Genomic DNA, 60,671 nt, shown 5'->3' on the forward strand with positions numbered 1-60,671 from the left:
GAGGGAGGGAGGGAGAGGCATGACTGATACTGGGAGTTTTACTAGGTCACTGGGTACTGCTTGTGCATGAGAAACAATCAAATGTCTTTCTTTTTTTTAATGATTCAACACATCATAGCAACTTACGATACTAAAGGAAGACAACATATAAAAGGGGGAAGAGAAAAGGTAGTGACTAAAGGAAGCGATGAGGGAAGAGATGTATACTTCAACCAAGCTGCCTCATCAAAGGACTTGCTTTGCCCATGCTCTAAGGCAAGGTTCGTGATTTCTTGGTTGGAGACTCAGGGGTCCTGAGTGTCTTTCCTGATCTGCTTTTCTCATCTCTCTACTTTTCTCATGGACAATAATGACAAAGCAGTATAGTAAAGCAATAATGACAAAGCAGTATAGTAAATGTCTCTCATCTAGGGACAGGTGGAGCGAGGCAGGTCTTCCTTGCTTTTCTAAGTTTCCAAAGGACTAACAAGACCTGGGTGAAAAAAGTAGAGAAGGCACCATTGTTCCCCCATCACCTCTAGAAGGAATGGCAAGCCTTCTCATTTCTTTTGAGCATGGGGAGCTTTATTTAGTTTTCTCTCTGAGGTCCTTCGGCATCTCCTGCCCCACCCAAAGAGAGCAAGCACACCAGTGGAAATCCCCTGAGCAAACTAGCACATGCTGTATCAAAATATTGTGTCTTGGCTTTGTTCTTTTACATCTTCACAACTAAAGGAAAGAGATACAATCAAAATGATCGTCCACTTAAATGATAAACAAGAGCATTTAAAGAGACATGACCCAATTACTACCCACCGACAATCTGTGAACAAGTCATGAGCTCTGTGTTGGTGATAGATATAATTTGTGATTTTTTCCTTGAACACTTATTTCACTTAGTTCATGAAAATTTGTAATTATAGATTTCTTGAAAGGTTATTTAGCTCAATGCACCAAACATGCCAAGTTTTGTGAATCAGGCTTCTGATTTTCTAACCAAGCTTTATTATCTGATGCACCAAATTGCACTCTTTTTTTTGTTTGTCTGTTTGGAAGATGTTTGAAAATTCCAAAAGAAGGCCTCAACAGATTAAGAAGAAAGATAAAGAAGAGCAAGAAACCAACCTGTTCAATTGTCTTCTTGCTCTGGAAATGTCCCTTGAGTTTACAGTCCAGAAGGTGATATTATACACAGGGCACCCCATCTCTGTCACTAGATCTGCCTCAGCATTGAATAGGGGTTCCCAGAGACTGAGACAAATGCCCCACCTCCTCTTTTCTCATTTTATGACATCATCACATAACCATAATGATGAGACAAGCTAACTCAAGTAGAGTTCAAACTCTCTGTTTTATGGTCTAGGGGATGTTGTTTATCTTCATTGATTTAGCCATTTTTACAGGCCCATGGGACCAATTCTACCCACGACAGAGAATCAAACAGAACCTTGTAACTCACTGTCCACTCAGCATCTCTGTCCTCATTATCTTATAATCACAGTCTTGTAGCTTTTTTTCCAAAAGAGAACCCCTGCGAATCAAGAGAATGGAGTTTTGTGGCCTAAATTCAGGTTAGATTAGTCACCTAATGAGCAAAAGTATGTCCTTCGGGAGACATTTCTGTCTGTTAATAACAGGACTGCTCTCAACCTGTGCCTGTAAACACTAATAACGGCTTAAAGACAAAAATCCAACAATTACCAAAAGGTCAGCCAGGCTTTACAAATGTCACTACTTTAACTAAGCATGAGGCCATGTTCAAAAATTTTGTTTGGTAGACAAGTGTAAGAAGAGTCTAAATTATTTGTCATTGTCTCAGGCTTCTGCCCTGCAGGTGTAGGCACTAATGTGATTTGTGTGGACCAAAGTTCCTGGCAATCAGATTTTAAAAAATAGAATCCTATGTTACATTCATGGATTAAACAAGGGACTGGCAGACTTTTTCTATAAAGAGTCAAGAATAAGATTTCGCACTCCGTGCGCCATACAGTTCATGTCTCGGCCACTCCACTCTGCTGTTGTAACACAAAGGCGGCCATGTTTCAATAAAACTTTCTTTACAAAAACAGGTGGGGGGCCAAATTTTGCCCCTTGGCAATAGTCGGCCAACTCCTAAATTAAACAAATAATTCTTGAATGCCAACCGTGATGGGTGAGGTATAAGTAATTACTAGGGCTACAAAACAGAAAAATTGTTCTTCTTGTGAAATTCTCCATGTTCGGAGATTGGAAGTGAACTATTTAATATACTTACTATAAATTACTTTATCAAGAACAGAATCTTTCTTTAAAGCAAAACGCACCCCTGACAACCAATTGATTAGCTTTATAAGTTTAGATTTTTGTCTCATGATTCTTTCAAAGTGGGCCCTATTCATACTCCAGTCTGAAATAGTTGAAGTCTAGATTTGAATCTACGACGCTACTCTGAAATAAGCACAGTAAGTTTGGGGGCTTGCCAAGAATACCAGAGAGGTACAATAATTTCAAATGTTCTATCCCTTCATTTCCGTTACCTCTGCTTACAGCAGCAATACTTTTACTCTGACTTCCTGTTTCTGGCACATGCCTTCTTTTTTACTGTGTTTATACTTCCCCCTGTCTGTGGTTAAGTAAGTATAAAGCCCTAAAGCTATAGATTTAAGTCTCTATCGTGCGTGCGCTCGCTCTCGCGCTCTCTCTCTCTCTCTCTCTCTCTCTCTCTCTCTCTCTCACTCTCTCTCTCTCTCTCTCATTCATTCCTATATACAGTCTCACACGCCTTCTCTCCTCTTTTGCTCTCTCTCAGAATGACAATTCTAGGTACAGCTTTTGGTATGGTTTTCTATTTACTTCAAGTTGTTTCTGGAGAAAGTGGCTATGCACAGAATGGTGAGTCATTTCTAATTTTTCTTTCAAATATTCTCTAGCATAGGTTCTAGGTTGCTCAGATTCCTCATAAACCTGAGCTGGGCACTGGGTTGGAGTGGAGTTTGAGAACTCACCGCATATTCAATCATTTTTTAATGTTCTAACAACCAGACAGGGGATCAAGAGACAATACTGAGGGTAATTTAAAAAGTCTTAGAATTGTCACCAAAAAAAAAAAAAAAAGTGCATTTGACTCTCCAAATGTGGATCTTAATACTGGTGACAACTTTGCTCTTACATTCATAAAGACACACAGGTTGTACTTGTTGGTTATACCTTTTTAAGAAATTAAGCTAGATTTGTTTTGTTTCACTTTTTAGGGGGTTCCAAAAGCTTAACTTTCATGATAAAATAATGTCCAGAAACAACAGCTTTGTGTGCACTTAACCCTGCTATATCCCCAGCACCCGAAAGAAGGGGTAGGTCCTAGTGAACATTCAATACATATTTAAAAATTTCTTCAAAATACTTTTTTTTGATAGATTCATGTGAGATTCTTAGTGAATAATTGAATGAGAAATATCTGAGTGAGCTGTTTCATTGGACTATATTTAATTATCTCTATATCAACGAATTTACTGTCATATAATAATTCTTTTTGGATCTTTGAAAAGCTTGATACCTAGAAGCAGATGTTACCTGCTTAGAAAATACATGGTAATTAGAAGAAAACAGTAGACAAAGGAAAAACAGCAGCAGATGGAGCAGCCTGAGAAGCTGGACCACCAATTTCTTCCTGAAAATTAAGCTCTTTCACTTTAAGAGTTAAAAAGTATTTTCCTATCAAAGATCTCAAACACATCAGCCTAATGACTCAGCTTGGATATTTTAAGTCATATAACTACTAAGGATGGAAATCCCTAGATTGATTTCATTACAGGAATTGTCAGAAGATTGACATTTTTCACAGTGTGACCACGTATGAATCACTTTGTGTAGGACGATCATAATTCCATGGTAAATGTTGTCTCGTGTTTGTACCTAGAGATGCTTGGCAGGTAACACAGAAATCTTACTCTTTGGGGTATAACATATTCCATCTATTTCTCCAGTGGCAATACTATTTTTAAAAGAAATAAGAATTTAACTGAAAGTTGAGTTTTTACTTCAACTTTTTAAATTTCAGATTTTTTTTTTTTTTGAGAAATCTTGTAACCACCCATTCACATGATCACTTCAAAATACTTCTCAGTTTGGAGTAAAGAATTATCAGCTGCTTTTTGTTGAAAGATAAGTTAGTTCTCTGGTAACTGCAAGGATGGTAAAGAGAAGAAAGGGCTACTTTTTAAAGCTACACTTTAATCAACTAATTCCTTTCGGTACGAAGACTTCCAAACTACAAGACCTTATCTGTAATATACATTCCAAAAAAATTCAATTTTTATAGAAAAATATGCTGAGATAGTGAGCATTTGAAAAATAACAGGTTAACTCACCGTTCAAAAGCTCTATATGATTTCAAAGCCTTGGTAGTAATGACACCTTTGATGCATAACTCTTTTTCAAAGGAGCCCCAAAGGTCTCTTGTTCATATTCTCAGAATTAGAATTCTTATTTTACCTTTTCATCACTTATTTCTCAAAAAAAATATATGATCATAGTCATAGTTAACCTTTATTGAGTGTTCACTGTATCCTAAATTAAGTCTTAGTATTTGCTCAGTGGTTCCCCATAATAACATAAATGTACGTATCAGAACACTGAGGCTGAGAGAGGTTGAGTAACCTGACAGAGGACCGTAGCTACAAAACAGATTAGCCAGGATTTAAACCCACATCTTCCCAGCTCTGGTGCTGGGGATCTTAATTACTGTGTGTATTGCTCTTACCTAAGAATTTCTTCAGCTTAAATCAGGTATAACATTCTCTTTGTAAAATGCCGTGCAATTTTGCAAGTTGTTGAGGGGAATTTTTCTCAATTACAGGACAAGTTTGTCCGGTAACACCTGCTAAATAGCCAATGAGCTGCTTCTCAAAACACAACTACTTTAATTATATGAACAGTGCTTTGCACATTGTATGAGAATACGCAGCAAACTCACTTTGCCAGACTAGATGGCTGAGGGTGATGGGAGTGCTTTGCTCTGCCGATGCCCAGCATCTCCTGTACTGTTGTCTCTCTGGCTGGCTTTGTATGTTGAAGTATTTTGGAGACAAAGCTGATCCATCGATGTCTGAATCCAAATAGTTATGTTGGTTCTGTTGTACAGAGAAGGTCCAAAGAAGAAGAAACATCAAAGCAGTTTGAGGGCTGCCATGTAAGAGCAGGCTAAAACAGACCAGAATCATTCCATTGAGAAAATCGCCAGCTCCTAGGGACCAAGATTTAAATCTGTAAGGTTAGGAATGCACATGCTTTGAAATGCGAGTCCTAAGTGGTGGGCTGCCCTCATTATTTAAAATTGTCATCAGGAGGAGGGCCATACCCTGCCGAAATTACACAAGGAGCCTTTGCTGGGAGAGGAACTGTGAGCTGGGTGGCTTCCAGGAATGTTCGGAAAGAGCAGTGCCCACAGCTCTAGTCCAGATGTGGCTTTTCACAATTTGTTGCTTTGACTGAACTGACCTGTCACTCAGCTGGTTGATCCACTCATAACCAGCCTTACTAACTTTCCCACAGCCTACTGGGTTATTTAAATAGAATGCGGTTTGTACATCCCATGGCCTTTGGGACCCTCAGCTGGGGTTTAATTTTGCTATGTTTCGTATCCAATTTAATGCTCCAGAAACATCGAATTTCTAGTATCAATGGACCTAGAAGCAGTCACGGGCTCACATTTGAGTGCTCTGAGAATGGCTTTGGTTACTCTGGATTCTCTCAGTTTCCAGTTGCAGTATATTTACTGACAGATTTTTCTCTATTAAATACTGTGAAATGTACATGCAAAATGTCTATTTAAATTTAAGGGCCTCGAGCCAGCTTAAGAAATAGAACACTATCTGTGACAGATTGTACTTTTCTACAAGTGACTACAAAAAAATTTCTGGTTCCCCACATACTTCTAGACCTCATTAAAATCTATGAGATACAGTATCTATAGAAGATTGATAAGCACAGAAGCAGTTTCTATGAGGTTTATGGGCAAGTCTACCAGATCTAAGTCATGTCAAATCTAATTTTTTCTAATTACATTTGTCTCAGTTAGTAGTTTAAGACAAAGTGCCTTAAACAAATATCCACACAATACAGATCATTAATGGTGCTTTTAGTTGGGACACCTATTTAGGCAAGGAAAAGCTACCCCTTAAAAAAAGTGAACCTCTGACTGTGAAACTGCTATCATCTTTCTTCATTCAAAAAAATACTTGGGAGGGAATAAATGAAGATTGGTAATAAAGTCAAAGGCTAGATTAGGTAGCATATAAATAATGGAGATAAAATATTTCTTACTTGAAATGTACAGACTAACAAGTTTGATCTCTAAAGCACTAACTTAATGGCAAAAATATTTAGAAATATTTGGAGGTTATTTATTAATTACATGATTTTTTTTTTTCTGTTAGAAAAATCTGTGCTCATTAGATTTTGTTTTGGTTTGGGGTTTTTATTGTTTGTTTTGTTTTCATTTTTGAAAACTGTTTCTTGTCTTTGCCTTTGGCCTTTTTCCTTTAAATTATAATCACTTTTTTATGTCTGCGCCCCATGCTCTTTCATTAATGTCACTGCAGATTGCAAAGGGATGCACGTATTAACTTCATTAACAGCTGCAGATTTGTTCCTACCCAGGAGACTTTGAAGATGCAGAACTGGACGACTACTCATTCTCCTGCTACAGTCAGTTGGAAGTGAATGGATCCCAGCACTTGCTAAACTGTACTTTTGACGACCCCGATGTCAACAGCACCGATCTGGAATTTGAAATATGGTGAGGAACGGTGGCTTCAGTGGGTGCCTAGAAATCCTCTGTCTCTCTTTTCTTGTGCTGTGTGGCAACAGCGGCAAAGGAAAGCATGTGGGGCTAATGATCAAATACTACAACCGAATGAATTCCAAAAACTTTCTGGAACTCCTTGTCCTTCACCAAAAGACTCATGCAAAGAAACCCTTACGAGTTTATCTTTCAGGTCCCACTGCTACAGCCAAATAATGATATGGCTCTTGGAGATCCTACATCCTTTCTGACTTCACAGCAGAATTTAAATCCTGGTTCTCCTGGGACACTCTGAAAAAATCTCTTTGCCTGATGTGAGATGATCTTGTGTCTTCAAGCTGCACTCTGGTTTCTAATCTCAACACCAGGTCTAACTGGCTGTTTAACCTAGAGCTTGTTATGTAACTTACCTATGCCGCAGTTTCTTCACCTGGTAAATGAGATACACTACCTCATAGGGAGGTTGTGATGACTATATAGTTTAATGTTTTAGTAATTTAACTAGAGACACATACTATGTAATAAGTAATGAAAAAGAAGCATTAAGTCAAAAGTCTATGAATATAGACCTAATTTTCACCTTCTTGGTGCAGTTTGACTTTAGATGAGACTCTCAATATCAATCTTCCAAAAACCCACAGGTATAAATTGGCTCTTGTTTTCATGAAGCAACAGAGAAAAGACGAAGAAACAGAGAAAGTCTTTGTTTTGAAAGTTCAGTAAAGAACTCAGACAGCTTTATCTTCTCCCTCCTCCACAAACCATCTCTTGTTGTTGAGGGTTACTATCTCTGGCGACTTGAAAAAAATACTCTAATATGAAATTCTGACTTCTAGCTATCTCCAAATTTCTATCAGATGACCTAATTTTAGTTAGTTTCTTAGTAAGGAAAGTGGGTCAAGATCCAACAGGAGTAAAAGAGGGCTTCTTACATTTCATAGACATTCGGCCAATCCTCCACGATATAGATTCTAGACAAGCCCTGAATTCCATGTCTTACATTAATTTACAGAAGCTTCCTGTCACAGTCACTGGAGAAATGTGGTCTTGGACTTGAATTCCACAGTGTGTTCCCCATCTGCCTCTGTCAGTTCATTTCTCTAACATACTTTCCAGGAATATAATGTATTAGGAGATTCTGACCTACCTTGTCCAGAATCTGTGCTGCAACTAGACTACATTAAATTGCCGAACAACTCGTTCAAAAAATGAGCTCATTTTTATGGTCAAAACCCCTTCCAACACAGAGGTTTGACTCTGGGTTTCTCTAACCAGCTAGTTGGTGGACAGCAGTGATCACTGTGGTTTCTCTTGGGGAGGCCAAGGCTGACCTTTCTGTCCACTTTCACTCACACAGTATCTGACCACTTCCGTGCCCGCTCAAACAAACTTGCCCGCTTCCTTTAACAAGTCTTTTGATATTTTCTGCCATATTTTAATCTATCTATAACTTCCATTTGGATTTTTCAATTGGATTCAGATGTTACCATTGGAAAAATATTATCTTAAGACATGTTTTCAGTGTGAAACAATAAGTGTGAACTCCTTAATAGGTTACGGTGCTTCTGGAGAACAGCTGTTTTCATAAGGGTATCTACACCTGGAGGTAGGTTGGTGGAACTCCCGGGTGCAGAACAAGCTACTTATCTCAAATTAAACTCACTTAAATTTTCTGGTCAGGCTGAGTTTCTTTTCCACAATGAAACTAGCTTTATCGGAGCTTCTTCTTTTCCGTTAATATAAATTTATTAAAAAAGACACTAGAAATCACTGAAAATTGTGCATTCTGCTGAAGTCATTACCCATGTGGGATTGTTAATAAAAACCAGATGATGTTTTCTATAGGGCATACCTGGGGCATTTTTCTAGATGAATTTACCACCTGCCTGATCTGGCCATCAATCTTCTAGGTTTAGAAACCAAGTTACTTAGTATTCAATGTGTGGATCCATCTCTCAGGGATGGACTTAGATTAGCCGAAATCTCGGAATTGGATTACCAGCAGACCAATTGACTACTTCACAATGGCAGATACAGCTATCATAGAGACCCAAATATTCAGACTGGGCTCAGGGCCTACAGATTTGGTGTTTGAGGGGAGGAGGGACAAGGAGGGCCAGTAGTTTGTGTATCGGTATAAATCCACTCTTACTGGGGGACCTGAAAATTTTTCATTCACCAGAATTCTAAGCAGCCGTCAGGTACCTGGAGTGGCAAAGCAGAAGTGCTGGAACGGACACCCAGATTGGAATTCCAATAGCAACACTCAACTAGCCCTGTCACCCTCTGATCGTCAACAACTGCCTTGCATTGTGGTAGAAGGATTAGCATCTAGCATATGATCAGTGCCTGTAAATGGTACTTAATTCTGATTTTCATTTAAAATGTGATCGAAAGATTGTTTAGTAAATATAGAAACAAAACAAATTTGTTGATTTTAAGACCAGAGTTATTTGGCTCATATCTTAAAGTGGTTAATTTTTAAAACTTAGTTGCCAGCATTTAAAAATTTAGATATCTCTTTAACAATCGGATTTGATAATACTGGGCACATACAGCAAAAAGTAGCTGAACAGAATTCTGGCTGTTTCTGTAAAGTGGGGATTAAATCTCAGTCCTGAAGTTAAATCCACTTTCTCATTTATATTACCTGCATAGATACTCTACGTCCTTGAATTTGAGACCCTGTTTTTTAGGCGTTTGCATAATTTTTATGGTCAGCTCTCAGAGGACAATCATATTTCCTTTATTTCCACATTCTTGGGGGCACCACAGTAACTTCCAGGTTCAGTTTACAGATACCACTTTAAATGTCATTTTTTTTTCATCAATTACCACCACCGTCACAGGCTGCACCCTGACAAATCTACCTCACACTCTAGGCTTCACTAGCAACATCCGTCAAGTGCTGGTAATGTAGTCCTTTATACAGCAAACCACACTAATTTTCAAAGTTGTTCCATATTTTTCAGATAGATTCTGTCTTTCAGAGCCAAATAATCAATAAAAACTATAGTTTATTTTTGTTTTTATTTTTAATATTCCCGTGTAAATATCTGTTTGCACCATCACACAAAACCTATGCAAGACGGCAGGAAATTTAGGAAAGAGAAGGTGGGATAAAGAATCTGGCGCTGAGGTCCCTGGCAGTCTCTCCCTATTTTCAGAATGATGGGGGGGATTTGTGTAAGTGGCTTAGGGTTGATGTCCCCTGGGAAGGTCTCACAGGGTCATATTTGTCAGCCTATAGTACTACTTGGATACTTTTTCCACTCTCAAATACCCTAGAATGACTCTATCCAACAGAAATACAATGTAATCCACAGATGTGCAAGCCAGATATGCAATTTTAAATTTTTTAGTAGCCACATTTAAAAAAGAAACAAAATTGGTAAAATTAATTTTAATAATATATTTCATTTAACCTAATATATTCGAAACATTATCATTTTAACATGTAATCAATAGGAACAAAAATATTGATGAGATACTTTACATTTATTTTTCATACTAAAACTTCAACATCTGGTGTGTATTCATATTAAGAGCACGATTTGGACTAGCCATATTTCAAGTGTTCAGTACACGTGGGGTAGTGGCTATCGTGTTAGATGGTGTAGTCCTAGAACATTCCTAGCCCTAGCAATACATAGTTGGCAACCTAGTAAATTGTTTTAATTTAAATAAGTGAATTGAAATGAATTGGATTGAATTACTCATGGGAGGACACTAAGTTTTCTCCAGTCTCCTGAAGCCAGGGTCAGTGGCTCAAAGCGAGATTATCTATTCTAGGCGGCAGTTTTATCTTGGTCTCCTGGCTCTCCCTCCCTCCCCACGCCCTGCAAACACACACACAGAGCAGCTCCTAGGGTTCAGAGCCCTTAAAAGGATGCCCAGTTTCACAAGATAGCCCCATGGAGATCTTCATTTTTCATTGCTGATTGATCTCATTCTCCCCAAAATAGGAATGAACTGAATATACCATTTTAGAGTCTTCTTAAACTTCCAACAGTGCCAAGAACTTGCTACACACTAAGAATCCGTAACTGAATAGTCCACACATACTTTACTTTCAAATAAATTCTAAACTCAGTGATTGAACTAAAAGCTATTATCCTTCTAATTTCTCTACATCATGTGTTTATCTAAAATTTAGAAATGACATCCTGCCTCAATTCTCCCCTTTTATTCTAATTTATTAAATCATAACAATATTGCCATCTTTAAAACTTTTAATGTGACAATTCTCCCAAGTTTGTTCCCTGGTATCCATCTAGCTTACCTTATATACTGGCTTTTTACTTTAACTCTGCTCCAAGTGGGAAAACCCATCTAGCCTAAAAAGGAACACACCCTCTAGAAACTCCAACACATACACACACTCTCTCACTTTCTCTCTCTCTCAAAGCCAGAACAACATACCTCTTTTTAAGGCTATTTGCCTGGGTTTAAAGAGCATGTGAAAAAAACAAACTGGTAACCATGGTTATCACAGGAGAGGGAAATTAAATCGAGGGTTGAGAAAGGAGAATAAATGAGTAATTTTACTTTATTCTGCATTGTTTAATTATTTTTACAATGAGAATATATATTCGACATTACTTCTTTCATTTTTATGTGCTGTATTAATTTATTTGGTTTACTTTTTATTTGATGACAGTTCATTTTGGGGGTAAAATTTACCTATGGTGAAATATACAGATCTTAAGTGAGTTTTGAGAAGTAAATGTGACGTATTGTCAAAACCTCAGTCAAGATATAGAACATTTCTTCCACCCTAGAAGGATGTCCTCATCCCCTATGAGCAATCACAGTTCTGAATTCTCTCACCCTCTGGTTTTGCAAGTTTCTGATAGTTCTTTTAAATAAAATATCACACTGTTTACTCTTTTCTGTCTCACGTCTTTCATACGACAAAATGTTTTTGAGATTTACCCATGTAGATGCATATCTCATAACTCATCTTTTCAATTGCTGAGTATTAATTCCATTATATGACTAGATTACAAACTTTAATCCTTTCTCCTCTTGATGGACATTTGAGTTTTTTCTTGTACGAATCATTTTGTTAACACACATTTTTATTTCTCTGTGGTAAAAACTTCAGAGTGAAATTGCTGTATGGGGTAGGTGTGTATTTAACTTTATAAAAAATTGACCAACAGTTTTCCAAAGTGGTAAAAGCATTCTACTTTCCTAGCAGCAATGTGTGAGCTACATATGATTTCTAACAGCTTTGAAATAGTATCTAGTGAATTTTATTTATATTTCTCAACTAACAAATAATGTTGACCACCTTTTTGTGCCCTTGTTGGCCATTTGTATGTCTTCTTTTGGCAAGTATTGGCAAAAGTCTTTTTTTTTTTTAATTGAGTTTTTGTCCTGTATCATTGATGGGGATGAGTTCTTTATACATTCTAGATACATTTGTGTGTCAGATATATGCATTATAATTATTTTCTGCCAGTCTGTAGCTTGCCATTCATTTTCTTAATGTGTATTTTAATAAACAGGAGGTTTTCATTTTGATGAATTCCAATATATCTATTTTTTTCCCTCTCTCTTTTATGTGTAGTACTTTTTGTGTCATTATGATCTTTGTCTACTCCCCAAATTAGGAAGATATTTTCCTATGTTTTCTTCCAAATATTTCATAGTTTTAACACTTACATTTAGGTCTATAATCCATATCCAATTAATTTTATGTAAGACTGAGATTTATATTTTCCATACATTTGCTCAGTTGTTTCAGGACAATTTGCTGAAAAGATTTTCTATTTTCCATTGAATTGATTGAGTGACTGTACTTAAAATCAATCAACCTTGTATGTATGAGTCTATATCCAAATTCCCTATACTTTTTAGTGATCAATTTATCTATTCTCATGCCGGTGCTAAACTGTCCTATTATAGCTTAATAATACCCTTGAGATAAGGTGCTATGAATCCTCCATATTTGTTCTACTTCTTAAATGTTGTTTTAAGTATTCTTTGTATTTGCACATACCTTTTAGAATCAGCTTGTCAATTTTTTAAAAATCCTTCTGAGATTTTGATTAATATTATATATACCAATTTGAGAAAATTTCCATTTCTTTACTATCGAATTTGCTAATTCATGAATGTAGCTCTCCATTTATTTAGATTCTCTTTTATAACTCTCAGAAATGTTTTGTGTTTTCCATTAATGTCTTGAACATTTTGTATTAATTTTATATCTAGGCATTTTATATTTTATTGTTATAATAAATGGAGCTGTTATTTTTAAAGTTAATTTTCTAATTATTTGAGACTAGTCTATAAAAATATAATTGATTTTTTGTACAATGACCTGATAAAGTCACTTTCTAAGTTCCTATAATTGTATTGGAGAATATTATTTGCCATATGAACAACTTGTCTGCAAATAAGTCTTTTTTCTTCCTTTCCAATCTAGCTCCCGTTTATCCGTTTCTATTGCCTAGCACTTGCTAGAAACTTCACCATATAGATGGTGAAAAGAAATGGTGAAAGTGAATATTCCTGTCTTGTCCTTATCTTAGGGAAAAATATTCACAATTTCATCATTAAGTATATTAACTACAGACTTTTTGTAAATGCCCTTTATCAGGTCGAGGAAGTATCCTACTATTGATTGTCTGCTAAGAGTTTTTACCATAAATGGGTGATGAATTTTGTCAAATGCCTTATCTGCATCACTTGAGATAACCATATTGTTTATCTTTTATTCTGTTAATGTGAATTATATTGATCAATCTTTGATTGTTGAACCTATCTTGATGTTCTGTGGTGCATCTTACTTTTTCATTATGTATTAACATTAATGTGTTCATATTTTCTTAAGGAATTTTACATATACATGAGACATTTATCTGTCAATTTCTTCTCTGTAATATTTTTTGCCAGCTTTTGGTACCACTAATGAGCTAACTTCATAAAATAATTTGGGAAGGGTCTGTTTCTCCTCTATTTTCTGGAAGAATTTGTGTAGGGTTGGCACTATTTCTTATATGTTTGATGGAATTTACCAGCATATAACCATGTGGGAGTAGAGTTTTCTTTGTAAGAAAGTTTATTAATGATAAATTTAATTTCTTTGAAAGAAATGGAACTTTCAAGATATTTCATTTCTTCCTTATTTTCACTTTGGGGCAATATCTTTTTAGTGATTACTCTCAGGATTACAATATTCAAACTTATGAGAATTTATTAGGATTAATATTTTACTATTTTATGTAAAATATAAGAAATTTACAACAATATAATTCCACTTATATCCTATCCTTTGCACTATTATTGTCATGTGTTTTATATCTATACACCTTATAAATACCTTATAAATAATGCTATAATATTTGCTTTAAACAATCACTTGCCTTTAAAAAATTTAAACTGTCTTTCATGTTTCATATATTATCTTTTATATGAAAGATATGATTCTGTCTAATATCATTTCACCTTGGTCTTAAGAATTTCCTAAAACAAATTACCTCAATTTTTATTTATCTGAAAATATCTTTACTTTGCCTTCATTATTGAAGAACATTTTGTGCATATAAGAATTTAAGGTGGAAATCTTTTATTCCCCTCTTTCACAGTTTTAAAGATATCCTAATGTCTTCTGGTTTTCATAGTTTCTGATGAAAAGTGATATTTTTCCCTGGATGAGTTCGAGATTTTCTACTTGCCTTTGTTTTTCAGCCATTTGACTATGGTATGTCTAGCTTTTAGGATATGCTTTTCTTTGGCTTTATCCTGCTTGGATTTACTGAATTCTTAAGACTAAAAGTTGATATTTTTTGCCACATTTGGGAAATTTAGAGCTGTTATTTTTCCGCTAAATTCTTTCTCTCTTATTGAACTCTTATTACATATTTATTTATCCTCTTGATGTCGTCCTACAGGCCACCAAGATTTTCTTTCTGTTATTTCAGACTGAATAATGTCTACTGATCTATCTTCAAGTTCACAGACTCTCTTCTCTACCATCTTCAATCTGCTGTTAAGTCTATTCCATACACTCAGGAAATTTTTTTAAATGTTATATTTGTATTTGTTGGTTACAGTATTTTCATTTTGTTCTATTTTACAGTTTCTACTTCATTAAGATTAAACATCTGTTCAATAATCATGACACCTTGAACATATTTACAAAAGCTGCTTTAAAGTCCTTTTCTGATAGTTTCAACATCTGAGTGAACATCTGGGTCAGCTTCCATTGACCGCTTTTTTTTTCTTGACTATGGGTCACATTTTTCTTTTTCTGGTCATTTGTAGGAGCTTCTGATGTAGGAAGAACTCCGTTGATAATGGGGAGGGGTGCATTCTGTTATCCTCTGGCAAGTGTTAATTTTAGTTCTGTTGGCTAGATTAATCCCCAAATTCTCTCTTCATTTGAGTCAGCACCTAAAATCTATGCTTAGTTCTCTCTAGAGACTTTTAGCTATTGCCATTCTGTGGTTTCCTAGAAGTCTCCTACACATGTACAATTAAGGGGACATATAATAATTTGAGCAAAGTTTATATACTGACTTGGTGTTTCCATTTCTATATTTTCCTCACCTCTAGGCTTTCCCTTTTAAAAATAGCCAGCCACTCTAGCAGTCCAAAACTCTGTTCTCTAACTTCTTAAGACAAAACAGTAGCTGTTAGATTCTAAATGCCTATCACCGTGCCATCAGACTAAATAAATAAATAGAAAGAAAGAAAGAAAGAAAGAAAGAAAGAAAGAAAGAAAGAAAGAAAGAAAGAAAGAAAGATCATAAGGATCTCATTCATTTTTTAAAAAAAAGAATGAAATTCTCTCTAGCTTCTACCTGCTTTTTACTCTCCAATGCTCATAAATAGAATTTCCAAAAATATATTGTATAAAGTTTATGTATTAGAGAGCTAGTGTGATATAAGTTACTCTGCCATTACTGGAACTAAACCTTAAACTTTTTTAAACAGGAATTTTTTGAAAGAGTACAATTTGGAGCTTGTGATGTTAGTTGCATAGTCAGAAACATTCTCTTTTCCTCAGTTTTTTAAAAAAATGATCTTAATTGGAAATAGGAAGTCACAGAAGAGAATTCAATTCTTAGAGTAATGCTATTGCCTGTTAAGCTAAGGAGCATGATGAGAAGGGTTGATTTTATTTATGTATTTATTTATTTAATTAATTTATTATTTTTTTATAGTGACATTGGTTAATGAAATCCAATAACTGAAGGGTTGATTTTAAAATCTGTTGATTAGTTAGAAGTAGAGCAGAATCAAAATTATTTATGAAAAGCTGTAAATTACCCATTATATTTACATGGTTTTATGTTTATAATCCCTTAGACTATTTTGTCATTTACATTAACCCTTTTTGGTCAATGTTTCTTCACAGGCTTTATTTTCTCAATTTTTTCCTGTCGGACATCAAAAAAAAAGCAATTACCTTCCCATCTAAACAAAGTATTTGCTTTTCAAAGATCAATTATTAAAAATTAGAAATTTTTTATAATTTTTATGAACATGTTTTGACTATTTTAGGTTCAACTACATCTAATATATGAGTAAATCATCACTGATAGTAATGGCAGCAAAAAGCTACATTATTTTAATTCTTCCTCTCTCTTGCATATGCACGCACCTACCCACTCACATACCTATGGACAGAGTTGAAGTCACACAATTGAAACGTACATGTGATGCTATTCCATTGTATACAGAAACGTCTGCTAAATTTAAGACAGATCCCCTTTTTGTTTCTACAGTGAGGCCCTTGTGGGTGTAAATTGCCTGAATTTTAGTAAACACCAAGAGATGTATCTCATCAAGACAAATAAGTTCTTACTGATTGGAGACAGCAAAATATGTGTGAAGCTTGGAGGAAAGATTGTAACTTGCAGAAAAATGAAGATAGTCAATATAGGTAAGAAGAAAAAGGGGTATGGTTGCCATGTTTCAGGTATCTGAAGACAATGATAGTGTCTGGATTTTCTATATTTTAAAAGTAGACAAATCATGAGAGCTATTTGCAACAGAGAATAGAAAATTCACTAATACAAATAATTTTTAAAAGAAATGAAAGTTTTGAAGCTTATGCTATTAATTCTTACTGTAAGAGAATTCCGAGGATCTTCAAACTCAGCCATGGATGAGGGTGTGGCACCTACAGGTTACGAGAAGAGTTAGTTCATCTATATAAAGTGCCTAACTGAAGCTGGGCCTCCTGTCATCCACCCACCTATGTCCTTTCCTTCCTTACCTTACCTTACTGAATTTCATGTAATCTTCTCCCCCCTGCTCACCATATTCTGTGTGTTTAGCTAAATCACCAAGTTATTTTAAAAAGTAAATATGCCTTCTATATTAAGTTCTCCAGAAGAAAAAGAACCAATGCATAGAATATATATATATGATTTATTTTAAGAAATTGGCTCACATGATTGTGGATGCTGATAAGTCTGAAACTTACAGGGCAAGCCATAAGGCTATAAAGTCAGGTAAGAGTAGATGCTGTTGTCTTGAGTCCAAATTTCACAGGGCAAGCCAGGAACTCTGGAAACTCAAGCAGGGTTTCCATGCTGCATTCGTGACACAGAATTGCTGCCTCCAGGCATCTTGGTCTGCTTCTAAGGCCCTCTTCTGACTGGAAGAAGCCTACCACATTATTGAGGGTAATCTGTTTTACTCAAAGTCTACTGCTTTAAATGTTAGCTGTGTCTTTAAAAAATATCTTTCACCTAGTGCTTGACCAAACAATTGGGCACCATGTTGACATATGAAGTTACCATTGCACCTTCCTAAGAGACCTATTATTGAAGATTGATGCCAAATCTGATTTGACTTAGAATACACCTATTATACTTTGCCAAAAAAAATTATAATTATATCTCCAATAAAGTTAGCATTATAATTCAAATTACTAAGCTCATCTGCATGTTTTCTTTGGTTTTATATAATATCCATGTATATAATTTACAAATCAGTAAATCTATTCAATTATCTGGGTATAAGTCAATATTAATTACTAATTAACCATTTGGTTAGCAGGCAAGTAAATCAAAACGATCGGAAAAATTGAGACTATAGACACAATAATTTCTTCCATTACTTACAGATATATGACCCTGAGGTGAATAGGTTCTTTTCAAAACCTCAGAGATATGCTTGTATAGGAGAAGGTCTAAGCCAATTATCATATATCAGTGTAATGGAATACTAACTACTTGTATGTATTCTACCTATGAAGATTTATAGGCAAAACAACATGTACATGGGGGAAAATCGTTGAAAGTGATTGAAGAGATGGATTCTTTTGCTGGTTTTAAACAGTATGGCTCTACCTCTCCCTATTCTCACCCATCTTTTCACCCTCCAAAAATAAAATGGTATGTAGGAGAGCAATACTTATTAGAGACATCAAAGATAAACTTGGAATCTAGTCTGAGCTTTGTTTCATGAAGATGGTAAAGGGTAAAAGCAAAAGTTCTATATGTGAACAAATATCTTGTAAAAAAAAAAAAAAAAAGCAGTGGTAGTGAAAAAGAGACATAGACCCAACCAGTGTGAGTGCTGCCCAGGTGGGGATGACAGCCCCAGGGTATGCAGCACAAGCGAGCTGGGTTTTGCCCATTTGGAGACTAGTCTGCTACAGATGGAAGTTTCGTTTGTGAACCGCACAAGAGCACTATATCTAAAGGTTCCTCATTTACATTGCAAATATATATTCACTCTCTGAGAACAGGCAGAGAGGGCAGAGATTCTCAGTCCCTCGACAGAGTCCTGGAGCATCAGAGGAGAGCCCCTTCTTACAGAAACCCACGCCAGCACACAGGGCCTGCATGCATTCCAGAGAGTGAGCATGTGAACCCTCGTGGCACACGCACGGGCTCCAGGTGGTACTCCGCCCCATCTGAATCCCCAGATCTCCATGCTCACGGCTTTTAGGGGTCCACATTCTGTACCACCCAGCAGACTACAAACCTGACACGCCTCATCTGAGGGGCAAGGGGGAAAGACAAGGTGTGCACACAGTGTGTCTTACAGTAGCAACTTCTTCTGGTTCCTAATGTGACACTTTATTAATAGAACTGTCATCTAATTGAATTTACACTGGAAATTCCTGCTTGAACCCCAGAACCAGAGCTCCCCTGCAACCACTTGCCCTTCATTTATTTCTTCTTCTCTAGGTATAGGCGTCCCAATAAGTCTAGATGGGCAGCTTCCTGCTTCCCAATTTTCTTGGCAGGATAAATTTATATACTTGTTTAGGTTATGCAAGAATAAATTAACGTTTTTAAAATGTTTCTTGAAGAATGAGCACCTTTTTTGAATGTGTTCAAAGACACCATTTGGGCTAGAGGCGGACATGTGGGTAGATTGCCCGGGCCAGCCAATGGAGATAATGGAGTCCAGAAACAAAAGCGAAATGAAAAAGAGTGAGCACCAGAATCAGGCAGAATTGAATTTAAATCCTCCTAAACCATCCAACAGGGTCCTGAACGAAAGTCAATCGACCTTTCTGAGACCCAGCTTCCTCATCAGGATAGTGGTGACAAGTGATTATTGATGGAAGATGACATAAGTAGATCACTTGGCACTTACTAAGTATATAATCAATATTAGTATGTTCTCCCTTAATTTTTCCTTTATTGAGAGTCCTTGGGAGATGGGGATGGACAAGGAACTCAGTATCAAAGGTTTTGTTGAGAATGTTACTTCCTTGAATGAAGGGTAGAAACTGGCTTGATAGGGGTAAAAAGGTTGACAGTATTCTCTGTCCATCTGTTTCTCCACGCCCACTCCCTTTCCTCCTGCTTCCCTTCCAGGCATCTTCTGTTTTTATGGTGTTTGTAAGGATAAAAGAGGATCAACTTCACCTTTCACAAGATAGGTAAAAAAGGGTAAAAAAGGAGTCACTTCCTCTTTTTCAGTACCTCTGAGGCAGGTAGACACCACCACTATGAGAAGCTGATGACAATAAGTGGGCCAAACTCCACCACACAAATTCATTTTACTGGGTCAGCAAGTCCGTCTTAAAGCCCAGCTCAGACTGCTTAGAATCCAGTTCAGTCCACTGAGTGAAAATTTGATGGACACACACTCTCTCATTAACAAAAGGCTTAGGTTAGATCTTACCCTCTGTGTTTCCCCATCCCTGTCTGAGATCAGCCATACAGAAACGTGGCTTCCCCATCCCTAGATAACTAACCTCCTCCTTTGGTGAAAGAGCCGCTAAAATACCATGACAGGGAAGCCCCCAGTCAATGGTGGGGAGGCGACATGACATACATGTTCATCTAAGAATTCAATACCTTTCTCAAGGTTTGTTCTGCATGAATTAATACCTGTCTTCCCCCAATAGCATTTCATATATAAGGTGCATGTGATCTAACAGCAGCTCCGAGAGGGAGGCAGGCAGGCAGAAGGAGGAGGCCAGAGAGGAGTTTAGCTCTAATGCAAACAAGATTGAAGGAGGAAGTCACACATTGGAAGTTCTGAGCCAGGGCCAGAATGCAAACCCTCAACTTCTATATGGCTGAAATAAGGTGCAAGGCTTATCATCTGATCTTATTGGAATAATGAAGACTCGAAGTTTAAACACTCCCATTTTGGGTCTAATTAATAACAAGCATTCAAAAGGCAAAGAGAATGTGTTTTAGTGTAAAACTAACACTAGCTTTGTAACAAATAAGCCCTAAAATGTGTGATATCTCAAATACTATACGTTTACTTTTTGCTTACATAAGAGCCCAAAACGGGTATTTCTAATCTGCGAATGGTAGTTGTCCTTCAAGCAATAGTCAGGGCTCCTTCATGCTGTGACTCCACTGTCTTCCATATACAACTCCAAGTGGTGGAAGGGGAACGAACACGGGGTCACACATGTAGGGTTTCTGGGCTGGGATCAGAGGTCGAACACATCACTTCCACTCACACAGCTCATTAGGCCACACACGGCTGCTGGAAAATGTAGTCAGGCTTTGAATCAGGAAGAAAAAATGGTTTTCTGAACAAGAATGTGATTTCCAGAGTAGATGAACTTTAAAAATTATAATTATTTCTTTGATCTATAAGCCGACCTCATTTCTTTTTCCTTTCCAGTTAAACCTGAGGCTCCTTTTGACATAAGAGTCATCTATCGCAAGGAAGCAAATGACTTTGTGGTGACATTTAATACATCGCACTTGCAAAAGAATTATGTAAAAAAATTAATACATGAGGTAGCCTACCGCCAGGAAAAAAATGAAAATGACTGGATGGTATGTAGATCAACTACATTTATAGATTATGAAATGTATGAAGGTGTCTATATAAATATACTTAACAAATAAATTACATATATAAATTAAAATATGTAAATGTATAAAACTGTAAAATAGAAACTTCTTAATGTTACATATTTTATTGTCCCAGGGGTACATTTACCCCAGGAGGTCCCCTAGCAATTTTGTATTCAAAATGTATCTTTAACTTAAAGAAGCTTCTAAGTGTAAAAGTTATCGATCCCACAAAACCTGGATCTTCTCTTGTCGGTTCCTGTTCTAGCTCCAATTTTTTTTTTCTTGCTCTGTTTTTTGTCTTTATAATGTTCCTAAATTAGATTAATGGACTAACAATATAGGTCAAGACCAAATCAATCCTCTTTGTTTTGGAGCCTCAAAAAGTAGCACATTTAGCACACTCACAGGCAAATCAGGCAAAAATGTCACCAAGTCATAGCCACAATTGGTTTATAAAAGTTGTGAGAGAAGCATAAAGGAATAAAAAAAAGAGAGAAGGAGAAATATTCTTCATTTTTTTTTAAGCTTGAATTCTTAATTCTTGAAGTAAGCACTAAATTTTCACCCTTCGTAATCCAGAGGGTTATTTAGACTTTCTGATTCACTGCAGTCGGGACGGTCTGTCTGTCCCTGCAGTCTGTTTGGGGAAGAGGGCGGAGGGAAAGTAAAGTGTCCCAGGTTCCTCCGAACCCATTGACTTACCTTCTGTCCTTTTCGCATCACACAAACGGAAAGCAGATGAAGGTTTCTCTTTCTGAAGGCAAAAAGAGTGCCTACTTATCCACACAGGTCTCCTTTCTAGGGCAAAGGTCAGCCTCGTTTGTTTGCAGTCCGCTGCCCGATGCTACTCACATAAGTGTAATGCCTGCTCCAAATCATCTCCTCTCCTTCTATTCCTCCCCCAACACACACGCACAAACTGGACTGCCTCCATCCTGCCCTCTTCCAGTCTCCGTGGGACAATTACACAAATGGAAAAGCAGCTATTGTGGGAAAAGGAAGGATTTCGAAAAAAATGGTGCCAGAATAATCAGTTCACTAGGGGGAAATTAAGTTAAATGCCTAACCCCCTCTGTTTAACAACAAAAGCACACAAAGATGATATAAGGAAATTATGTAAAAGTACAACTCTAAACAAGCTAGAAAAGCATAGGTAAATGTTAAAATAATTTTGACATAAAGAAGAACATATTAAGCATAAAAGCAGTGAAAGAAAGCAAAAAAGCTGGTACATACGACTACATGAAAATAAAGGTTTATAAATGTTAGCACCCACAATAACCAAAATCGAAAGGCAAATTAAATATTAAGATTAAGGTGCCATACTTACAATTGACAGATGGTTGATAGCTTTATAAGAAAGTTTTACAGTCATTAAGAAAAAGACAAATATAACAATAGAAAAATTAGCAAGAAAGTTGGAAATGTTTCGCAAAATAAGAAATACACAAATTCAATATACATGAAAACTAATAATCAAATAAATATAAATGTAAATAACAGTAGAATATTACTTTTACCCACAAAATTGATAGAGTTCCTATTTTCTTAAGATTATACACAGTGTTGGAGAGACCGTCATATCTGTATTGTTATTCGCAATGTGGAACGGTATCTTTCTGCAGGGAAATGATTTTTGCTCACTAACTCTATCATTCCCTGTCATCTCTTCTGGGGATGTAAAACGAAAGAGAAAGAAAATAAAAGATTAAAATGTGTCAAGAAAAGTGGGAGGCTGGGAGTGACTTGAGCATTTCTTCCCAAAGTGGCAGTGCCCAACTCACCTGAGTGAAGACCCACTGTACCTGCCACCACCCCCTTCGCCATTTGCAGCATCATTTATGAGCTCAGAGCCTCTGCCCAAAATTCTGCTGCTGACCCCTCTACGTCCCAGAGTTCATGCTTACAGCAAATATGAGAGAACTTTGAGAGAATGTCCACGAGACTAACGATGCCCCTCCACTTGAATGGCTTGGGAGATCTGGGTGGCACCTTTTTCATCCTAAAAATATAGTGGCACTTTTTGCCCTTTAGCGCGTGAATTTATCCAGTACAAAGCTGACACTCCTACAGAGAAAGCTACAACCTGATGCAAAGTATGAGATTAAAGTCCGATCCATCCCTAATACCGACTATTTTAAAGGCTTCTGGAGTGAATGGAGTCCAAGTTTCCACTTCAGAACTCCGGAGACTAAAGGCTCAGGTGAGAAGTGACTATCTCTGTTCTCTGCATAGTGCTTTGCAGGCCATAATGTGTGAGTGAGCATGAGAGTGAGAGAAAGGATTCCTTTGAAGATATTCCCACACTTTCTTTAGAGAAGACGCCACCTTTGCCCTTTTTGTGAAGAACACGGAAGTGGTGGGAATAGGGCCTTTACTGGCCGATCGACGGATGTAGGCCATCTAGGCTCTATTGCCCTGGGTGCTGTTGAGAGCTGCTAATATTCTGAACAAAACCCCCACCTCCCACCTCCAGTTTACCATTTGGACTGGGATCCCCATATCTGATGTTTCTAAGGCCCCTCTAGGGAAGATCTTTGTTCATGGCAGATTGGCAAGCTGATGTGGCTCTTCCATGCCTCCTTTTCCAGATTAACGAAGATATCCCGGGGGGTCTAGGAAGAGAGAATGGCCAGAAGAGCCAAAGGACATGATTCAAGCAGACCCCTGGGGACTCGGCCCACCACACATATACCTTCTCTTTGGGGGGTGAGGGGAACATTTCTGTCATACTAACCTCTCATCCTCACCCTGGAAATGGCTGAGACTGCATAGTAGAGTGTCTCTCTCATCAACCCCTGCTCAACTTTCTTCTCTTGGTGATGGAATCGGGGAGGGAAAGCTGGTACCTTTAATGGTAGGTCACTTTTACATTTCAAGTGGCAGATGTTCTAGATCTGGTCACCTCAGTCAGTGTCATTTACTGACGCCAAAATTCACCCATAAAGCTATTACATCATTTTGTTCGCTGAAGAGCAACTTTCAAGAAAGTTACTAAACCCAAGTTACTAAATAAACTCAAAGCATCTTGAAGTCTATCCCACTGCATATTTAGCGATTGTTAATCTAGAATTATCCTTGCATTCCAGAGGAGATGGATCCAGTTCTACTAATTGTCAGCGTTCTGAGTTTCTTCTCTGTGGCTCTGATAGTCATCTTGGCCTGTGTGTTATGGAAAAAAAGGTAAATTTCTTTTATCAAGAGGGTGGTTATGCGGGATCCCAGAGAGCCAAAGCTCGAACCCCGTTTATTGATGAGAAAACTACAAAGGAGAATAAGGCATTTCAGGAATTATAGTGCTCAGCATCCCTCCTCATCCTCAGGCACTGGTGAATTTCCATAGTTAATTTCCTAAGACGTGAAAATATATAAACTGGACGTAGAGCAAATCCTCCCCCCACCAGATTTTTCCTCTTAAAGGATTAGGAGCCATGCCTCTGGAGTGTTTGGGCAGCTAGAGGCACCCATGGAAAATGCAGAATAAATTTGATGTCTTGACTTTTAGTACACACATTGAGACTTTTGCATTCTACCTCATGATAGGGCCATGACTGCTTCATCATAAAAATGATGTTTAAGAGATACACCGGTCAATAATTAATTGACCGTTCTAGGAAAATACCCTCAGCACAGGGCCACATACCCCAAGAACTGCAAAATACTCCAGTTTGAAAAGTACCACCTTAAAGCAATTTCTCAGAAAATATTCCTTGCTTCTACCAAAATGAGAGATAAGAGGTTGCTACCAGTAAAAAGGAGGAATGAAATGATGACATCTATATTGAGAGTAGGTAAGCAGGTCAAATTTTAGTTTTATAACTACACCAAACCACTTAATTGCCAAGCTTCCTTGTTGCTTTTCTCCAGGGCTCTTTCTCAGAGGTATATCGTTGTTAAATCGTGTTCACAGTGTGGCTCACTGAAAATAATCTCTGGTCCAGCTCCTGCATGGATTGATAGGACATTGAGGACCAGAGAAGCAGGGCACTTGCCACAGGTGATCCACCTGGCAGTGGCACAGCCAAGACTAGAGATGCACTCTTTTGATTCCCGTCTCAGAATAGACGGAAAAATGTATTGTGCCTGCTCCCCCTGCCATTCATTTCATCCATCAATGTCTTCTCGTTTCAGAATTAAGCCTATTATATGGCCCAGTCTCCCTGACCACAAGAAGACTCTGGAGCAACTGTGCAAGAAACCAAAAAAGGTGAGTGCTTCTATCACCACAGTGACGGTATCCCAGCAACCAAGAATGATATTGTGGGGTGAGGAATCATTGAACCTCGGGTTTTGGTCTTCTGTGCATCCCCAAAGTAGGGTCCCTTACAAAGATCCAGTTTCTAGAGGTAGGAAACTAAAATGAAATACAAGACTAAGAATTGCCCAGGCCTCTCCCCAGGGCTGGAAGGCGCAGCCAGTGGTCACTTCAGACCCTGAGGGGTCACAGCACCTCCAAAAGTACAAAGTCAACTAGAACATGTGGGTTAATCTCTGACATTCCCTGGTAAATCCCTGTTAGAACTTCTTTAGAACTTTTCCTAACAGAAAGTTTGGTGGCGTGTCTCTCTGGTGCACTGTATGTATGTACGTATGTATGTATTTATTTATTTTTAGCCAAGGCAACCCTTGGTTGACCTCACAGATTGCAAGGACCTTGTCGGCTTACGATCCCTTACTTTTTATTTTTTTATGCCTACAGCACCTGGTCTTTCTAGGTGGTCTCCCATCCAAGTACTAACCAGGCCAGACCTTGCTTAGCTTCCAAGATCAGACGGAATCAGGGTGGCGTGGTGGTAGACTCTCTGGTGCACTTCTAATGCCGTCTTTCTTTTTCGGTGCAGAATCTGAATGCGAGTTTCAGTCCTGAGAGTTTCCTGGACTGCCAGATTCATAAGGTGGATGGCATTCAAGCCAGAGATGAAGTGGAAGGCTTTCTGCAAGACGCATTTGCTCCGCAGCCGGCGGAGCCTGAGAAGCAGAGGCCTGGAGCGGGTGGGCAGGGCTCCAGCTGGATGTCTGAGCAGGCAGTCAAAACCTCCCAAACTTTCAGAGGAGATGCACCCCTCAGATGCCAGGCTGGGGACGTCAGCGCGTGTGACCCCCCTGTGCTCTCCTCCTCCAGGTTCCCAGACTGCAGGGAAGGTGACGAGAAAGGGCCTCACGCGTACCAGGGCTTGCTGCTTGGTCCTGGAACTACAAATGATACCGTATCCCCTCCGTTTCCTTTCCAATCAGAAATCCTGACATTGACCCCAGCTATGCAGGCACAGCCCCTCCTCACTTCCTTAGGATCAAATCAAGAAGAAGCGTATGTCACCATGTCCAGCTTCTACCAAAACCAGTGAATTTTAAGAAACCCGGGACTGGAACCACTGTGACCGACAAAGATGACCGAGCTCCTACTCCGCCTCACAGCACCAAGGAGACAAAATTAACGCGACCCTCTCCATAACCTACAGGATCCTAAAATGGCTTTGCCGACTCCTCCCCACTCCAGCGGCATTCAGCATGGGGCGAGAGCACGCTGCTTCAGGCAACCCGAGTGATTCAATTATTTCAGAAAGTTAAAAAAAGAAAAAAGAAAAAAGCAAGAAAGAGTGAAAGAAAGGGTGGAGGAAAGGGTGGAGATGAAGGGGTGAGGAAGACAGAAAGGGTGCAAGGGAAGAAAGAATAAAGGAGGGTGAGAACGAGAGCTCCGGTTACTAGGACTTACCACGTGCCCGATGCTGATCTCGAGCTCGGCACGCGCGGTCCCACTGCATCCTCACAATAATTCTGGGTGGCGGGAGTGATTACTGTTGTTGTTATTCTCTTTGTTATAGGCGATGAAACTGAGGCTTAAAGTAACTTGTCCATGTGTCCCACTCAGTGATAATTCTAGACCTGGTGGTGCCCAGGAGCCCAACGGCAGTGTTCCCAGAGCCTCGCACCTTCCTCTTACTTAGGGGCTGTCCAGTCCCGAGTGCCAGACCTCAGTGGTAACAGGGCAACTGAATAATTCATGTCCAACTGGGTCACTTTTGAAAATGAAAGAAGTTATAAATAATCACTCCAGGACAATAAACATGAACCGGGAGTGTCTCAGATAAATGGGGAACATAGGGTCATTCAAGCTAAAAAAAAAAAAAAAAGTAACTCAAACTAAAAAAAAAAAAAAAAAAAAGCTATGATAAAGTGAGAGAGAAATGTTCTTACAATGTGTGAAGGACCCCAGCCAGACATATCTATGAAAAATGAGGATGGCAGCGAAATGCCACAAAGCCCATTTTATTTCGTTTTTCTGAAAAAATATTCAAGGAGGGAAAACTAGAAGCCCAGAATTTCTATTGTTACTTATCAAGAGGGCAAGCCCCTTGCTATCACCAGCGAGCTGCCTCCATGGATGGAAGAAGAGCCTATTGCCCACTCTGGACACCGGTATGTGTGACCAATGTGTGATCCAGGGAATAATCCTTCTATGTGTGTAGAGATCCGCCCAACCCAAATTCACCCTCAAATCATCCTGAGTTCCACAGTCACAGGTGTTGCCACAAACTTCAGGGAGACAATGTAATAAAAAGCACACTCACTGAGTAAACCACATTCTTGAAGATGCAGGGCAGAGACATTAACACTGGATGTGTGTCCTCTTACATTTCTTGGTGTAGATAAACTACTACTATCTCAAACCAAGTCAAGGCAGTTGAGAAGTCTCAGCCTGGGGGAGTGCAGCTGACCCCTCTCCCACAGGTCCGCAGGCCAGAGGTGGACACAGAACCAGGCTGGGCAGAGGCAGTATAGGGAAGTAAAGAAGTACCTAGATCCTGGTTTCTATTTGGAGTTAATTGTCATTGTTGTTGTTTATGTTTTGCATTTTTTCTTTGTTCTGCTTTTAGTTTGTTGTGGGGGGAGGAGACTGTTTTTAATTCTCTTGGGGTTTTTTTGTTTGTTTTATGATGTCTATGATGGGAGTTTAAATAGTGGACCAATAGACATAATCTGTTTATTTAGAAACCTAATAGTAATCATATTATCTTATTCTTCGATCGGGTGTTGTATTTTTCAAGTAGGAATGAATCAGTAGTAATGAATATAATCCCATAATCCCTTACATTTGCTTTGTGCTTTGTGATTTTCAAAGCACTTCCATAAACATTATCTTTCTTTCTTTCTTTTTTTTTTTTTGACAAGTATTTATGGAAAGACTGCTACGTGCCAACCATAGTGATAGGCACAAGGGACCTCAGACAAAGAAGGCTGGGACCCTGCCCTTATTAAGTGAATTTTAATGAAAGTGGCAGCTTTGTAAACACATGATTATAATAATATGAAATCCTATAATGAAGGCATATTCAAAGTGCACCATAGGAGACAGGGAAAATACAAAAGTGATATTTGCATATAGTGGAAAAGCAGAATCTGCCCCGTGTGTAAATGCAGAAGACATCTTCCACCAGATGGACGTGTATTCTTTACCTTTTGCAGAAATAGGAGCCAAGGTGACCTCAAAGGGGAGGTCATCCCACAAAACCGCATGCCCAACCTAGCTTTCTTGTACCTTATTCAGAGAGGCCCTATGAAGTATTTGTTGTTATTATTTCTGACTTATGGAAAAATTGAGACACAGAGAAGACAGGTAAATTTCTCAGCCTTACATGTTAAATCAGGACTGGAAGCCATAAATTTGTATCCCTGAAAAAATAAACAATCTCTTAAAGAAATAAATGAGGAGAAAAGTCGAGATCCTTCCAGCTTCAAAATCCTCTATTTCAGTGCTGCTTGACATAGGTTATAATTTGAATTTAGTGTGTGAATGTCTGTCTGTTACTGGAGACATTTAAAATCCATTTATTATACTCCTATCATATAACTGCTGCTAATGCTTGATTATGTACTCAGAGACAATGTATAATATAAGGTTACAAATTTGCTCTAATCAACCTCTTTTTTTACTAAGCAAGAAAAACTTCTGGTCAGAGACAATGTATAAATCAGAAATGAAAACTGCTAGTTCTGTATAGCATGAAATGGAAAGAAAACTGATAAACAGGCAGCTAATTTGGTTAATTAAACAACCACATCTGGATCTCGGGAGCCCTGGCTAATTGGGTTGATTTTCTACCAGCCTTTGCATCTCCTGTCATTCTGATTTAATGGGAATTTGTTTCAGAAAGCCAAGTGTAGGCTGTTTTAAATGCACATACTTGTGTTTTCATAGCATTGCTAGAAGTAAGACAGAACCCGCCAGGGAGATGGTGATAATACATGGATGAACAAGTAAAACGATGAAGATCAGATGGCATTTCTGCCATCTCAGTGGTTTTTCTTTGGAGTTATTCTTTAAAATATCCATTGTCTACTACAGCGAGGGTCTCTGATTTGACTGAGTACTTTCCACATGCATTACAAACATTTCGCAGAGCTGCTAAGTATATAAGTAACTGACATGTATTACCACCTCGTATTTAATTAAATTCTATAAAACTCTCCACGACTTGTCTTCTGTGAGAAATATGGGTAGCGCGATATCCACAATGGGCCACAGTTCTCCTCAGCCACTGGAAACATTTTGGTGTCATTTGCTGTCATTATGTGGGTTTGGATTTTCAGGGGAACATTTTTCATCAATTAAGTGATTAATTTACACATTAATGAATTAACAGAAGTTTATTAAAGATCTGCTTTCCCTTACTTTGCTCTATGCTGGGCACTGGGCTTACAGAGATAAGATGGGATGTTCCCACTCATGATCATGTGGGGACAAAAACACATAGATAGGAACAGTTGCAATGTTGTATCATTACTTTAAAGCAAAGTATTACCAAGATTCTTAGCTTTAAGTAATAAAAATCCATTTTAGCTACTTTGAGCAGAAAGGGAATTGATTAAAGGCTATGAGAGGGCTATCTATCTGGGAGGGTCAAAGAACCAAACGCAGAGACCACAGAGTCACTCCTCATCCCTACCACTGCCACCACCAGCCTCAGAGTGGACTCACAGCACCGTCTGGTGACTTTGCATCACTGGTTGCCAGATTAAAGGCAGAGCTCAAGACTGTGGTCCACTGCAACTACGCCTATCTCATGTGCCTGAACGCTAGCAATAGGGAGCAGAGAAGAGAATAGCTAATCGTTTTCATCTTCTATAGTAAGAGGCAGGCTCTGCCTTATAGAGTGAGGCATTCCCCAAATAGTGAGGTTCTGCTGCTGGTGAAAAAAAAAAAAAAAGGACACACACACACAGGATGCCTAAGGGAAGAAGCGCCAGGAAGAGTAATATGGAGGAAGTTGCAGAGTAGATAGGTGTGTGTCAGATGAAGGAGCCTGGAGAACAAAAACAGTGTTTTCTAGCAGGGGAAACAGCATGCTCAAAGTCATGGGGCTATGACAGGATATGGAATATTCAGGGAGTTACAAATGAGCTGGGCAATGTCTTCTCCTCTGTCTCAGCTGGAAACAGTAGGGTGTTAGTGGTTACTTCCAAAAGTCAGCCACAGGGCACTTTCATAAAAAATAATATGTATCAGCTGATAACATTTTATTTTAATCAAAAACATATGTCTGCATGTTCAATCACCGCTCTCGTTACAAGGCCAAGGCCATTCCTTTGGGTGAGGGGACATCGACTGTGGTTCCATGTTGTCTTTCGTAGATAACACACACCACAACATCTCATTTACCCTTTCTAATTTTGCTTTTTTTTTTTTAATGGAACAGAACTTTCAAACACTTTAAAAAAAACTCTAAGTGCAGATGCCTAACTGTTTAAAGGTATCCCCTCATCGCAATCTTTTAACATCACTTTTCCAATCCTATGCTAGCAATGTTCTTTTAATATGCCTTCATCAAACCTTTTCAAACCATTCAAGGTAGTTCTCATAGATCAATATCAGTCTTTCTTCGCATACTCATATTTCCTCAGCTTGCATAATATGTACATACAAACACAGACATGTATAATATACAATAAAAAGCACGAATGGCCTAAACGAGTTTGAGCACCCATGCAACTGATTTTTGAGAGGTTATGTCTCACTTGCTGGGTGCAGTGTGTACTATAGGTCAGCCTGCTAGCAGCCAAGTCTCAATGTGGGTGTCAGTGTATCTCACTGGGAGAATGGAGAGCACTGGGACATTTGGCAGATGATTCAGTAGAAGCCATCTCCAGGGATCTACTTAGCTTAACATTCCTAGTCCAGAGAGTCTGCCAAGCAGTGGTTGAGAAGACACTTGGCAAAATTGGCGGGGTCGATGGTTAAGCATTTGACATACAAGACTAAGAAGTTTTTATTAGTCTGCAAGGAATAGGGGTACTTGAGAGAATTTTAATCAAGGGTGTGGCATAATAAATTTCATGTGTATATCGGGGTTTAAATAGGAATCTTATAGCACCTTCTACCTACCTATATTGTCCCCACACTCATTTGTAATTACTTAATTTGTCTGACTCCCCCTTTGGGCTTCTAAGCACTCTGGCAGAGAGGACTATGACTTATTGGGGTTTATTGGGGTTAAATATAGTACCTAAGGTCTAGAAAGCACTCAATCATCAATCATAAATGTGGAGCGAATTAATCAACATATTAACAGATTAGATTGTATTTGTCAATGTGCTTTCTCATTGCCATTCAGGAAAGAAGAATGTTAGGCTAGGATGTTCAGACAGAGGTAGACACTGCATCCCTGAGAGAATAGCACATCTGGACAGCCACATATAAGAAGTCAGTTGTCTTCCCATTCACAGTTACCTCCCCAGCTGCATTCTTAACCACTGTGACCACAGAAGTGGGGAAACAATGAGGTGGGGTGGGGTGGGGCGGGGTGGGGAGAGAACTCTCCAAAGTTTCATTTCTCTGATGAATATCTGTATTTAATTTTGTTTGTTCATTTATTTAGTTTATTTTAGATGGACTTTGAAGTCTCACCAACTTCTGAATTTTAATGGTTTGTGGCATTCATGTGGGATTTGTGTAGAGCTCACAGCTATTCAAAGGAAATGCATAAAATGGGTCCAGGAATATGTTAACATTCCTCAAGACAATAGTCAAAACTACATGCAAACAACACACAAAGCCCCTGAGGTTTGAAAAATAACGTTTCAGTGCTGAATTCTGCAGAAACACTTGAGTTAATCTTGTGGACCCCTCAACTGTAAATTATGAGGACCAGTTTCTTTCTATTTTGGGTAAAGATTTCTCATCAAGAAGAAGAGAATTTATAGAATTGAAAATAACATTTTTTTAATGACAAATTAGTTGCTTCAAAGTATAAATTGCATTAGCCATTAGACAAAAATACAAAATAATCAGAAAACGTTTTATTATTAAACTAAAGATATTGTTATCCACTGATAACAGTGAAATATTACTTTTAAAGCCTAAGGGATAATTAGTTTAATTGAATAGAAGTTCAAAATATGCTGTAGTGTGAGACTGATAAATATGCTGCAAAATCTATTTTACATATTAATAAACTTTTATGAATTCAAGTGTGAAGTCAGTGGTAAAATAGTAAAAGTACACCATTAAATTTAAAAGTAAAGAAACTCCACTCTCGCATTTAACATCATTCTAGAAATGCTAGGAAATGCAATTAGACAAGAAAACAAAGTAATAAGCATAAATATTAAACAGGAGAAACCAAGTGATTGTTATTGGCAGATGAAATGATTGAATATCTGGAAAAGACAAGGGATCAAGTAAAATAAAATACACAAAAAGTCACAAAGACTTCGTTAAGGTCTTTGATTATAATACTTTCCTATGGTGAGTTATTTCTAAATCTTCATTGAATCTCTATTACTAAATTTACTTATTCCCTAAAATTCAAGAAACACAGATATATATAACAAAGAGAGACCTCACTCCCTACTCCCATGCCTCATCATACACATACACACATACGCTGTTTTTCTAAATACCATGTAATAAAATACATGTTTAAGAAGAGCCTACATGATTCTGGAGATGAAAAAAATTGAAAAGCGACTAACTATATGAGTGATTATAACATTTTATTTATTTTTAAAGGTAATATAAATTACTTTCACCATTTAGAAGTGACAAAATGATAATAATTATCAGTGGGGGAAAAAACATGGAATTATTTGCCTAGAAATTATAGATGTGGCTGGTTATATTTTCTTTATTTCTTTTTCTTTTGCACAGAGTAATCAATGGACTAGAATAGAGAAACCATGTGTCTAGATTTATGTACTTACAAAATTTTATTCATTTCTAACTAGTGGAGAAAAGATGGATTATAAATCCCACTTAGATCAAAAATATAAATAATTTTTAAAATGAAAACAAATATGCTAGACGACATCGGTGAATCATTTTATACTTTTTGAATGTGGAAAGCATTTCTAAATAAGTCATAAAAAATAAAACTGTAAATAATAAATAAGACATAAAACCTAGAAACTATAAAATAAAGATTAATATATTTCATTACATAAAATGTAAAATACTGGTGATTTCTTTATTGCATTAAAAAAAATCCACAACAACAACAACAATAAAAAAAACATAAAAACCTAGAAAAGTATAGTAACAATTAGACAGGCAAAATGCTAAAATGCTTAATGTCCAAAGAATCTTACATGTCAATAAGTAAAGGAGGAACAATGAGAGAAGGAAATTTATAAAGCACATTAACAGATGGTTTACAAAATAAGTGAAAATGACCTTTAAAATATGAAAATGTGCTCAGTCTCATTCAGAATAAAACCATTCAAATCAAGTAAATGAAAATTTTTTTGCCTATTAAATTGTGAAAATTAAAAAGATTGATAAATGTCAGTGCTGGAAAGGGTATAGCAAAATAGGTTTTCTCATATATTGTTGGTAGGAGTATAAATTAGTACAAATTTTAACAGGGCAATTTGGAAATACATAGCAAAAATTTTAATGGGTATACCCGGAAATTCCATTTTTAAGAAAACAATCACAGAAGAACTCAATATATATGTATGTATGTATGTATGTATGTATAAAAAATACCTCTGCAGCACTGTTTAAAATTTTAAAAAATTGTAAATATTTTTAAAAATATATGGCATATTCATACTATGGACTATTAACAAGATCGTTAGAAGAACTATAGTAGAGCTTTATATATCAACAAAGAAAAAATGTCTATTTTTGTCAAAACTCTGACCCATTTTATCAAAAGTTTTTAAGAAGGGGAAGCTGCAGAGGTCTCTACCTTTCTATTACTCGCTTCCTTTATCAGTCACACAAGGAGAAAAAAATAGATTGAGCAGTGGATCTATTAGCTATGGCTACATTGATGCTCAGTAGCAAACATGCCAAAACTCGGTGGTTTCAAATATCAACTGAGATAACACCCTCCACTCTCCCCTGCATGACAGATCTAAGAGCCAGGGAATAGCCTTAAGTGGGAGTCCCAAGAAAGATTTAAGCTATATTTTCTGCCAGCCATTTTAAATGGGGGTGAAGGGGGTGCTCCAATCTGGGTGTCTATTAGAGACAATAAAATAATAATTATTATATATCTGACTCATAAACTGTCATATAAAGATATATATATACTCAACAAAAGGGGCATAGAAGAAAGAAAGAACAAGTCAATCTTGCTGGAAAACTTAAGAAAGCTTTGTAAAGGCTTTAACTTTTGAATCGGGCCTTGAAATATGAGCAAGTTTAGTGATTAATGACTTAATTTGTTTCAACTCCACTGGGTGCTATGCAATTCAATTCTGGCACTAACCACTCAGAGTTGAAGACAGATCCCACAAGTTAAAAGGCACAGTTTCCAACAGGAATTCTCTTATTTCAGGTGTTTACTTCTTATTGGTGGCAGGGGCTGGGGAGCCCGGCCCCATGTACTTCTGTATTAGTCGGAGTTCTCCAGAAAAACAGAACCAGTAGTGTGTGCGTGTGTGCGTGTGTGTGTGTGTGTGTGTGTAGAGAATGAGATAAAAAGATTTATATTAAGAAATTGGTTCACATGATTATGAGGGCTGACATATGTTAAATCTCTAGGGCAAGCTGGCAGGCTAGCATCAGGTATGAGTTGACCTTGCAGTTTTAGGTCTGCAGTCTACAGGGCAGGCCAGGCAGACTGAAAACTTGGGCAAGTTTTCTATATTGAAGTATTGAATTTATAGCCAGTTGGTTAAAAATGCAGGCCTCTACAATACGCTCAGTTTCAGTAATTTACTAGAATGACTCATAGAACTCAAGAAAGCTCTATACTTACAAATTAAAGTTTTATGATAAAGGATACAAACAAGGAGGACCAGCCAAATGAAGAATCATATAGGACAAAGTCTGAGAGGAAATGCAGAGTTCTCTCTTCTCGTTTCCTGGAATCAAGGTGAGCCACCCTCCCAGCACATCAATGCGTTTACCAACCAGGAAGTACCACTTGAGCCTCAGTGTTCAGAGTTTTCATTGGGGTCCATTACGTAGGCATGCTTGATTAAATCATTGTCCAGGTGACCAAACTCCATCTCCAGCACCCCTCCCCTCCTGAGAGGTCAGGCTGGCCCGAAGTTCCAACTCTCTAATCATATGGTTAGTCTTGCTGATGACTAACCCCAACTCTGAAACTGTCTAGGTGCTCTCCATGAGTCACCTTCCTATGATTTATTAAACCATGTTGATTACTAATGTTCTCTTCTGACTTAATTTTTTCTTCTAATAGGAAACAAGAAAGTACCTGATTTCTGTGGTTGGTTCACTGTAGCTACAGTAAGGCATATTCTAAATATCAAGGAAGCTAGAAAGCCCTCAAACCAACATTAAAATTACTGTGATGTTTTATGCACAATGAATTAGAACAGGGGCATATAAAAGTATCCTAAAGAGACAAACATCACCCCCAGAAAGGCAAGGCAGGCCTGATCCTGATTGATTTCATAGACATGTCTAATTAACACATCTGAAGTGAAGAATGTGTCCTTCCTATGAGTTGTTTAGTATCTATAAAGCATTGAAAAAGAGAGGGGTAAGAGAGGGCATCTTTACTAATCTCCTTCAGGGACTGTTGGGGAAAAAATATTATGGTCTCACTGGCAAAAGGAATGCAATAAACTGTCAGTCTAATATCATTAAATATTCTAATCTTCATGCCCTTTGTTCTGATTCCAATGGCCAAATGACTTCATAATTATAATTAGATTTCCAATAAGAGATCTGACTCTAAGTCAAAAATTTTCTCATTTACCAACAGAAATAACTTGTTCCAGTTTGAGTGATAGAACATAGCTATAACTCCCCACAAAAAGCTCCCAGGTAACCAGAGATAGGAAATTCCTAGGCCCTGTATTATAGAGGCAGATAAAGAATGAGTTGTCTCAGTGTTGTGGCAGCACGAATTTCAAAGCCTGGAATAGGGCTATGAAGCCCAAGTAACAGGACTTACTGATTAGAGAATTACTACCTTATAAAGCTGTAGAAGTTGTTTTCTCAATGGTTCACATGGCTAAGGATAGAGAGAACTCAGTTCTACGCTCCTCAGACCTGGCAAATATCTCACTCCATGTTGGCTACCAAGACACACCCCCACTCTAACACATGCTTCTGTAAAACAATGGAAGGCAATGGGGACTGCTATTTCAAGTGGCGGAGACAGCTAGCTGTCCACCAAAATTTGTACTCTCTTGCCACCACATTGATTTTCATTGGCATTAAGATTTCCTGCCCAGGACTCTACTTCCCAGTCTCCTTTGCATTTAGATGTAATCTTGTGACCAGTGATCATCAAATGGAATGCAAGCAGAAGTGATGTGTGTCACTTCCAGGCCAAAGCCTTTCAGAAAGCTTTTCAGTCTTCTCTACACCCTCTTCCCCTTCAGCCACGTGGAGATTACATTGATTACAAAGCGCTAGAGAACAGCAGAACCACAGGATGGAGGGATCCTGCAAACCGGAATCACTACATGGAGTGAAACTATTCACTGACCATGAACAGCAGATACATAATACTGTTTCATTAGAAAAAATAAATGTATACAGCAGGTCCTCGAATAACGTTGTTTTGTTATTTTCATTATAACCTTGATGAGATGCTGTAGGAACTTAGCACTTGTTGATATCAATTAGCCTACGGTAAAATAAGCTTCATTATACATCGTTTTGCTTAAAGTCACAGAACCTATCATCGACATTAATTGAAGAATTACTGCATTGTGTTTGAGCTTTTGTAAAAGTTAAAGGTTTATTTGTTACAGCAGCTATCATTACCCTAACATACTATATACGTGTTCTCTTGCACTGCTTAGCAGTATCTGAGAACAAATGGCTAAGAGCTATGTTGTCATTCTCTTACATCCTCAGACCCAGGTAAGATTCTCTGATCTGGTCTCAGCAAACATGAGAATTGTATTCTCCATGGTAAATTAATGGTTTAGCATTTCAGTTTTAGCATCAGTTGCTATGAGCTTGCTCAATGTAGGTCTCTCAAGACATGAACCTATGCCCAGTGGACTGATACATTTAGATCTTTGAATCCAAAAGGTCGCAGAACTCAGTCTTGGCCTATGAGAAATTCTTCAATTGAAATGTAACCACACAAGGCCTCTTGGAAGTGCTCTTCTAAATGTACCTGGGAGGCACATATGTTTTCTCTGATACTTCCTTTATATTTTCATGAGTTTAAAATGAGGAAAGAATGGCCCAGCAGTCAAAAATCATAAATTATGACGGCCAACCAGAGGTAAGCAAATAATATGCCAAATGCACTAGAAATGTACAAGCTGGTATCTCTCTACCCTCGACCTACCTCTCAGTGTTATCTGAAGACCAGAGGCATCAGCATTATAAAGAAGCTTGTTAGAAAGGCTGACGTCCTGTCCCCATCCCAGACTTGCAAATCAGAATTAGCATCTTAACAAGATCCGCCTGTGATGTGTGTGCTCGTTAAAGTTTGAGAAGCACAGCTTTTGCCTCCCATCTCCTCTCCCACCCTCACTTCTACCTCTTTTCCAAGAGGAACAGCCTGTGGGCATGTGTGTTAATCAACTTATGCCATTTTTGTTACCCGAGAAGCAGTTATTAGAGGAAGAGAAGTGGGTCAGGAAACCCGACATCACCCACTTCGTGGAGGAACCGAGAAGTGGATGCAAAAGATGAGTTCCTAAAAACACTTGCAAAGTCCTCCTCCCTGGGTTGCCCTAAAGCTCCAGAAAGCCTCCAAGGTTTCCGACAGGCGCTTCCTTTTCCCTGTGCATTCTCTTTCATCCTCAGAGGCTGATGGGTAAGTGAGGCCACTCCATGAAAGCCCCACTTTCATCGCAGCCAACCAGCTGGGCTCACCTTCCTTTTCTGACCAGAGGCACTTATGTGCCTTGTTCATGCAAGTGTGGGGATTTGCCGAGTTTAAATGTCTGAATTCAAATATAAAACTAGCCCCCAAAAGTTACTTAATTTCAGCATAAAATAAATTTTATTTATAAAGTGTTCACCGAGAGAAACCTAAAAATAAGTGAGCTCAGGAAATTTTACACAATGGATGTTCTTTTAATTCTTTTATTATCGCCTCCTGCTACAGACTCCAAAGACAGTCTATAAAGTAAAGCTGTGGGGAAACAGCTCTGTTTATGCCTGTAAGAGGAACAATTATAACAAGAAGTGTATTTATTATTTCACCTAAGAACTACTGCCCAGTCTCAGTTCATGGTTTTATTTCTTCCTTTCTTCCTTCTTTTCTTCCTTTCTTTACGATTTAAAAATATATCCTCAGGCATTTAAGGAAAGTAACTTATCTAGGTAATTAAGATGAGTGAAGATCTATTGATTTTACAATTCCAGATCGTTCAGAAACGTTAGTTTATACCTTACCGAGATCTATAGCATTGGACTTCTTTCAAACTCATCCCACCCTCCGGGAGTCCCTGATTTCCAAAGGAATTAGCAGACAAAAGTCATAATCTCCAAGATTTTGTCATCATTAAAACGAAATAGGCATCGGTGTCAATAGAAGCGCTAACACCAGCATAGTAGTTTAAAAAGTCTTCTTTTGAAACCTGAGGGGGATCAAAGGCAAGGGGGAAATAAAGGAAATGGTGTCAGAATATGTTGAATCATAGTAGAGCATGCTATGTTCTTCCCAAAATATTTTCTAATGAATTTGACTTGCCACTGGCAGTCAAGCTGGGTCAGGTGAGTCAGGAAGCCTGGCTTTCCTTTCCCCTCAGAGGTGGCTCTCTGAGGTGGGACATTTGCAAGAGTCACCAAACACCCACCTGCCCACTGGCCAGGTATAGCTCCCCCATAACCATTACTTTTTTTTCATTAAGATAAAAATCTCTAGAGCTGTGCTATCCACTACAATAGCCACTAGTCACATGTGGCTTTTGAAATTTAATTAAAATAAAAAATGATGAAAAATTGATTTCCTCAGCCACACTTTCAACCACTCAATCGCCATACATGGCTAGTAACTGACGTCTTGGAGGGTGCAAATACAGAACGTTTCCAGCATCACAGAAAGTTCTATGGGACAGTGCTGCTCTAGAGCGTAGTTCGTATGATCATACTGTTATTATTAATACTTTAGGGTAGAGAAGTTAATAGCTAAATGAACAGGTAAAAACTCTTTAGAGAAAAGGAGTTTAGACCAAACACTTAAGTAGGGACAGAACTAGAGAATGGGGCACTTCCCATGATGCTCAGGCACCAGGTGTACAGTGATGCCTATCATTCTACAGCAGGGTGCAGAGACTAGCCCTATGGGAGATGCTAGAGCACAAACTCTCCCAACTTCCCAGCTTTGGCTGGGATGTGTATTGGTGCTTCATGGTTGGTCCTGTGCTTCCTGTGAAGTTAAGAGCAAGACACAAAGAACAGGAGTCAGCCCCGAGGTTCCACCTCTCTCTCCTCCGTCTTAACCTCCCTTGTTCCCTAACACCAGCCCATAGGGTAATATTATTCCCCACAGTCCTAGAAGCACCACTCAGGGGTTGGGCATTCTGAGAACTTGCTTGACCAGCTAGATGGAAGGAGTCCAACCCTGCAGGAAAAGGAATATTAATGTCAAATTTTTAAACTCTCATTCTTGGCTGTCAGAATAATGGTTTTATGAGTAATTACATTTTGTTCTTTTAAGAGTACAAGAGTGTGCAATTTGAACAGCACCTTATCATTTTCAAAGAGCTTCCATCACCTGTAACTGAAACATCACACAAGTAACATTTTTAAATGATCGAAGAACACCGTCAGACAAAATAAACTTTCAAAGAAGCATGATATATAACATGTTAGCTAGTAAAAAGAAATATAGTTTAGGATCACTTTAATGGAAGTACAAACCTAAATGAAGTCTTATATTACAAGAGTACTTAATGTTTTAAGCCTGAAATCGAGGAAATTCTATTAAATCAGAACTACGTTAATAGCAAGGCACAGTCTGATAATGTGAAAAAAGGACAAGGTTGGTATTATAAATTAAACCATATCTAACTTTGTAGCTTAAAAACTCTATCTCTGGTTCCTAGTAACGATATCTGAAATATTGCCATGAGAGACAAGTTCTTGCTTTCAATGCATGCATAGCTTACCACTAGATGCATGTACAACTTTCTAAATAAAATATTTTAAATTTATATGATAACTATCTTGGAAATTCTGCTTTAACATGTTTTTGAGCATAATTTCTATTCAATTTCTATTTTAAAATACTACCAAGATAAGATTTACATATGCGTACATCTACGAACACTTCACTATCTAGAAAACAGCGTGTGTTACAGCTATGCAAATAAAGTGATGCCAACTAACAACTAGCCTGGGATTGTTTTAAAAGGTGTAGGGGATGATCCAATCAAAAAATGGGCAGAGGACCTGAACAGACACTTCTCCCTAGAGGACATACAAATAGCCAACAAATACATGAAAGGATGCATGCATAGCTCAATATTGCTAGCTATTAGGGAAATGCAAATTAAAACCGCAATGAGATACCATTTCACACCTGTTAGAATGGCTATAATCAACAGGACAAATAATAACACATGTTGGAGAGGATGCGGAGAAAAGGAACACTCATACTTTGCTGGTGGGATTGCAAATTGGTACAGCCACTATGGAAAACAGTATGGAGGCTCCTCAGAAAACTAAGAATTGATCTACCATATGATCCAGCAATCCTTCTACTGGGTATTTATCCCAAAGATTTGAAAACCCATATCCAAAAAGATATTTGCACACTGATATTCATAGCAGCAATATTCACAGTGTCCAAGACATGGAGGCAACTGAAGTGCCCTACGATAAATGATTGGCTAAAGAAGCTGTAGTACATATATACAATGGAATATTACTCAGTCATAAGAAAAGATGAAATACTGCCATTTGCGACAACATGAATGGACCTCGAGATAATCATGCTAAGTGAAATAAGTCAGATAGAAAAAGTTGAAAATCACATGATATCACTTATATGTGGGATATAAACCTAAAAGCAACAAATGAACAGGACAAACAAACAGAGACTCATGGACATGGACTATAGGCTAGTGGTTACCAGAGGACTATAGACGAGTGGTTACTAGTGGGGTCGGGGAGGAAGAGGGAGGTAGACTGGGTAAAGGGGGTCAAATATAGGGTTTAGGGTGAGGGTGAAGTGGGTAAAGGGGATCAAATATATGATAGCTGAAGGAAACTGGACTTTGGGTGGTAAACACAATAGAATATACAGATGTCAAATGATAACGTACACTTGAAAATTATATAATTGTATTAACCAATGTTACTCCAAAAGAACTTAATTTTTAAAAATGGGAAAAAATTAAAAATAAAAGGTATATGGGAACTTTTTATGACTAGCATACTAATTACATTTATATGCGAGTAGATGTCTCCAAGTATCTGTAAAACTTATACGAAGATAGTTGGCACAGCCCTTACGATCTTTTTTAAATTACTGACTTGCTTAACAACATTTTTTTTCTTTTTTTAATACAGATGAAACAAAAGTAAATTTTCAATCAAACTCTACCTAAATGAGCTCAATTAATGGAGCCTGAATTAATGGTAATTTACTAGATTCACTTTGTAACTTCAAAGATAGGTAAATGGGTACTGAATGATGTTGCCAAGTGAGATTTCAAGTATGACTAAGTATGAAGCTTGTGAAAGGTATTTTATTTCCCAGTTTCCTTGGAAACTAAAGGAACAATCTAGGTTTCCTAATGTAATGCCTGACACTTGACAATGGCCTGCGTTTGTACACTTTATCCCATCAAGGTGGAAATACTCTGAGGATCACTATATCCCTGGAAGAAGTAAGCCACTCTGCCACCTGTCATTTTTTTCTCAATTGAATGTCCCCATTCTGTTCTAAGGCTCTCTCGGAGCACTGATTATCACCAGTTCCACAGGTGGCCTGAGCGTTCCTAGGAGACCAGCAACTCAAGCCTTTCAGGTTTAAGATCAAGATGTTCCCAGAATCAATACAAGTCTCAGAGGGCCAAGTGTTAAAGTCAGTAAAAAAAAAAAAAAAATTTTGTTCAAGTCTCTGATGACCGGATTACAAACTACATACTCAAATCTTGCTTCAAATTCTGGGCATTTAACCTCTGAGTTCCTTGTAAATTTACTAGGGGGTCTAGAGCAGAAGGATATTGGAGATGAACGATAGTTATATGGGTGGCGTAGTGTACATCTGGGTGTGGCCCTTTGCAACTTGAGCTGCTTGTCACGGTTCCAGGGTTGGGAGCCAGAGTGACAGCTGGAAATCCATGATGCTCACAAGAACTTTAGTGAAACAGAAATTGCATCAGCAGTGTTCAGTGACTGTTAGGATTTATTTAACACTCCAGAGAAAAAATGAATAAATAAATTCCATTTATGAAGAATAGGGAGAAGAACTGAAAACAAAAGAAAATAGGCCATTACATGTTGAGATTTTTTTTTTCCCCTGATGCAATATACCTTTCTGGTAGTTGCAAGGTCCGTTATCAAAACCTCAGCTGCTGGTTGGTTGCTTCTATTTTCAGTGGATTTCACTCCTGAAGGGCACTTTCCACTCTGTTTTGCTGAGGGATGAAACTGGCTTTGGCGAAGCAGGTGTGAGAATGAAATAAGAAGGCCATGCTATTCTCAGAGAGGAAGAGCTGTTTTACCACAACCTCTCACCACACCGACTGAGATGGCAGAAGAAAGCTTCTCACACAGCAGTGTTCTCAGAACCCCTATCAATCATTTCTGTAGGTTTCTTTCAACAGATTTCACCTATCTTCTGTGTTAGAACACATAATTTTAGGAGATTCACTTAATGGGTATTTTTTATTACAATAAAAATCAAGTTTATGTACTTTTCACATAAGCAACTTGGAGAAGTAAAACCACACTTAGAAAAGGATGAATTCAATATAAATAACATTATAGGACAATCCATCAGACTTTTTGGCACGTTTGTTTTTCCTGGAATTATAAACATTTCTAATATTTAAAATGTTGCTGCTTCTTTCAACAAGGTCTTAATTTAAAGAAACAGCCTGTAATATCCATGTTTGTTGACTAATCTCAAAAACTGGAAGTTGTGAGGTTTTTCATTCTATGCCCAAAAGAGATAAGCGTTAATTCCAAAAAGATATACTACTCAGGGGGTGTTAATAGCATTTCATAAATGAGGAGCAGAGGGCACCCACACAGCATCTAAGAATCCATTTGGTTAATTTAATCTCTCCACTTGATTAAACATTAGCAGAACAAACTGCACCACTAGTCAGCCTTATGAGGGTTGAATAGTTACCTACTTGTACTCTTGTGGCCCAATGAAGCATTTACATTGTCCAAGAGAAATCAAGGGCCAGTTATCTACCTTCAAGAATACAGGGAGACTTTCCTTGAGTTGTCTTGATAGATTGTCTACATTCAACAAATGTCTTACATAAGTCCCCAACACTGCCACATGAAGGACTCCCACTGTCTTGGCTCTAGAAGCTGGATGAAACTCCGAGAGGAGAATCGCAATACCCATACTTTCCCTCCTCTCTGATCGCTCAACCACTGCGGTCTGTTTGATATGAAAGCCAGTGGTCCTGTTTGCATTTATTCTGGCTCATTGCTCCGCCCCCATATCCTAGAACAGAACCTGGTACATTGCAGTGGCTCAATAAATAATTATCGATGGGATGTATCTTCAACCTAAAACCATGATGTGTGCAAAATCAGCCTACAGCCTACTTAGAGGGGGCCCAGCTCTGCCTTCTAAGCTGCTACTGGGGTGTAAAAGGAGACTCTACACCTGCCCCAAACCAGAAAGAGCCAGACACCTTCCTCCATACCTCCATCTGTGTCTGGAAAGAAATCCTATCAAGGTGTAAATGTCTGTGAAAATCAGGCCTGCGGACTGGCTGAAGGAATTCTGCCCCAATCTACAATTCAGCTCAACAGGTCTCGCATTTCTCATTTGCATTATAAATGGAATTCAGGCAGATGTGAGCCAGAGGCTGAGTCAGGGGCCCCTCTATTCCTGTCTAGATTCGCCTTTGGGGGAATTAGAACCCAGATTCAGTGCTGACATTGGTGGCTTGTTCTGACCAAACCTGATTCTCAGAATTTTTACATACATTGTTCCTATTTCATAAAAAGATGCTAATTTATCCTCTTTTCTTTGGCTTATTTGCTCACTGCCTTTCTGAGTCCAGGTGCAATGGGTAGGGTGCTCCCAAGAGCTGTTTTAGAGACTTTTTATTGTGTTTTTTTCTCTTGATCCAAGTGTTTGCTTTTTAAATTGCAAATGGATAATGCTTAAATTGTGTGTAAGTTAAATAAACAAAAATATATCTCTAGAAAAATATTATCAAGTGATTTTTTTAAAGGACCTTCTCTACTCTTTCTGCTGCTACTAGAAGTAGAGTTTAGTAATGAGTGAATCCTGACTAGGCCAGAAATCAAAGGTAAGACTAGGAACAGCAGTGACATGATCCCTGGCCACCAGGTTGTTAGATCTTGTTTACGGAGGGCAAGAAGGCCTTGGTGAAAACCTTGCTTGTGGGCCCAGAACCGAATCTGCTAGAAGAGAGGTGACTGAATGTGACCAAACACAGTGTGAGGCATGGGTTATCTGAAATCTGATTGTGCCTTGTGCCCCAATTAGACAGGAAGCAAAGTACAACTGGGGAAGACGGAGCCGATAGCTGCAACCTTGTCCTTGTGCAGAATCACATGCTCCCTTTATGGCCCCAGTTAAGCAGAGGTATGACTCATACCCAGAATCAAAGACACAAATCTATCTAGAGCAGTAGGCCTGAAACCCACCATGCCCAGAAAACCGGGGACCTCTCCTAGCTACAATCTGCAAGGTGCAGGCTGCAGAAAATATGGATATTTCTTCTATACATTTCTTCGTAATTTCTTCTGGTTTTCTACATTATTTCTGCATATTTTTTCATAACCCTTGACATATTTTGGCCTGCCAATCTCAACAGAAGCCTAGATAACAAATTCAGTGGAAAACCAGACTGTATAATTAATTTCCAAAACAAGCTAGCTTCTTTGGGGAAGCCCCTATCCCCAAGAAAAAAGTCTCTTTCCCAGCCTATCACTAGGGTGAGAGTTTAGCTGCTCAACAACAAACAAAGCTAGGTGTCCGCTTTAATGATTGCTATAATTCTCATCTGGAAACACCTGTTTTCATAATATTTAAGTCAATGTATATCCTGATCTCGACCTCTAAGTCTGCAAAATAAAAAGTAAACGAATTAATTGACACAAAGCATGGCAAGTACGTTCAGAATCAATTAAACATGTACGATCTTAAAGGAGACCATTACCCCAAACCACAACCCCAAACCATAAAATGAGTGCAGTCAGGGAGAAAGGTGGCAAGGAGGAGGACTATCCCTGAGAAACAAGGCGAAGAATCCATCACCTCCAACACCATGGTCACTGCGTGTTTATCTCTGGCCCAGACATAGAACACACAGAATGAGAACTATGGTATCAATATCTGTTTTCCAGCAGCTGGGGCTGCCTTTGCTTAGAAGACTTTCCTGGGGAGATTCTCACACATTAAAAATATGAAGCCAAGGCTTAGAGTTAGGAGAACACTTGGAGTCATAAAGTGTCAAGGTGGACGGTCTGGTTTGAAGTATGTCTGTGATCCTAGGCTATAGCACGCCAACCTCCTTGTGCTGGTGGGAACTTCAACATTATTGGCCAATGGCAGGGAAGGAAGAGATGAACATTTCACCAGGCAAATGCTTATTGATACGGTCTGCCCACTCACAAAGCAAGATGTCCCACATAAAATCAGAGAGCACAGCCCAGCCTCAAATTTCAACCACAGAAACACTTTGAACTTGCTCTCCCGTTCAACGAATGGCCTTCAGTCTCACACTAACTTTTAAAATGACCCCAAAATGTCATTTTAAATCTATTTGCAAACCAAGTCCTCCCTAAACCATAGGCAAAGCAACTCAAGATTCAATGATAGAAATCGAGGCCAATGCATGATCTCATATGGTCCCCAAATTGGGACAGAAGCACTTAGAGAGCTACAATCAGTCATAAAAACAAATGAATTCTCTCACCTAGAAATGGACCATCTAAAAGGAGGTGGAGAAAGACTGGGTGCATAGGTGGGGATTATAATTAAAATATTCAAATTTTTGTTAATGGCCAAAGAAGACATCTCATGTTTATTCTACATCTGCATATATCAACCTGGCTCTAATTGCTTTACAGATCTTATTTTAATTAATTTCTATTTCAGAGCTAAGCAAACAGCGTCAGAGAAGCTAAGTCATAGTTAACAACTTAGTGTCTTTATTCTGCCCTAGCAAATACTCTGTGTGTTGACATGAAAGAAACACTGAGATTAACATCAACTCAAATATTATCCTGCCTTCGAGCCGAGGCTTAATCATTTGGAGCCATGTGGCTGTACCCAAAGCCCTGGTCCCCAGTTCATACATTTAGAGCTTCCAGGCGGTTCTCATCATGATGATGAAATACACATCCGTGTCAATGGACGCGCTCACCCCTGCATAGTAGTTCATAAACTCTTCAGGGGTCACCTGCAGTGGAAAAGTTAGAAACAGAAATGAAATTTTGCTTCTCCCCGTTGCAGGAGAGGCCCATCTCCAGTACCTGTAAGTGGAACAAAAATTTTAATCAAAGGGCTTTTTAGTGATGACAGCTGAGAAATAAATCGAAAACAAGAAAAAAGTGAAGTTGGAGATAGCGGTGACATATGGCATAGAGGAAGAGAGGAAGACAGTCTTGAAACTTTCCAAACCAATCTAAATGGAAAGCGAGATGCAGGTTCTCTCTTTCTGTAAGAGCAGAAGCCCACTTGTACAGATAAGTGAGTCTGAAACTCAGAATCAGAAACAAGAGTTTTTTAACTGTGGTTAATACTGTCTTTCTGTGACACATCAGAAACAGCATCTCACGTCCTTGTTTCAGGGCCAGGAATGTTTCACATTTAAAAAAACAGAGTTCTGTCCTGTGGGTAAAGAAACAGATTTTTCAATTAAGAACTCCATGGCTTCATGCTTTTTTAAGATACAAATTACTTATTTAGAGCTCAGAACAGGTAAAAGAAAGGTGGCCCCTGCTTCTTGCCTCCCCACCCTTACCCTGGGTTCTCTCTCCATCCTATGCCTTTAAATGTCTCTTTGGAATATTAACGAAGGTTTTTTTATCTATGCTAGGATTTCATATTCCTTTTAGTAAAAAGAAAAAATTACCAATCTTATTTTTTAATAGCTGTAGGCAATACATACACTCCTATTTAACCATATTGCCTGACATGAATAGTTGATTCAGAGAGAGAACTGTCCTGTTTGCTCTCTACTGCCAGTCAATTCAGCCAAATGGACAGCCCTGCTTATATGGGGGACACAGATACAATAATTCCGGCCATTCTGGAAATTTATTGTTCTCTAGTTAGCCCTCAATTTTAAGTGTCATGAGAGGTTTAAAAGATCATGAAAAGTAAAATCCATAAATAATTCAAAACCCCTTTCTAGTCCATATCATCAAACTCCTCTCTCTTTAAGACCTACCTATCTCTCCTGTGAATCATATGTGCTGATCAACCACTGATCTTTTTTAATGAAATTATAAGTGAGCAGAGGAAAAAGTTACAGGATCCATAGTTCTCCCCCTGTACCTACCCCCCCCCCCGCAAAATAATAAAAAGCAGTAGGAAGAAAGGCATTGACTGAATTAATAGTTGAGCTGTGCTTATTAGTGGTCTGAAAGTAGAAATAAATAATATATGTGCCTAGCTTTTATTAATATTTGAATACCATTCATGCCTTCTTGTCTTGAATTTCTTTATTTCTGTCTTTTGCATCCCCCATTTATAGAGCATGAAACCCCATCTGGAAGTCAGACTACATGAAACTAATACATTTGGTCATTTTGGGAAAGGCCATCGGTTATTCTTAGAGAAGCATCTGCTTGTTCCCTGAGACTCCACTTACATTGAGAATGGCCTGAATCACAAACTCTGTGATTTCCCCAACAGGTTTGCCCTCATCATAGTAAATTACTTTTCAGTAATAAAAGCAATTATTACTTAATGATTTTGTTTGACATTTAGAAAATTGAGAGAATAGACACTCCCGCTTTTAGTGAGCCTCTTGACTGTGCTACTCTTAAATGACAGAGTAAATATGATATACAGGAGAAGGTCCTGGATGGGGGCAATAGAAATATCTCAGTCATGATACGGAATAGCATCCCTTTTACTCAGCTCCAGCCAGATTAGAAAAATCATAAAATAAGTTTGGGCTAGCCACATACACCCAGGAATATACTTAAAGAATTGTTAATTGTTAATTTCTGATTGAGATAGGTGAGGCAATTAAGACTCATATTACCTCAAAGGCTAATTTAGTTCTAAGAGATTTTTTAAAGTATTTATAATTATAAATAACGTGTACACGGGAAAACTTCAAAACCTAGATATTAAAAAATAAATAAATAAGAAGTGAAAGTCTGACCCAGTCATGGCAGGGTGTGGGGACAGAATCGGGTGAGGAAGGTCCGCTCATGTGTTCTTTGGTTTTTTTCACTGCTCCATCCAATGGCTTCTGTTCAGGCTGCTCTGAGAGCAGAGCGTGGGATATTCACACAGGATCTATGGCACCCAACTTTACGACTGCCGCAAACCCCAGTGACCTTCATGACTACTCGAGAGTTTAGCCTACACTATTAAAAATTCACAAATTTGAACATCCTCTTTGGCTAGGAAGTATATTAACTTTGTTGTCTTATTCTAAGTTCAGTCTTGTTTGGACATCAACTGTATTTTCTAAACATAAGTGAGTACACTGGCTTCAAGAGTATCTATATTTTACCCTAAGAAATCTTAATGTATAAAACAACTCAGATTGAAAAAGGTAAATTAGGGGCTAATTGTTCTCTTTATAAAGTTCCTGTGCATTTAAAATATGATTCGATGAACAAAAGTCTGAATCACATACCACTTTTCAGAAACACTTTCATTGTGTCTATTAAATGAGATAGCCCTGTTAAGCCCTTGGCACAATGCCTAGTAGATAATAAGTACTCAATAAAAATTGCCCAGATCCATAATTATGCTAAATAAGGCTAATTTGCATATCATGTTTAGTAGTTTAAACCGGCACTTCTGAATCTTTTAGAGGCAAGGACCTCAAATACAAATGTGAATAAGAGTTATCTGGGGCACTTATTAAAACTGTAAATTCTTGAGCTCCACACACACACGTACGCACAAAATCAGATTTCATAGTTCTGTGGTGCCGCCAGCAATCTACATTAGGAATACAAACTCCAAATGATGATCCTGAACAGAGCTGGGTATCAATACAGGGTCTGTGATAGGTGACATGAATTGCTGTAACTGCTGAAAACCCCAATGACCTTTAGGAGTACTCGAGAGCTGAATATGGCATGTTAACATAAATGTCAGAAGAGACGGGGGTGGGAACTTTAAATCAGCTGAATCACAACTCGCTACATTGACTTGAGTTAAAGCAAAAGGCAGCTGAGGTTTCTCCTGGCAATAAGAAGGAACCACCTGCAGAAAGGAGGCAAAGACACCCTGGGATCCCATGTAGGGCTGGGCTAATTTGGGGAAATGGCCGTTGACTATTTTTCCACTGCCATCTCGCAGATCAAAGGCCCGCAATGCTGGAAGAAAACAGAGTTCTGTTACTTCTGTCCCTAAGCACTTGGCTGCCCTGCGGAATCTGCCCCTACCTGTTTTTTAAATCTACCTCTACAATCCTTTCAGTCTAAAATGGAGGGCATTGCTCTGTCCCTAGCAGGAAAACGTCAGCAGAAGGAAAGGCAAGTACAAAGAGCTTTCTCCTTCCTATCGCCCCTGCCTAATAGGACTCACCACGAAGTTCCGTGGAAAAAGTTGGGAGAAATTCTCTCCAGAAAAAGAAGGCTCGTTTCCCCTTCCTGTCAGCACCATCTCTCCTTCCCGCTCACTGTCCCACTAATCCTTTCTGTGTGGCACAGGGCTGAGGGGTAACCGCCCCGGGGTTCTGCTGCTGTTGACTATCAGCCCAGGAGAGAACTTCCTTCCCGACCACCGCAGCCTTCAGGACACCTCAGAGCAGAACTGGCTCTGAGTTCAATGGTCCTTTTATGGTTGTTGATAAAAGACATGACATTTCTGGAGATATAATCCCTACCACTACCAAGCTATGCATTTGTAATTTAAAGATAACAGTCAATGGGGATGGAATGGTTACTTTTGTTTCTAAGTTTACTGCAGTTTAGAAATGGAGGTTACTCTCAAAGCCTACTAAGAATTAAATCCGAGTAAATTCTGTTATCTGGCATTCCTTCCGATGAAAGCCTCCCTTAAATGGCATTTCCACCAGGCAAAGCGTGATGACAAAGGGTGCTCATAGGAATGTGTGCAAAAGACACAGCAACGTCCTGAAATGTCTTGCGACTCGTGTTCCAAAAAAAATGAATTATGGGCTCATTTTGAAGTTAAATGTGTTTTATTATAGTCCAGTTCATTAGAAAGTGCCTAGCTGTGTATGGTAAATATGGTAACCATGAAATGAAATGATTAATCAAAATACCATATTCTCCAGATGATGGGTATTTAGCTTTATGTGGATCCCCTACTAGTGTGTGTGTGTGTGTGTGTGTGTGTGTGTGTGTGTGTGTGTGTGTTTAAGGCTCTAGACTTGTTTCCATTTACAATTAGAAATTGGATAGGAGAAATTCCACCTAGATTAAGCTCTTTTACTTACCAATCCATCTTTGTCATAGGGGGAATCAAAGTTATCCAGAAATTTCCTGAATACTTGTTCCTCAGTCCATTCTCCATTTTGGTACTTCGGATGGTGTTTTGCATTGTATACCTCACGAAGGTCTTCAATTGTTATAACACCATCGCCAGTCTTGTCTAACTTTCTGAAAGCTTGCATAATTACCTCTTTTCTAGCTCTGGACATTGGAGGCTAGATAAATAGAAAAAATATACACACAGGCATATGCAAGAAAATGAGGTGTTTTGTGCCATACATGTTAAAATGCCTGATTCTTCTCAATGATGTGTAATTGTTTTTGTACCATTAAGTGATACGCATTATGACTGCTCCCAAAAGTCCCCAAATCTGTTCTGCATCTCCTGCCCATCATCTCCACAATGTACTAACAACTTCTGAAAACAAAACCTCAAGATAGCCAACCCAAACCACGTGAAAGCCAAACTTGACAGACATGCTGATTCATGGGGCCACTTACTCTTAATGTGAGAAGAAATTCATTGAAGTCTATTGTTCCATTTCCATCTTTATCGAACCTCCGGAAAAGCTCTTCTGCCTCCTCCTTTTCCATGATCACAGCATAATCATTTAACCCTTTCACAAATTCTTTGAAATCAAGAGTTCGGTTATTATTATCATCCATGATTCGAAACACTCTGAAGAAAATATACACACACAGACAAAGAAGAAAAAACCACAAAGAACAAGGTTAAACATAAAGATTTAAAAAGAAAACCACTCTCAAGGTTTTCAAAGTAAAATACAGAGGTCTTAGATTCTTTTCTGAATCCTCCTCTCCAAGTTAGAGAGCCTCTGCTCAGCATCTCATTAAAAAGAAAGAAGGAAGGAAGGAAGGAAGGAAGGAAGGAAGGAAGGAAGAAAACTTTGGGGGGAAAAAAGTACTGTATGGTACCAATTATGTGACATTCTGAAGAGGTAAAGCTATAAAGACAGTAAAAAGATGAGGGCAGAAGGGAGAGAGAAGAGTTGAAGCCTGGGGGATTTTTAGGGAAGTGACACTATTCCGCAGGACACTACAATGGCAAATATATGACATTATGCATTTGGTAAGCCCATCAGAATTTACAGTACAAAGAGTAAACATGGATGTATACAATTAAAAAAATATATATGGAAAGTCAGGGGAATCCCAAGAAGGAACGCAGACTGTAACAAGAGAATTTAACTGTATCACAAAAGTTTTAAACAATCTAACTGAAGGAGGGGCTGTGAAGGTCCTGACCTGAGTAACTTTAGAAATGAATAGAGTCAGCAAGACCAAAGCCTAAAAGAACTGCACGTAAGTATTGCATTCTAGATGTGTCCCATGAAGACGAGTTAACGATTCTGGTATTGCTATTCAGATCTACTGGAATTAAACCATTGAGTAAACAGATGGCAGGTGGTGGGAGCCAGGTTTCTCATGGTCAGAATGGGACTTAAGAGATAAGCTAGGGGAGGAGGCTAGAGTGATCTGATCCATGCGGTAATGGATTAGAGCTGGAGACGTCAGTATGGACTCAAGTTTAGCTTAATATAAACAAGATGATTACATAAAACACATTTATAGATACGTGTATATACACAGGTTAGTATAAACACATATTATTTCCTTGTTCTGTTGGCTAAGAGGACCTAGAAGTAACACCCCAGTAACAACAAGCACATCTAGAGCCTAGATCTTGGTTTCTAATACTACTCTCCAGTAAAAAGAACTGGACTTCTTGGAGAAATGGCCAATTCTAAGATTGGGCCGGAAAACACATAAGATGAGCTTGGAGTATCTTATGCCAGAGAGTACGAAAGTGCTCAAAAAACAAAACAAAACAAAACAAAAAACCCTGCATTGATGAGGATACATCCATAAACACAGGAGCCAACTGAAAGAGCTCCCAAGGCCCAAACTGGAACAATTTGAACAATAAAATAGTGTTCGGTTATAACCCAGAGTATAAAATAAATATTCATGAGCCCATATTGTTTTAAGCAAATGACAATAAATAAATGTGGGAGAAGAGACAAATTTCTCTTGCAGAAAAATTCCAAATAAATTATCTCCTTACTCTGCCCTCAAGGAGGGAAAAAATACTCCCTACTTTCTAAGTTTTAGTGGCTCTGCATGAACACTTCCTGTCAAAAAATACACTGTGGAAGGGAGTGAGGAAGAGTCATTTCACATTAGAGAAGCCAGCCAAACACTGTCTCAGCCGGGTGATCAAGGTCAACATCAATAACGATAAACCATGTGGACAGTGTGCATCCTTGATATGAGGTAATAAAAATGGCACTTGACTTCTGTTGTCCCAAAAAACCAGAACCGCAGTCTAATCGTGAGAAAAAAATGGGGAGGTGACCTCCATTCGAGTTGAGGAGAGATTTAGGGAAGGGCACGACCAGGAAAGCGGAGGAGGCAGAGGGCACATTCCAGCAAAAGGCCAAGGATGAGGTGGGGTCCGTTCATAATGGACTGGTTCCGGTGGGGGCTGGTAGGGGGTGTGAGGTAGGCAGCAGGAAAGATCCAACTGAACGATCCGGGAGTGAAAGAGAGGGCAGTGGTCCTGAGGGGTCTGCACCATGGACAATGATGTGGACCCAGAGTAAAAGAGGTGGAGGTTGGAGTGATACCATGTTGAAAGGAAGCGGGCTGGTCTTCCCACCAGACTGTGACAGGCTGCCCACCAGGGTCCATATGCCCATAGCCTGGGCTTCGGACAGAGCTGGGCTTAGTCTGAGAATTTGGGACTGTTGAAAAGAGACATTCCCAAAGCTCATTACCTTGCTGGAAATGAAGCCTTCGAGTCGAGGATCCCTGCCGTGACACGCTGTACTTCTCTAACATAGAACTCATTTCATGAAGATTCCTGTTTTTGTGACTCAGTCTCCCGGGGTAACCCTCCATGAGCCCTGGGAAAGCCTTGCTCACCCACGAATCCCCCAAGACGTGCGCAATGTCTGGCCCAGGGCGAACACTAGATCAAGGAGGCTGCCAACCTCTTTTCCCTTGGGTCTCTCCAGCCCGAGGACTGCTCGCAGTATCGGGGGGCCAGAGACCAGGATGTGCAGAACTGGGGAAGCCCACTGCAGTGAATGGTTCATTACCTGACAGGCAGTTCTCCTGCCTCTGGAAGTAACAAGACATGACTGCCTGAGGGCGAAACTCCAAATTCTGCAATCCTGTCTAAATCGCTTTTCCTTCCTTCTTCTTCCAAGCACCCATTGCCACGGCTTCAGGGAGTGTCTCTCTCCTTGTCCTGCTAGGTAGGTGTCTCTAGTCCTGGGGCAACTTGTCCCTTCACCTCAAGTTGTCCTAGTAGCTGCACTTTGTTGTAGCATATATGGACCTTGCTGAATCTGGGACTAAGAAACAAAAACTGTCACAAGGCACCTCAGAGATCGATTCTTCCAAACTCGGCGTTACAATTGAGAAACCGAGAAGCCAGGAGGATGTGACTTGCTCAAGGTCACACTAGTTTAGCCTCACCTAGTGTGTCTTGCCCTTGTGCTGCCACCCACGGCCCGGGTCCTACCTGCCAAGTCCTTTGATGCCTGCGGAGCCTCTGGCCAGGCATTGCAACCGGAGTCTCTCGATGGGGTCAGTGGCTGTGGTGAGCTTTTTGTTGGCCTGGATCGCCATCTCTCGGTCGTGTCGTGCTGTCCCTGCCATCTGAGAGGGAATCCCGCGGCACATTAGCAGAGCTCAGGCTTCTTCACCTGCCTCTGGCTGGGCAGGGTGACAGCAGCCTCGCTGAGAAGGAACCTTACAGCACACACTCTCATTCTCTTCCTGAGAACCGTCTCAGACCTCCCAGAATTTCCCATTTTTAGCTTTACTACCTATGTCTCTGCCTGGCATATTTATTCCCTGCTTATTTCGTCTTGGGGACATCTGATTGCTCCAGCCTGGACAATCGTTTTAAATATACAGCCATTCCTCAATATGTTGTCATCTTCCTACCGCCATAAAAAAAAAAAATCTCTGCATTCTTTTTGAGCCAACCTTATATAAAAAAATCTTTATGCTTTTATTTAGAATTCTCCATATTTCCTTTGACTCCACATTTAACATTCTCTTCTTTGTTCCAACCATTAATTTTTTGTTGCTTTTGTCTTCACCGAGATTCTCAGCACTTGGGCCTTCATGATTCCTACCAGTAATCAGTATGTTTTCCTTGATTAACGGATTAGTGTCCATTTAACACCTAGCTGGGTCTCAGACAGGAAAAGGGTAAAAAGACACTCTCTCTCTCTCCTGAGAAATAGATTTTTCTTTTTTTCCACAGTTTGGCTTGTGTGTTTTAAATATTCAGAAATGGGAAATAGGGCTTCCATCTCCAGGGAAGTCTGTGAGCGACATACAAACTCCTGCAGCTGAGCCTGACCTCTGAGAACCCACACAACAGTGGAAGCCTGGAGACTCGGGTCTAGTCCTGACTGGTCAACCTGTTTCCAGTGGCTTCTGACCTATCGAATCCCAGGCCTTCCCTTCTTCCTCCTCTCTTAAATGGAAGGATCAGAGTAGACAATCTTTGAGTTCCATTCCCTGCTCCAAAAACCATTCATCCTCACGTGAGCCCACTGACCCAGTAAGTAGAGAATTCTAGATATTACGCTCCACAGCGAGTTGTGAATGAAAGGAGCAGGAGAGCTTGATGGATATACAGAGAACAGCTTTCCAGGCGCAGAAAAATGTTAGAACGGATCCTCCCTTGACTCAAGGGCACCTCCTGCCGGCCAAAAGCTAACACTTCCCCTGAGGCCACAGTGGGATGGGATTCTAATTTGTGCCCTCTAAGGCTGTTCTCCTCCAATACAACCCATAAAGTCTCCCCATAAAGTGCTCATTATTTCACATTAGAGAGGGAATCTCGGAGAGAAAACAGACCAGAACAGATAATTCAGGGATGCACATGTTTAACTGCCTCATTTCCTAAAGCAACTCTCAGGAGCCGAGTGACGGGTTTCCACCTTCTCGGCCCCTTCTTTTTCTGATTCCCATCATATGATTGAAGACAGTAGTAATTATTCCCAGTTCTCCTGGACACGAGGCCGAGGAGCAGGCCTCTTAGGTTCCAGCTGTTTTACTACATATTAGGAAGAACTTGCTCTGCCTAAAGCTCATCTGGAGGCTTCCTTCCTCCTTCTAACGCCAAAAGCAGAGGTTCCCCGGGATTCCAGACAGCCGCACGCCCCACCCTTAGACACCTGCTTCTCCCCGCAGGCGCGTACAGAGAGCGTGATTCAAACTCTTGTCCAACAAGGACGCCGTGACCCGAGCCGGCCGCCTTCCTGGCAGCATTAACTTTCCTAGAGCCTGTGTTTGCCTGTTACTATTTCGTCACATGATTTCAAGCTGACAATTCCCAAACTTTGTCCCCAGCTTCCAGGCCTAATGCCACCGTCACAGAATCCCTCAGCCACACCCAGAATCCCGCGTTCACGTACGGGATTCACTAGTCTAGCTGTCTCCTGCTGCCTTGCTTGTCTTTGAGGCACTCCCTGGCCTTGCTCATTTTCCGCCAATGGCACCAGCCCCAGCCCTCCTCTCCCATCATGCCCTCCTCATTCTCCAAATCTACCTCCGGGTCTGCTCCTTCCTGGACCCCACTGTTTTTCGGGCCTATCCCCCTTGCTCAGCGGTACTGGCCCCGTGGTTGTTCCCAGCCACTCGCCTCCCCGTCCTCATGTCCTCATTCCCACTACTTCTCCCCTGCATTTTCCACCCGGCCCTGGTACTCCAAACCAGCCACGGTAGCAGGTGGGGAACGGAGAGAGACATAGGCCAAAATCCTACAGCCAGAAAAGTGAGATCTGGCTCCCATTTCTCCCCAAAGAAAGAGACCCTGTAGGGCCTCTCGCACATCTTCGGGATAACAGTAAAACCTCAATTGTTAACATTTATTGTTTTCCCACCTGTAGTAAGCATGTATGTAGTCCTCACAAAAACCCTAAGAGCTGAATTGGAAATGGGGACTCAAACAAATACACGAACACCCATGTTCACAGCAGCATGATTCATAATAGCTGAAAGGTGAAAACAACCCAAATGTCCATCCATGGATAAATGGATGAACAGAATGCAATATATCCATACAGTGGAATATTATTCAACCATAAAAAAGAATGACATACTGACTCATGCTACAATGGATGAACCTCAGAAACATTATGCTAGGTGAAAGATGTCAGACACAAAATGTCACATATTGTATGATTGCATTTATATGAAATATCCAGAGTAGGCAAATTCATAGAAACAGAACACAGATGGGCTGTTCCCCAGGCCTAGAGGAGGGAGCAAAAGGCAGGGTGTGGGGTTTCTTTTGGGGGCGATGAAAAACATTTGGGAACTTAATGAAGGTGGTGGTTGCACAACATTATAAATGTGCGACACATTTTAAAGTGACTCATTTTATGTTATATGAATTTTATCTCAATTAAAAAAGAACACCTATGAGCAAGTTATGACTATGACTATTTCATGGATAAAAAATTGAGGTGCAGAGAAATCAAGCAACTTGTCCAGGTTCCCACAGTCAGTGGGGCTCATAGTAATTCACACACCATTAGGACAGCAGCACCCCAAACCATCATCCAGTGCCACCTCCTCCTTTGGCCTACTTGGGAACTAAGGCTTGCGTTAATAAAGCAACTTGCCCAAAAGTTTGGCCAACACCCAACACAGGGCTTCTGACTCCAACACTTTTATAAAATAACGCAAAAGAATTTCAAGGCGCAATCTGATAGTGCCGAGTCCTAGGAGAGCAGGGTAGAGCCCGAGAAAACGTCCTATTCCCTCTACCTCCTGCAGCCATCCCTGCCCGGTGACGGCGCGATACCTCTGAAGTCTAATTTGCCATATTCAGAAAAAATTTTACATTCTCTCCCACTGACCTTCCACGGTTACTTGAAATGCCATATTAACTACCCTTTTTAAAAATTAAACTTACTGGGGTAACATCAGTCAATAACATTATGTAATTTTCAGGTGTGCCACATTGTAATTCGACATCTGTATACTGTATCGTGTGCTCACCAGCCAAAGTCTAGTTTCCTTCCATCCATATATTTGACCCCTTGACCCATTTCACCTCCCCCAACCCCTTTCCCTCTGGTAACCACCATTCCGTTGTCTGTATCTATGAGTTTGTTTTTGTTTTGGGAGTTTCTTTGTTAGTTTTTGTTTTGGGAGTTTCTTTGTTAGTTTTTGTTTTTTATTCCACGCATGAGTGAAATCATATGGTTTTTGTTCTTTTTAATCATTTAGTGACCCAGTTCATCAACAAATAGCTAATGTTTATTGCGTGCTATTTTCAAGACACTAGTGCTGGAACGGAAAGACTGCTCTGAGAAGCAAGCCTCTGAGTAGCTTGGAATCTGAAATTTGAGTACTGATGTCCGGTAGTTCAGCAGCACGGGAAACGAAGTTTACGAAGAACTCGGGGCTTTTGAAGAAGGCACTGTCCAGCAGGGTGTTGGTGAGGAAGGGTGGTACTCAGAACTTCTGAAGTTTGATTGAAGGCACCAGGGCAACAGTCTGCCCGAAACATGTGTCGCCGAGATCACAGCGTTGCACAAAGCGTCCCTGACTCCAGAAGACCCTCTCTGAGCATCCAGGAGCACGCGTGGTGACAGCAGAGCCCAGGCAGCCCGGAGGATGCAAGGCACTGGAAGAGGCAGCCCTCCCGATGCACGTGGCCGCAGCGCCACCTCGTGTTAGCATCGCGTCTGTGCATTTTCCCAGGCCCGGCCGCGCCGGGTCCATTCCTTCAACGAGCGTCTACAAAGCGCTTAATAAGTGCCGAGCTCTGTACTAGGGGAACGGGAAAGAGGCGGTAAGACAGACAGCGCTAACAGCCTGGGCAGTTGGATGGAGCAACCCAACTACTGAACTGCAACAAATCGGAATAGGGCGACTACCCGAGCCTCAGAGTGGAGCTTTCTGAAGACTTCTCAGAGGAGGTGATGTCTAAGTTTTAATCCTAAAGGAAGGTAGTAGTTACTCAGGCGGGGGTCGTGGGGATGGAAGGAGGAAGGTCAGTGTATATTTCCCAAGCGCTAGGAGCAAAGCGAAGGAGAAAACAGTATAATAAGAAAAAATGAGACTATTTTAGTATGATTGTAGAATTCGGGGTGTTGGACCTAGAGAAATAAAGAGTTGTGGAGATGGAAGGCGGGGGGGCGGGGCGTGGAAAAAGGAAATTTGGAGAGAGATGAAACTGGGCAGGCAAGCAGGCACCAGATCACAAGGAGCCTGGGATGGGACACTGCGGTAGAGAGTTTGGGTTCTGCACCGAAAACAACAGGAGGTTGCGAAGGATTGAAATGAGGGAGCGACAGTCTGCATTGTGAAAGAGCCTTCTGCATGCAGCGTGAAGAATGGACTGGAAGGCGGGACAGGCTACCCAGGAGGACATGGGAGGCCATGCTGGTGCCGGTCAGGTGAGAGGGCCTGCTGCCTGGAAGGAGGTCTGGCAGCGTGGACAGCGAAGATGGAGCGAAGTGAGTGTGCTGTCTGAGGGAGAAGGAGGACTCGGCGGGGGCATCCAAAGCTCTGCTGTCCCCCACCCCCATCCCCAGTGGCTGGTGGGAAAGGGACATCCACAGAGCAATGAAATGCAGAGATCTGGAGATTTGGGGGCAGAGGCCGAGTGGCGGCACCAGCAGCCAAACCGAAGGAGACTTGGTGGCGGAGGTCATCAGGTCGCCTCACACCCGACCCAGTGAAGGCTCCTTCATCCCACTGGTGCACGGCTGCCTGCCACTGCCAACGCGCTCTGTCTGCCTGGATTTCGAAAGTCGTTGTGGGCACAGAACACGGAAAACTGATGATTCATGGAGGTTTGTCTCTTCGTGATTCTCCGCAGGGGTTTCGCGGGAGCCTTCTTGCTGAGCTCAGGGACAGATTTAAGCTGGATCTTTGGGGAAGCCCCAGGCTGCACTTTATTGGATTATCTTTGTTGTCTTCTAGTGGCAATAAACTGAATTACATATTCTCATTTCTCTCCCCCTCCCCCTTCCTCATTCCAGCAAACAACCTACGCCCAAAGAAGGCGCCACACAAACATCCCTAAAAGGAAGGCACCAAGCGCTTCCGCATCCTCTTGGATGCAAAATCCAAAGGAAATGTCTCACTCCACCCTCTAAAGAACCGTCCCCATCTTGATTTCTCTGACACTACACCCCGGTTTTCTTCTTCCAGGAAAAGGACGGTTGCGTGAGGAGCTGAAGCAGGTGTAGTGAGCTCAGAAGAACTTGAGAGGAGAGGCCATATAAAAGCCCATGTTAAAGCAGAGAGGTCAGGACAGGTTAGGTTAACAAAAAGGTACTGAGAACATTGTGGGACAAAGCGGAGATGGGCGAGTCCCCACCCCCCCCCACCCCACCCCTCGTGCTGAGGGACAGCGTGTACTGTGAGGAAACTGTCCTATTAAGGAGATGAAAAGCCCAGCCTGTGATAAAGG

The 60,671-nt window shown here is 39.6% G+C and overlaps 2 protein-coding genes across 2 annotated transcripts in view; one reads left to right on the plus strand and one right to left on the minus strand.

Moving 5' to 3' along the window:
• The first annotated feature begins 2,711 nt into the window (after positions 1-2,711).
• Positions 2,712-27,149, plus strand: IL7R (interleukin 7 receptor). Its single transcript, XM_006917801.2, has 8 exons — positions 2,712-2,850; positions 6,616-6,754; positions 16,504-16,661; positions 20,840-20,997; positions 23,053-23,221; positions 24,108-24,201; positions 25,150-25,225; positions 25,860-27,149. The coding sequence occupies exons 1-8, from the start codon at positions 2,769-2,771 to the stop codon at positions 26,361-26,363; spliced, it is 1,380 nt and encodes a 459-aa protein (XP_006917863.1). The 5' UTR covers positions 2,712-2,768; the 3' UTR covers positions 26,364-27,149.
• Positions 27,150-46,890: 19,741 nt separating this feature from the next.
• The window catches only part of CAPSL (calcyphosine like), a 26,515-nt gene continuing 12,734 nt past the window's right edge, over positions 46,891-60,671 (minus strand). The window contains exons 2-5 of the mRNA XM_006917802.1: positions 54,738-54,874; positions 51,689-51,866; positions 51,193-51,402; positions 46,891-46,992 (exon numbers count right to left, since the gene is read on the minus strand). Coding sequence (XP_006917864.1) covers positions 46,891-46,992; positions 51,193-51,402; positions 51,689-51,866; positions 54,738-54,874 — 627 coding nt within the window. The remainder of the gene's footprint in view (positions 46,993-51,192; positions 51,403-51,688; positions 51,867-54,737; positions 54,875-60,671) is intronic.

This window comes from Pteropus alecto, unplaced genomic scaffold (genome assembly GCF_000325575.1).
Source record: "Pteropus alecto unplaced genomic scaffold, ASM32557v1 scaffold127, whole genome shotgun sequence".
Taxonomy (NCBI): Eukaryota; Metazoa; Chordata; class Mammalia; order Chiroptera; family Pteropodidae; genus Pteropus; species Pteropus alecto.

Coding starts and splice junctions, on each gene's coding strand:
- IL7R (XM_006917801.2), top strand. CDS start 2,769: ATGACAATTCTAGGTACAGCTTTTGGTATGGTTTTCTATTTACTTCAA. Junction 20,998..23,052: donor AAAATGAAAATGACTGGATG/GTATGTAGATCA, acceptor TTTGCCCTTTAG/CGCGTGAATTTATCCAGTAC. Junction 24,202..25,149: donor TGTGTGTTATGGAAAAAAAG/GTAAATTTCTTT, acceptor TTCTCGTTTCAG/AATTAAGCCTATTATATGGC.